This window comes from Mercurialis annua, linkage group LG1-X (genome assembly GCF_937616625.2).
Source record: "Mercurialis annua linkage group LG1-X, ddMerAnnu1.2, whole genome shotgun sequence".
Taxonomy (NCBI): Eukaryota; Viridiplantae; Streptophyta; class Magnoliopsida; order Malpighiales; family Euphorbiaceae; genus Mercurialis; species Mercurialis annua.
In genome coordinates, this window is record NC_065570.1 from 50939501 (window position 1) to 51000448 (window position 60948).

The 60948-nt window shown below is 35.9% G+C and overlaps 5 protein-coding genes across 8 annotated transcripts in view; 1 reads left to right on the forward strand and 4 right to left on the reverse strand.

Annotated features, from left to right (window-relative positions):
* Positions 1-2665, reverse strand: part of LOC126666336 (uncharacterized) — a 4508-nt gene extending 1843 nt beyond the window's left edge. Inside the window, exons 1-6 of the mRNA XM_050359355.2 lie at positions 2326-2665; positions 2025-2055; positions 1790-1938; positions 474-565; positions 363-370; positions 178-249 (exon numbers count right to left, since the gene is read on the reverse strand). Coding sequence (XP_050215312.1) covers positions 178-249; positions 363-370; positions 474-565; positions 1790-1938; positions 2025-2055; positions 2326-2345 — 372 coding nt within the window. The 5' untranslated portion in view covers positions 2346-2665. The remainder of the gene's footprint in view (positions 1-177; positions 250-362; positions 371-473; positions 566-1789; positions 1939-2024; positions 2056-2325) is intronic.
* Positions 2666-17700: 15035 nt separating this feature from the next.
* LOC126684019 (carbamoyl-phosphate synthase large chain, chloroplastic) lies at positions 17701-22413 on the forward strand. The gene is made up of 3 exons (XM_050379454.2): positions 17701-19291; positions 19688-20380; positions 20739-22413. Exons 1-3 carry the CDS (start codon positions 17972-17974, stop codon positions 22281-22283), a joined length of 3558 nt encoding a protein of 1185 aa, XP_050235411.1. The 5' UTR covers positions 17701-17971; the 3' UTR covers positions 22284-22413.
* An 18314-nt stretch (positions 22414-40727) lies between these two features.
* Positions 40728-41801, reverse strand: LOC126672784 (uncharacterized). The gene is made up of 4 exons (XM_050366738.1): positions 41354-41801; positions 41142-41311; positions 40812-40987; positions 40728-40764 (listed from the first exon to the last, which is right to left on the reverse strand). Exons 1-4 carry the CDS (start codon positions 41799-41801, stop codon positions 40728-40730), a joined length of 831 nt encoding a protein of 276 aa, XP_050222695.1.
* Positions 41802-49062: 7261 nt separating this feature from the next.
* LOC126661768 (probable E3 ubiquitin-protein ligase LUL2) lies at positions 49063-54200 on the reverse strand. 4 transcript variants are annotated; one of them, XR_007635685.2, is made up of 8 exons: positions 53693-54200; positions 53100-53589; positions 52688-52888; positions 52139-52432; positions 51966-52054; positions 50534-50655; positions 49786-49908; positions 49063-49589 (listed from the first exon to the last, which is right to left on the reverse strand). XR_007635685.2 is itself a non-coding variant. In XM_050355644.2 (3 exons), the coding sequence occupies exons 1-3, from the start codon at positions 54118-54120 to the stop codon at positions 52772-52774; spliced, it is 1035 nt and encodes a 344-aa protein (XP_050211601.1). In that variant the 5' UTR covers positions 54121-54200; the 3' UTR covers positions 52517-52771. The 4 variants fall into 4 exon arrangements, 1 of the variants encoding a protein (XP_050211601.1); XR_007635686.2 differs by lacking the exon at positions 52139-52432; XR_007635684.2 differs by lacking the exons at positions 51966-52054; positions 52139-52432.
* Positions 54201-57120: 2920 nt separating this feature from the next.
* Positions 57121-59440, reverse strand: LOC126659143 (F-box/kelch-repeat protein At5g60570). Its single transcript, XM_050352716.2, has 2 exons — positions 59227-59440; positions 57121-59020 (listed from the first exon to the last, which is right to left on the reverse strand). The coding sequence occupies exon 2, from the start codon at positions 58575-58577 to the stop codon at positions 57444-57446; it is 1134 nt and encodes a 377-aa protein (XP_050208673.1). The 5' UTR covers positions 58578-59020; positions 59227-59440; the 3' UTR covers positions 57121-57443.
* Between the last annotated feature and the right edge of the window lie 1508 nt (positions 59441-60948).

The window sequence follows — 60948 nt, forward strand, 5'->3', positions numbered from 1 at the left end:
AAAAGATCAGTTAAGGTACAAATCGAACAAACAGAAAATGAACCAACGATTAGAAATAGAAAAAAGAAAGAAATATTTCATTTCGATTTGGTTCGAACTAAATGCACATGCCTAACTGCCATGACATAAAGTAGGCAGTTCCATGTATTCAAACGACAACTAGCTATAGATACTTACATTTTCTGATTGACCATTATCAGCCTTGTGTATAGTTTCCACAGTTAAAGAAAACTTGGTGAAATATGGACACTGCAACAATCCCAAATCTAAATAAGTATTTTATTGACTATTATAAAGGTATAATCTCTAGGAAAAATTTCATAAAATTTAAAGAAATACAACCATGAAAATAGAAGTATTACCTTGATTACTGGCAGAGAGAAATCCATTTGCAGAGAAAAGATGAAAGCATGTCAATAAAAGTTAACTGATACGATACGAACTTTGCAAATACAGAACAAAACATTGCAAACCTGTCTTGCACCTCGGGTATGCGTTCCAAGCTTCTTCTTGCATGATAAGAGCGTCTGTTGGTGCAAAAGCTGCAAGCCAAGTAGGCGCTTTGCTGCAAAAGGATGCAAGAGCTGGAGGTTAACAAATCACCCTTTGCAACTTTTATATCGAAATTTTTTTTCTTGAAAAATTAACAATAATAAAATGAATAGAAAGTTATAGAAGAGTTAAAAACTACTATCATTACTTCTATTATAAAGATTAATGTCAAGTATCAGTGTTGTGGAGAAAGTATCAGTGCAGTTCCACATTTAAGAAATATACAGTTTTCTATATAACCAAATTCATAGAAAAGCATTTCTATCAGTAGTTAAAGCTGCAAAGGTTTCGTCAAAAATAAAGGATTATGAAATCGAGCACTTAAAATAAATAGAAAAAATGATGAAGATTATTCAGTGGGTCACTTCTTAAGGCAGAAAAGATACTATGAACTATGAAGTCATCCAAACCATCTCTGTCAAACTTTGAACACATAATAATCTGTTCCATACATGGCTTCGTGCTCAACTTCAACCACTTGACATGCATTAGTTTGCAAGTTTTTTTTATCAACTACTGAGCTTTGCAATAGTTATTTTCCCTCTCAATTCATTGATATAATTTCATCTTATTAAGGGACCAAAAAAAAGAAAAAAGGAAGGAAGCCGGTGCCAAGCCAAATGCGAAATTTTATTTCCAGCAGCAATATGTGCAGTTTTTGTATTCAATCTGTTAGCACCAGATATGCTCCTTTCTTATCCAGCAAAAATCATAAAATTCTATATAATTTATAACATCTAAAAGGTATTCATTCATACTCATACATGTTCTTTCGAATGCTTCCATTCACATTCACTACAAGCCAACTCCATACCACTCTTAGGGTCGTCTAAAATGCACCACTGTTGTATCTAGAAAACTATATAAGATTTTATCAGACAGTGCAATAAAATTCATCCATCAAGCTACGTTGCACAAAAATTGTCGAGTGTAATGTTTCAGTGCTTCATTTTCATTCCCGAAAAAGTTTCTAAAACTCCAAAACTTTATAGTTACAACTTATTCTTATAAAGGATCCCATAGTCATCAAGTAAAGCCAGAATAGATTAAGTTCTGTACTTAAATTACAAAAAAGTCTGTAACTCAAATCATCGTCAATTCAAAAAAGTAATTACGATTGTGGCAACTGAATTTTGTATAGTGTGAATACATCAAGACTTATGATTTCAACAGTTTAAACTAAAAACAATTATTTAACTTGATCGTAACTCAATTCCGTGTAAATTAACAATTTTACCTTTGCAACCGATACACTTTCGATGTGTATTGACACTGTCCAAATACATCATCCTCCAAGGGCCTATTCTCCAAAACCTCAACACCTTCATTACTATTTGTATTCTGTTGCTGCATTTTCATTACCATATACATCTGAGCTATCTGATACTGCAAATCAAACAACAAAAACCATTACTTACCATAAAATTATTAAAAAAAATCTCTAAAGCACATATATTCCATCAAATTTATACCTCTTCCAATGATACTGGCATCACAATTCGGCTTCACAAATAAAAAAAAAAGTCAAGGAAAAATATCCACAACATAAAATTCAAGTAAACAAACCCAATTAAATGTGGTTTTACCATACATAACTGAAGAGCTTAAACTAAGACAACACACCAACTGGGTTTTCATTCAACAAATTAGCAGAAATTTACAATTTGACACAACCCCAATTCAATGGAGTAATAAACAAGTTCAAAAATCAAATTTTTGAGTTATAAGTTAATAATAATCATCAAACACAAAATAAAAAAATATGAAGGATACAATTCTTTGACTTGAACCATCTCTGTTCTTCTTTTCTTGTAACCAAAATCAAATTGGCAACCGTTTTTACTCTTCAGATGAAATTAAAACTAACAACTAAAATAAAAATTATAAAAATCAGCTCGAAAGTATATTGTTTGATCAGAAACTGGAGGAACAAGTGTATGATGATCAGACAAAAAATATGAAAATATGATTAATTTGGACAATTTGGAGTTGGGACATTGAATTAAACGGAGTTGAAAAGGATGATGTTCGAATTGTCAAAGCGTGTCTTATTATGGGTCTTTGGCTTTGAAGAGTCGCCGGCTGGCCGACCTGAGTTTTTTTTTCTTTATGGTCGTTTCGTATGGACAATCATGCCGTTTTGATTACTGTAAAGTTGCTTGTCTGATTGTCAATTATGCCACGTGCTCATTATTGAGGGGAGGTTCTAGTATAACTCAAATTCGTTGGGTTTTATTCTTTTTGACTATTGCTTTATTTATTTAAACTGAAGAATTAATATTTTATGTCTTCATAAAATATCATTATTAATTTATGTATCATATTATATGATAAATTATTACAGGAGCCGATATGATCTACACGGGCTTATTGTCACGAAGTTAAAAAATTTATACGCAAACCCGCACGGCACCTAGGCGATAAGCGATCTTCCTTATGAAGATGCTGAATAAACATTGAATTTTCATACAAAAATAACTTAATAGAAAATAAAAACAAAAAGAGTTTGAATTATACAAGTTTACATTAATAGTAAATAAAAAAATTTATAATAACTAGTGTCGTTTTACGTGTTTCACACATGACTCGTAGTGTAACTCGTCAAATTATTAAATAACATTCAAGATAGTAGTTGATTTAGAATAATTTATCTTATTAAATACTTTAGATAACTATTTTAATTGTTTAAATTTTTTAACTGATATTTAAATTTTTATAATTATAGAAAATTTTAATAAACAATAAAAAGTAATAATTTATTGGATAGTTTACTTTATTTAGACTTGTATACGATTAAAAGATAATTAAAATAGTAATTGTTAAATAGCCAAAGTAGTCTACTTTAATTAGTGTTATCAACAATTATCTTAACATAGTAGTTTATTTTAGTTAGTACTCTAATTTTAATAATTATTTTAATAGTTTTTAATTAATAATTAATTTTATAAAGTGAAAAGGACATTAATGTAAATGTGCTTGTTCCCTCCCCCGTCCGTACTTTTATATATAGTATAAATTAGTGATAAATCACTGGAATCATGGTAGATCTATGCTAAAATCATCACTTGAAATCGACAAACAACGATCAGAAAGAATGCCAGAAGGGGGCATCCGGGCGTTCGTTGCAACGCTCAGGTCAGCCTTTTTATAGAGAAAAGAAAAGAGAAGAGAAAAAAATAATATTAAATGAGTAAAAAAAGAAGTATCTTAGAATTTTCTCATAATATGTCTTATATAGAAGGTTTTTGTGGTATCTTTTGTCTTGTTAAGCAAGTCATATCTTTCATATCTTAGTAATTAGGGTACGAATTTCGGAGTAGTAAGTCCTTCTGTAGCAGGGATATAATATTCGAATAGATGACAATTCATTATTTATATCTCGAAATCTAGGTGTGTTTGTATCCCATCTGAGGATATCTCGGTCATTGATCTGGCTTAGCCCGGAGCTATGTTTGTTGGACTTAATAATCTCTCATCTCCTCGAGGTTGCTTTGTCCGTATATTAATACGTTATCAATTAGTATATCTTTACAAATGAAGCGGTTTGCCAAATTTATAGAGTTCACCTGCTCAATGGATGGCTAGGATCTATTTGGTTCAGTGGTTCATATTCTATCTTTTATAACTATTAACACTATTCTATACAATGTAATAAACTGTCATGTATAGATAGTACCTTTTAGAGAATTTTATAGTATTATGAATTAATATAGAGAATTCTAGATAATTTTGGAATAGTCTTGTTAAGAAGCTTTTAGACTGGAACATTCTGAGTGTTTCGAAGGATTCTAGAAGTTTCGAGAGGATTTTAGAGTATTCGAACATTGCAGAGTGTTTCGAAGGATTCTAGAATTTTCTAGAGGATTTTAGAGTATTCTGAAGGATTTTAGAGTATTCTAGAGGATTCTAAAGTTTTTAGAATGTTCCGGAGGATTCTGGAACATGAGATTCGAAAATGTAATGTCTGGAGAAGTTAGGGACATAACCTACATCACGTGCAAAGAATTCTAGAGCGTGTGACATTCTCCCCCACTCAATCTCGCAACGGTCTCGTTGCACTTTTTTTCTTTTAACGTCGAACATGGTTATAAAATTATCATACTAGAACTTCACGTTCCCAACTAATCTCGTTATCAGGTAGATTTTTCCATTTCACCAAATACTAGTTGTAGTTAGGAACTCTATATTTCCTTATCACGTGATCATCTAGGATGCTATCAATCTCCTCTGTAACAACAGTAGTTGGAGCTCTCCTCGACTCCCCTCTCTGCAAATCCTTTTTGTCTTCATGATAAGACTTTAAAAGACTCACATCAAAAATTAGGTGAATCTTGAGTTTAGGAGGGCGTCGGACTTGATAGGAAGCCTTGCCGACCTGCCATATAACGGGAAGAGGTCCTTCGTACTGTCTTATCAAACCTTTGTACACTTGGAAAAAGGTCTTGAACTGATTGGGCAATAGTTTACCATTACTTGATCACCCGCGCCGAACTCTAATTCTCGTCGTTTAGTGTCGGCCCACTTCTTCATCTTATGAGCAACTTTGTCAAGACAACTCCGAGTGATATCAGCTTCTTTTTGCCACTCCTTAGAAAATTTATAAGTTGTAGGATTATTTCCTTCATAATTAGTGGCGATTGCATTAGGAGTTATGGGTTGTTGTCCCATAACAATCTCATAGGGCAATATCAAGCAATTTAACCCAATCTTGTTGATGCACATTAACATAGTGTCTCAAATATAACTCTAATAATTCATTGATGCGCTCCGTTTGGCCATCAATTTATGGATGGAAACTTATGGAAAAGTTTAAGTTTGTCCGCATCAATTTGAACAGTCCTCTCCAAATTTTATCAGTGAAACGTGGGTCTCGATTCCTGATGATGCTTTGTGGAACACCCTAAAATTTAACAACATTCTTGGAGAATATGCGTGATGCTTCATCGAATCTCACATCCAGGGAACATGCAATGAAAGTAGCATACTTGCTAAATCTATTAACAACCACAATGATGGTACTGCATCCTTTAGAGTTTCGTAGCGCAACAATAAAGTCCATGTAAACACTCTCTCTTGGTATCTCAGAAATGGGAAAAAGTTCCATTAGCCCAGGTGGGTGTTGTTGTTCTACCTTGTCTTGTTGACATACAAGACAGGTACGAGCATATGCCTCAATATCATCTTGCATCGCGGCCATAAATAGGAATTTTGCACGAGAGCTATTGTTCGTGCCATACCTGAGTAATGAATCATGGCACTCCTTGAGGATCTCTTTCTGTAGACTCCCTTATTTTATAATGAATAACCTATTTCTAACCATACGGAGTGTGCCACCCTCCAACCAGAAGTGTCATGTTTTGCCTTCGTTGGCTAATCTCACCAAGTTCTTGGTCAATGGATCTTGTTCAAGACCTTCTTTAATGCGATCAAGGAGGTCATTGTGGGTACTACCCATACATATGGAAGATAATTCAGCCTTTCTACTTAGTGCGTCAACTACCACGTTTTCCTTGCCCGGTTTATACTCTAGCTTGTAGTTAAACTCAACAAGGAAGTCTTGCCGACGAGCCTGCTTAGGGCTTAGCTTCTTTTGTGTTTGAAGATAACTAGTGGCAACGTTATCTATTATCACCACAAACTTGGTCCCGAGCAAGTAATGTCTCCATGTACATAGGCAATGGAAGATAGTAGTCATCTCGTTTTCTTAGACATTATACCGCCGCTCTGTGTCGTTTAGCTTGCGACTCATAATAAATTTCATGGCGATCTTGCATTAGAACTCTTTAGCAAAATCAGAAGCATCACTGTGTACTTCGAAGGGTTTTGAGTAATCGGGTAGTGCCATCACAGGTTCTTTGGAGATTGCTTGCTTCAACTTCTCAAAAGCTTTCGAGCACTCTTGCAACCAATCCCATGCTTTATTTTTCTTAAGCAAGTTGATCAAATAGGGCTGTCAGAGATGAGTACCCTTAAATGAACCGACGATAACCATCCTGAGAAAAGATCTCAATTCAAGAACTTTTTTTAGAGGTTTCTATTCTTGGATTGCTTGCACTTTTGTCGGGTCCATCATGAGCTTTATTTCCTTAACCTTATGTGTAACTCGCTCTCTCAAAATATATTAAAATTAACTCAAAAAATATAATTAAAATTTAATATCATACAATCTCTTGTTCAAACATTTATTAATTTTCTCAAAATAATAATATCTTATTAAATCCACAATTAAAAATATAGTCTCAAAATAAAAGACACATAGATTAAGTCAAAGTAATAAATAACTGTTCCGAACACTCTTCCAAAATAGTTGTTTGTAAGAAAAAGAAATCTAACTCAAATGTCGTTGACTCACCTAAGCAAATCAAATCAGTTGACTGCACGAAACTAAATAAATGGATCATTGTGGTCTATCTCTTGAAAAATAGGTGGCAAGGGATGAGATGCCTACTCAATGGGATATATATATATATATATATATATATATATATATATATATATATATATATATGATAAACAAAACAAACAACAAAATATCATTTAATCAAACCATAAACCCATCAACTCTCATATACCATCCCAAATATACAATCAGACAAACTAAATTATTATTTATTTTATTTATTTAATTAGGGCCCTGTTTAACCTATCTGAATCATATCCAATGATTTTCCGGCCATTAAAAATCACATTAATAATATATATCGCACAAGATACCAAACACATTAGTATCATGTCACCACCCAAGTGTCTAGCAAAACGCACAGGACATTCTATGCTTCCGAGAATATGCCGGCACCGAGGTGCCTAGCAAAAATTTGATCACATCCTTTATCTCATCATTTCACAATTTAATCGTCGCATCTTTAAACCATTGGATATAATCAATCCTAGGTAAGCAAACTGTCAACTTCCTTAATTATCAAAATTTATTTATAAACTGTGTCATCAAACATAACCAGTTATTGACAAACATGTATCCAACATAATCATTTTTCTCAAATTTAACAATCATGTAACATAAATAATGCAACCAAAAATAAACATGCAATCTTATACACATTCAGACTTCTAGCATATAATAATCATGCACCACAATAAATGACAACCACTTAGTAACATAACTCACAATTAGCAATTACTCCCTCCGTTCCAAAACAATAGTCCACTTTCTCCTTTTCACACAGTTTAAGAAATACAATTAATGCTCTAATTTTTCACAAATTTTTCTTCATTTTTCCTATCATACCCTTATTAATATGTTATGACTATATGCTAATAGCAATAAATGATACACTTTAAATAAGCATATGAAAAATAAACACTCTAAATTTTGATTTGCAAAAAAAATGGACTATTTGTTTGGGACAAAAAAAATAAGAAAAGTGGACTATTGTTTTGGGACGTAGGGAGTAATTAATATACATAAATATAATTAACTATACTTACCTCGATCGCGTAATAATCTAATTACCAGATGGTGCAATCCGACTAGGGGTGTAACCGAGCCAAGTCAAGTCGAAATAAACACTGCCAAGCTCGACTCGACTCGACTCTAGAATCTGAAGCTCGAAACTCGACTCGAACTCGATCGAGTTTCATTTTGGGAGCTCAAACTCGATAGAATAATTGAGACTCGAGCTCGACTCGGCTCGACTCGATTATCAAAAAAATATTTGAAAAAATTATTTTAATATTAAAATAAGGGTATTATAATAAATATACACAAATAAAAAGGGTAAAAAGGTAAATTAATCAAAGCTCGATTAGGTGCAAAATACTGCAAGCGTACAATGTCAACTCGTAATATAGACTGTAAAGTCCGGATATCGTACCCACAAGGAAAGCTACTAAAGACAACCAATTAGGAGACTCGATTTGGATAGTTAGCAAGATAATTTGAATGATGTAATTAAACTAAATAGAATAAATAAACTAAAAACAATAATAATAACTAAAATAGACTAAAACTTGAATTTAATAAGCTGAAATTAAACTAAGAAGAAACTATATGAGAAGGAAATCATGGATTATTAACTATACTTATGTTATTCAATAAATTGGTTATGGATTTAGTTGTTTTAACTGCAGTTCAGGCTATTCTAAACCACCTATATCGCTCTCTCAAGTCGCTACAAGCAAAAAGGCACACACAACAACTAATAGGCAAATCACTCACTCTCGTGTTATAATCAACCTAATTAATTAATCAAATGGCGGTTATTAAGCAAACCTTAAGAACACGTAATCATCAATTCACTCTCGCGTAATTAATTCCTACGTTGTTAATTGCTATAGTCTATCTCAATTTAGCTCTCTCGAGCCAAAACCAAAACACAAGGCAATAGTCTAGTTGATCAGATTAAACTAAGCATTAAGAACACAATTAACATGCAATTTGAACAATAATCCACCAATTCAATTAAATAAGCATAATTCAGTTAATAATCCCCAATTAAGGGTTTAGCTACTCATTATCGAAGATAATTCAACAATAAAATCAATGGAATTCATAATGGAAAAGATAACAATGATATAGATCTCTCTAAAATAATCGTACCTTAGTCGCAATAGATTCCACAATAATAATGAAGAATAATCCAGAAAATTCAACAAGAAAACGATGAACGAAACTCAAAATAAGCTAATCTAATGTTTAGGTCTAATACAATGATAACCCAACCCTAATTATGATGTAAAATGTGTTATTTATATGTTTTCCGCCCCAGCTACTGACTTTAGGTCGAGTTTTAATGAAAACTCAGAAGCGTCCTTGAATTTGGTGGAGATCGGTGACATGTCGGGGCATTTTTGTCCAATTTTTGTGAATTTTTGCCGTCTCGTGCGCCCGCATACATGTCTCGTGCGCCCGCATACAAGGTTTATGCGCCCGCATACACTGCTTCTGCTGCACACCATCAACTTCAAAATGTCATAACTCGATGTAGAAAAGTCGGAATGAATCGATTCTTGATTCTATGGAAAGATTAGGATGTCTACTTTGTTTTTTTATGTAGAACACAAAGTCAATTGAAGTCTCTAAGTATTCCAAAATCTTCAATCAATGAACATGGGCCAATTTCACAAGTAGAAACTTGTACTGTCGGCGCCTATTTTCATCGGATCTTCGCACAACTTTCCTCTAAACTTCAATTATGATCACAATGGCTTCCAAATGGCTTGATTATCATGAAGAACTACCACATTATGCCTGAAATACTCAAACACAAAAATGAGTACAAAGAAGCTCAAAACCAACGTCAAATGCACAATATATGACATATAAAACACACAGAATATAGGAGTATTTCTACTCCTATCATTAGACTCGCGAGCTCATCGAGTCAATTATTTTGAAGCTTGAACTCGACTCGATAATTAACTCGAGTAGCTCGAACTCGAGCTCGACTCGATATGAGTCTAGTCGATTTTGAGTATTTTTCGAGTTAATCCCGAGTAGTTCGCGAGTTAGCTCGACTAGGTTACACCCATAAATCCGACTATCTACTCTATCCTCGTCTCCTTTTTCTTTGATTGCAGAGAAAATTTTGTTTAGCAGTAAACTAAAATTTATGACGGCTTAAATATGTCTGGTTATAGTTTTTTTTCAGAACTAAATAGACTTCCTTCCTTTAAAGAGATTTATATTAGGTTTAAAGTTTGTTCTACACAATTTTTCCAACTTTGCCTTTTAAGACATTTTTATATTACTTATTCTATTATTATTATTTTTATTATCATTATCATTATTATTACTATTATTATTATTATTACTATTATTATTTTTACGGACGTTACATTATGACTAAGGAATTCTACCTCTTATTGTGCAAAAGAACATTTCTCCACCTTAATATACAGTTTTTTCAGAGGACTTGAAAGACTTGCTTGAGGTGTTGCACATGTTCATCTAACGTCTGGCTATACACCACAATGTCATCCAAGTAGAAACCCACAAATTGATCCAAAAATGGATGAAACAGCTTATTCATGTTGGAAAGTTATTGAATTTAAAAATTAAAAAGGAAAAAGTGCCTTGTAACTTGAAATAAGAAGATAGAGAGTTTTGTGGTTTTCCCACATTGCTTAGGAGAACTCAATACATTGGGTTTATAAACTTGGTTTTTCTCATATGAGTTTGGGCCCCAAGGGGTACCCAATTTTGTGAACGGGCTAGGAGTTACATCCTACCCGATTTACCACACACGCGCGCGCCGTCCGTCCGGCCGGCCGGCCTGGTCTGGGTTGGGTGGGTGGTTCGGTTCGGCTAGCACTTTATTTTTTGCATACAAAAGTATTAATAATTTTTTATTTAATTCTTTTGTAACTGTTTTGACTCTCTGAATTTACCTCTCCACGTTTTTGACTGTTGCTGTTTTCCCTCATTAATCAGAAAACGTTTTCTGTATTAATTATTTACACAACAGCTATATTTTCTTAGCCTATATATACTGGCTTCACTTTTCATTTGAGAACACACAGAAACACAGAGCAATACAAAGAAAGTGTTTTAGAGCTGATTTCACAGTGCAGTGTGACCAGTATTTCCAGCTGTTTTATCCTAGGGACGCCGCGGTTGATAGTCAGCTTTGCACCACCGAGCTGTGCCGCGAAACATATAAAAGAGAGCGACCTAGTCCGCGACTCAGCCTCATCATATTCAGTTTTACAGCAATTGTTCCAACAATTTTTAGACGTGTCCCTTTACAATTGCTGCCATGAATACCGATGAGGTTGCTGCCTACGGTTCTACTGTTGATGCTAACAAACCATTCCGGTTTGAAGGCTTGCATTTCAAAAGGTGGAAACAGAAGACTGGATTTTTCCTAACCATCAAGAAGGTGGTTTCTGTTTTGACAATGGCAATACCTGTCGTTGATGAAACTGCCGAGGAAGAAGAAAAGGAAAAACAAAACGGTGAACTTCAACAGTGGATGACTAATGATTACTTGTGCAGGAATTTTATTCTCAATGCACTAAGTGATGATCTCTATGATTACTACAATGATGGAAAGACTGCAAAGGAAACTTGGGAGGCGCTGCAAAAGAAATATGATACCGAGGAGGCGGGGACTAAAAAGTATGCAGTCAGCCGCTACCTCAAATATCAAATGAGTGATGAAATATCTGTCGAGGCGCAATCCCATGAATTGCAGAAAATAGCTCATGAGATCATATCCGAAGGTATGGTTCTTGATGAACAATTTCAAGTTGCTGTTTTAATTGACAAATTACCTCCTTCGTGGAGGGACTTTAAGAATTCTCTCAGGCACAAAACAAAAGAGTTCTCGCTGGAAAGCTTGATCACTCGTCTTCGGATTGAGGAAGAGGCGAGAAAACAAGATCTAAAAGATGAAGTGCTGGTTGTTTCTAACAACACAAGAAAGTTTAGTTCGATGAGTCTGAAGCCTAATGGCAAGAATTTTAAGAATCAGAATCGCAATTCGAACCAAAACCAAAATATGAATCGCAACAAAGCGAACCAGAATGGTAATCCTTCAAGGAACCATATTGTGAAACAGGCACCACCTGTTAAGAATGACCTGCCACCATTTCTATGCTTTAACTGTGGAAAACCGGGTCATATGGCACGCAAGTGTCGGAACAAGCCAAGTACTGCTCCACAGGCTAACTTGACTGAAGAGCCTTTTACGGCTATGATAACAGAAATGATGGCTGAGATCAACCTTGTTGGTGGATCAAGTGGTTGGTGGATAGACACGGGCGCTAATCGCCATGTTTGCCACGATCGTGCTATGTTCAAAACATACACTGTCGTGGACGATAAGAAAGTATTACTGGGTGATACTCACACCACTACTGTCGCTGGAATTGGAAGTGTTGAACTGAAATTTACTTCAGGAAAAACACTAATGTTGAAGGATGTGATGCACACTCCTATGATGAGGAAGAACTTGGTGTCTGGCTATCTTCTCAACAAGGCTGGATTCTTTCAGACTATTGGTGGAGATATGTACACCATTACTAGAAATGGTATTTTTGTGGGAAAGGGTTATGCTTGTGAGGGTATGTTTAAGTTGAATGTTGAAATTATTAATAAAGATGTTGCTTCTGTTTACATGGTTTGTGATTTTAATACTTGGCATGCAAGACTCTGTCATGTAAATAAAAGAATAATTAACTACATGAGCACCCTAGGATTAATTCCTAAAATGAACCAAACTGAGTTTGAAAAATGTGAATTCTGTAGTCAAGCTAAGATAACTAAAAACTCACATAAATCAGTAATTAGAGAATCTGAACCTTTAGATTTAATACATTCTGATATATGTGAACTTGACGGTACCTTGACCAGAAATGGTAAAAGATATTTTATCACTTTTATTGATGATTGTTCTGATTTTACACATGTGTATTTGATGAAAAATAAAAGTGATGCACTTGACATGTTCAAGTTATTTGTAACAGAAATTGAAAATCAATTCAATAAGAAAATCAAGAGATTTCGCAGTGATAGAGGTACTGAATATGAATCTAGCTTGTTTATAGAATTCTATAACTCACATGGTATTGTGCATGAAAGAACAGCACCTTATTCTCCTGAAATGAACGGTAAAGCCGAAAGAAAAAATAGAACACTTACAGAAGCAGTAGTGTCTATTTTATTGAATTCTGGAGCTGCTTCTTATTGGTGGGGTGAAATTCTGTTGACTGTTTGTTATGTACTCAACAGAGTCCCGAAATCAAACAGGAAGATTTCACCTTATGAGATCCTAAAGAAAAGACAACCAAATTTGTCTTATTTGAGAACTTGGGGCTGTTTAGCCTATGTTCGGATTCCTGATCCGAAACGAATAAAATTAGCAAGCAGAGCCTATGAATGTGTTTTCATTGGGTATGCAGTCAATAGCAAGGCTTATAGATTTTATGACTTGACTGCACGAGTTGTTATTGAATCATTAGATGCTGATTTTTATGAACAGAAATTTCCTTTTAAATTAGGAAATAGTGGGGGCGAATCATCTAGTAATGTTCCTGTAGTCAGAAATAATGAGATTACTAATGATAAAGAACCAGAGATCAGAAGAAGTAAAAGAGCTAGAATTTCGAAAGACTTTGGAACTGATTTCCATGTCTATTCTTTAGAGGAGGATCCTACAAACCTCCAGGAAGCTTTAACTTCATTAGATTCTGATTTGTGGCAAGAAGCCATAAATGATGAGATGGATTCATTAGAGTCCAATCATACATGGCATTTGACTGATCTGCCACCCGGTTGCAAAACCATAGGTTGTAAATGGATCTTAAAAAAGAAATTGAAACCTGATGGTACTGTAGACAAATACAAAGCTCGACTTGTAGCCAAGGGTTACAGACAACGTGAAAAACGTTGATTTCTTTGATACCTATTCACCTGTTACTAGAATAACATCCATTAGAGTGCTGATTTCGATCGCTGCGCTATATGATTTGGTCGTACACCAAATGGATGTTAAAACTGCTTTTTTAAATGGTGAACTGGAGGAAGAAATTTATATGGATCAACCTGAAGGTTTTGTAATACATGGTCAGAAACAGAAGGTGTGCAAGTTAGACAAATCTTTGTATGGTCTAAAACAAGTACCTAAGCAATGGCATGAGAAATTTGATAATCTTGTCATCTCAAATGGCTTTAAAGTGAATGAAAGTGACAAATGTATTTACTACAAATCTGAAAAGGAACTTTGCACTTTCATATGTCTTTATGTAGATGACTTGCTGATTTTTGGATCAAATATTCATGTTGTGAATGCTGTGAAATCAATGTTGAGTGCCAACTTTGATATGAAAGATCTAGGTGAAGCGAATGTCATTCTTGGCATAAAGATAACTAGATCTGAAAAAGGAATTTCTTTAGATCAATCTCACTATGTTGAGAAGATTCTAAAGAAATATAACTAATTCGACTGTAAACCTGCATGTACACCTTATGATCCAAGTGTAAAACTTTTTGAGAACACTGGTGATAGTGTACGACAGTCTGAATATGCGAGCATCATTGGCAGCCTTCGGTATGCCACTGATTGTACTAGACCTGACATTGCATATGTCGTTGGATTACTGTGCAGGTTTACTAGTAGACCTAGTATTGAGCATTGGCATGCTATTGAAAGGGTTATGAGATACCTTAAAAGAACAATGAATCTTGGATTACATTATCTGAAGCATCCTGCTGTACTTGAAGGGTATAGTGATGCAGATTGGAATACATTGTCAGATGATTCCAAAGCCACGAGCGGCTATATTTTTAGTATAGCTGGTGGAGCTGTTTCTTGAAAATCAAAGAAACAGACGATTCTGGCTCAATCTACGATGGAGTCAGAAATGATAGCACTAGCTGCTGCTAGTGAAGAAGCAGGATGGCTAAGAAGCCTGCTAGCTGAGATTCCTTTATGGGAAAGACCGATACCAGCTGTGTTCATCCATTGCGATAGTACCGCTGCTATTGCAAAAATTGAGAACCGTTATTATAATGGTAAGAAACGACAGATACGTCGTAAGCACAGCACTGTTAGAGAATTTATCTCAACAGGGGCTGTTAGAGTGGATCATGTACGCACTGATGATAACTTAGCAGATCCTTTGACGAAAGGATTAGCTAGAGAGAAAGTCCATAAAACTTCAAAAGGAATGGGACTATTGCCTATTGAATGAATCATCCATAATGGTAACCCGACCTAACTGACTGGAGATCCCAAGAAATAGGTTCAATGGGTAATAACAAGTTATGAATGATATGAGCCAGAACATGCAAAATTAATGCATGATTCCTAAAGCGAGAAGAGGATGAGTTAATAGAATCTCTTAATGAAGTCTATACTCCATATGGAGTGGAGTACCTAGCTATAGGAGTACTCTTGATAGCTTCACCTTTGTGAATGTGGAAGTGGGGCCGCTTCCTATGAAATTTGAGGCAAAATTTCTAGAGCGTTCACTAAACTGGGATAGACGTGCAGGGCCATAAATGCACGGGCTTTAGAAAAACACTTATGAAAAGAACGTGCGTGGTTTGATGTCCGAGATAGAGTTCAAGACTACGAGTCACTCTTGTTGAATCAGAATCTTACTCACTACGCAAAGGTTCAAATCGAAAGATACCTTTGTTTATGCACAATCTTAACAGAAATTGCTCGAGAAACTATTTTTCAAATTCAAAGTGGGGGATTGTTGGAAAGTTATTGAATTTAAAAATTAAAAAGGAAAAAGTGCCTTGTAACTTGAAATGAGAAGATAAAGAGTTTTGTGGTTTTCCCACATTGCTTAGGAGAACTCAATATATTGAGTTTATAAACTTGGTTTTTCTCATATGGGTTTGGGCCCCAAGGGGTACCCAATTTTGTGAACGGGCTAGGAGTTACATCCTACCCGATTTACCACACGCGCGCCGTCCGTCCGGTCGGTCGGCCGGCCTGGCCTGGTCTAGGTTGGGTGGGTGGTTCGGCTAGCACTTTATTTTTTGCATATAAAAGTATTAATAATTTTCTTAGCCTATATATACTGGCTTCACTTTTCATTTGAGAACACACAGAAACACAGAGCAATACAAAGAAAGTGTTTTAGAGCTGATTTCACAGTGCAGTGTGATCAGTATTTCCAGCTGTTTTATCCTAGGGACGCCGCGGTTGATAGTCAGCTTTGCACCACCGAGATGTGCCGCGAAACGTCTAAAAGAGAGCGACCTAGTCCGCGACTCAGCCTCATCATATTCAGTTTTACAGCAATTGTTCCAACAATTCATGAGCGTGCAAAAAGTTGCGGGTGCATTTGTTAGACCAAATGGCATGACGAGGAACTCAAATGCACCATAACGCGTCAAACAGGCGGTCTTTGGCTCATCTCCGGCAGCAACACAAACTTGATAGTAGCCTGACCGTAAATCAAGTTTGGAGAAGTATCTTGCTTTTCCCAATTGATCAAAGAGATCCGCTATCAAGAAAATGGGGTACTTATTCTTGATAGTGTTCTTATTCAACGCTCTATAGTCGATGCACATGCGCAACAAGACGTCTTTCTTCTTTTGGAAGAGGACAACTGCACCATACGAGGCTTTCGAAGGTTGAATATAGCCAGAGTCTAGAAGGTCATACAATTGCCTTCTTAACTCTGCCAATTCCGATGGCGCCATGCGATAAAAGGCCACGGCGAGGGGTCTCACACAAGGCTCTAGTTCAATTTGATGGTCCACCTCACGTCTAGGTGGAAGTTTCTTAGGCAACTCTGAAGGCATTACATCCTTGAATTCCTCAAGGATAATTCTGATAGATGGGTAAACTTCTTTAGGGCCAGATTGACATTCTCTGTCGCTAAGTTCCCTTACAGTGGAAATATAACATGGCTTATTCTTAGCAGATTGCAGGCAAAATTTATTTTTTAGGATGATTTCTTCTTGCATTTTGTTGGGACGACACATATTTTAGAGTTATCCAATATTACAAGAGAGCATGATATGGGAACGAGGAAATCCAATGCCTAGTAGAAAAAGCTAGACCCAACACAGCTTTAAAATCATCCATAGGAACAATAAAAAAGTCTAGCGTAACTTTCCAATCGCCGATTTGAGTAGTTACTCCTTCGGCAATGCCGATTAGTGGTTTTGCATCGAAGTTAACAGCTTTCATAGTGCCATTTCCTTTCTTAAATTTAGACCTAATTGTTTGGCTTCTTTTACATCGATGAAATTACGAGTGGCTCCTATGTCGAGGAACGCGCTCACATTTTTTCCTTCAATCGCATCGTCAACGTATAAAAAGCCTTCCTCCTTTAAGGGTTTTGAGGAGAAAAGTTTGCTTATAACATTCAATTGTTAGAAAGATCTCATGGCAGTTCGGGATTTCAGATCTGATTTTTTTTAAATCGTATATAAAAATATAGTATTTTTATAAATATTTTTAAAAAGTAGTATTTGTTGTAAAGAGAATTTTGAGGTTGTATTTTTATAAATATTTGGTATTTGTATAAAAACCCTAAAATCACCCAGGCCTCAGCAGCCAGTGGGCTGATTTAAAAGGAATTGTATATAATCACAATTAACTCCCGCTAACCCCCGCTAACCCCCGCTAACAAGTAGAATAGGTCTATCTTTGGCAAAAAAAAAATATAAAGAATTTAGAACCGGACCGGGTCCAAATGGAAAAATAGGATGGGACTAAACAAACACGCCACCACTTCTAGCAACCCGTTACATCATCCATTGATCACTTATGTTTTGTCCTTTTCTGAAGTGACACTATAACGTTAACCCCAACCCAAAAACCCTAATTCCCACTCTCCACTGCCACCTTCAGACAAATCTTTCTGGTCAGCTACCTTCCAAGAATATCCATTTATCACCACCACACCCTCCTTTCCCAGATCCCCAACCCCCAAAAAACTAATTCAAAAACCCTAGAAATCTCCCATTGTTTGATCAGAACTCAGAAAAATGAGCAGTGCCTGTTTAAATCACTGCAAAACCCTCTCTTCTACCTCAATTTTCAATTCCAACGCAATCTCTCATAAGCTACCTCATCTCTCCAAACGACACTGCAATGACAAGCTTTTTTCCTACTCAAACGACACTCATTTCCCTCGCCTCACGCGCCGCTCCAGGCGCTCTCCACGCGCCGCCTCTGTACGATGTAGCAGCAACTCCGAGGTGACTGCCAAAAGCCTAACGGAAACTCCAAAAGTTGGAAAACGGACCGATTTAAAAAAAATCATGATTCTTGGTGCGGGTCCCATTGTAATTGGGCAAGCTTGTGAGTTTGATTATTCCGGTACACAGGCTTGTAAAGCGTTAAAAGAAGAAGGATACGACGTCATTTTGATAAACTCGAACCCAGCCACAATCATGACCGACCCGGATTTAGCTGACCGGACCTACATTGCGCCAATGACGCCTGAGTTAGTTGAGCAAGTCATCGAAAAGGAGCGGCCCGACGCTTTATTGCCGACTATGGGGGGCCAGACGGCGTTGAATTTAGCAGTTGCCTTAGCTGAGAGAGGTACATTAGATAAATATAATGTTGAATTGATTGGTGCTAAGCTTGATGCTATTAAAAAGGCTGAAGATAGGGATTTGTTTAAACAGGCTATGAAAAACATTGGCATTGCAACCCCGCCGTCTGGTATCGGTACTACACTTGATGAGTGTATTGAGATTGCTAATGAAATTGGCGAGTTTCCATTGATCATTAGGCCCGCTTTTACTTTAGGTGGGACGGGGGGTGGCATTGCGTATAATAGGGAAGAGTTTGAGTTAATTTGTAAAGGTGGGTTAGCGGAGAGCGTAACTTCGCAAGTTTTGGTTGAGAAATCGCTATTAGGATGGAAAGAATATGAATTGGAAGTTATGCGTGATTTAGCTGATAATGTTGTGATTATCTGTTCAATCGAAAATTTTGATCCGATGGGTGTACATACTGGTGATTCTATTACAGTGGCTCCAGCTCAGACTTTGACTGATAAGGAGTATCAGAGGTTGAGGGATTATTCGATTAAGATTATTCGAGAGATTGGTGTTGAATGTGGTGGGTCTAATGTGCAATTTGCTGTTAATCCTGTTGATGGTCAGGTTATGGTTATTGAAATGAATCCGAGAGTTTCGAGGTCTTCGGCTTTAGCTTCAAAAGCGACTGGATTCCCTATAGCTAAAATGGCTGCTAAGTTGTCTGTTGGGTATTCGTTAGACCAAATTCCTAATGATATTACAAAGAAGACTCCAGCTAGTTTTGAACCTTCTATTGATTATGTGGTGACCAAGGTAAGTAATTTACAGGTTTAGGTTTTATTTGGGTCATTTATGTGGTCAGGTTATTATATGATTGAAAATTATCTTCAGTTGATCTTTAGGTTAAGCCATGTGACAGAGTCTGAATGTTACAGTCGAGTAATTTTTGTTCTAATTTTGTAAAGTTTGTTTTCAAATCCTGCTTCACAACCTCACATATTAGTTCTTAACTTGTTTACTTGTAAATTTGACAGATTTAGGATATCATTTTAACATGTAGATCTCTTATATAGTATGTTAGCTTGTAATGTTATTTCACTATGTTAATGACCTATGTTGCAAGTCAACTTATTTCATAACTGATTTTTCTTCGCTAGTCGTCAATATCATACATCAAGTGCTAATTTGATTTTTCTTATATAAATACAGATCCCCCGATTTGCGTTTGAGAAGTTCCCTGGTTCTCAGCCAATTCTGACGACTCGGATGCAATCTGTTGGTGAAGCCATGTCAATAGGTCGAACTTTCCAGGAGTCTTTTCAGAAAGGAGTTCGATCACTAGAGTCTGGTTACTCAGGATGGGGTTGCACAAGACTGAAGGAACTTGACTGGGATTGGGACCAACTGAAGTACAATCTCCGAGTTCCAAATCCAGACCGTATTCATGCCGTTTATGCTGCAATGAAGAAAGGGATGAAAGTTAATGAAATTCATGAACTAAGCTTGATTGACAAATGGTTCCTTAATCAGCTTAAAGAGTTGGTGGACGTGGAACAGTATCTAATGACTCTAGGCTTGGCTGATATGACCAAGGATGACTTTTACGAGGTTAAAAAGCGTGGTTTCAGTGACAATCAGATAGCTTTTGCTACTAAATCAACAGAAAAAGAAGTCCGATCAAAACGATTATCTCTCGGAGTCACTCCAGCATATAAGCGGGTAGATACGTGCGCTGCTGAATTTGAGGCCAATACTCCTTATATGTACTCCTCTTATGATGCGGAGTGTGAATCAGCCCCTACCCAAAATAAGAAGGTTTTGATTTTAGGTGGAGGTCCTAATCGTATAGGACAGGGGATTGAATTTGACTACTGTTGTTGCCATACCTCGTTTGCTCTTCAGGTTTGTGTTTGCAATTTTCCTTGTACTAGGAGTAGGACCTCTGAATTGAATAATCGTGCACAGTTTTTTTTATCTTCTAACAACAAATGAACTACCTGAAATTGCTAATTTTGCCAAAATTTAATTAATGAACTTGTATCAGGTAATAACGTTCTTCTGGAGTTTTTAGTTAGTAGTTCAATAAAATGTGAACTTGTTGATCTTTGATACACATACACTCATGCTGTGTTTGAGTCATGATTTATTAACGTAAATTGTGAGATAACTATGCAGTTAGGTTCATGCATTTCAATTATTAATTTATTACCTTTTACTATATCTGTTTTTCTTATATTCATCTTTCCCCCTTCGGTTGCAGAGTGCAGGATTTGAAACAATTATGATGAATTCAAATCCTGAAACTGTATCCACTGATTATGATACAAGTGACCGTCTCTACTTTGAGCCTTTGACTATTGAAGATGTTGTGAATGTGATTAATCTGGAACGGCCTGATGGCATCATTGTACAATTTGGAGGCCAAACACCTCTGAAGCTAGCTCTGCCTATTCAGCAGTACTTGGATGAACATAAACCTCTTGCTGCCAGTGGGGCTGGACATGTTCGGATATGGGGTACATCACCAGACTCTATTGATGCCGCTGAGGACAGAGAAAGGTTCAATGCAATTGTCACGGAGTTACAAATTGAGCAGCCAAAAGGAGGCATTGCCAAAACTGAAGCCGATGCACTTGCCATTGCAAAAGACATAGGTTACCCAATTGTTGTACGTCCTTCATATGTGTTGGGTGGCCGAGCAATGGAGATTGTATACAGTGATGAAAAGCTTGCAACATATCTTGAAACTGCTGTTGAGGTGGACCCAGAACGTCCGGTTCTGATAGATAAATATTTGTCCGATGCTGTTGAGATTGATATAGATGCACTCGCAGATTCATACGGTAATGTGGTAATTGGTGGGATTATGGAGCATATTGAGCAGGCTGGGGTACATTCTGGTGACTCAGCTTGCATCCTTCCGACACAAACAATCTCGTCTTCTTGTTTGGCCACAATAAGATCATGGACTATTAAATTGGCAAAGAAACTCAATGTTTGTGGACTTATGAATTGCCAATATGCTATCTCTTCGGCTGGGGAAGTTTTCCTGCTTGAGGCAAATCCTCGTGCTTCTCGTACTGTCCCGTTTGTCTCCAAGGCAATCGGTCATCCATTGGCTAAATATGCTTCTCTTGTCATGTCTGGTATGTCACTTGATGATTTAGGGTTCACGAAAGAGGTGATCCCAGCGCATGTGGCCGTCAAGGAGGTCGTTCTTCCATTCAATAAATTTCCAGGCTGTGATGTGATGTTAGGACCTGAAATGAGGAGCACTGGCGAGGCAATGGGTATTGATTTTACGCTCTCAATCGCATATGCTAAGGGTCAAATCGCTACCGGGCAGAAACTACCACTTTCCGGCACCGTCTTCATCAGCTTGAACGACTTGACGAAACCCCATCTTGAAAAACTTGCAAAGGCCTTTTTAGGAATCGGGTTTAACATCATTTCAACTTCAGGAACTGCTCATTTTCTCGAGCTGAAAGGTATCCCTGTCGATAGAGTGCTGAAGGTGCACGAGGGGCGGCCGCACGCGGGTGATATGCTTGCTAATGGGCAGATCCAGTTGATGGTGATAACAAGCTCTGGTGATTCACTGGATCAGATTGATGGGCTGAATCTGAGAAGAATGGCTCTTGCCTATAAGGTTCCTATAATAACAACAGTTGCTGGTGCTTTGGCCACTGCAGATGCAATAAAGAGCCTGAAATCTTGCCCTATTAATATGATAGCCCTTCAGGACTTTTTTGATGTTGAGGTAGCTGAAAGTATTGGAAAGTTGCAGTCGGCTTCTTCGCTGTGATTTTGAGCAGCCAAGCAGACTCATGTTTAGTGGTGAGTTTTACTCTTCTTTTTATAAAATTTATCTGTGTAATTGTACTTTTTGACAGATATGCTGTTAATTTATACGCTCTTCCCTGAATTCTGTTGTATCATCTTTTCGCATGTTTGTGAATTGTTAGGAGAGGGGCGTGGTGGTGATGGGTCGGGGTCGGAGTCTAGGTCGGGTCTTGGTGCTCTTAAGCATCTAAAGGGTGTGCATTCGGTTCTAACCAAACTGAATTGAACCAAATTTTTTTTTTTGAAAAAAAAGAACTGAACTGAAATTTTGAGGAAGTGTAAATTTTCAAACCAAATCAAACCGGTTGCTTTGGTCGGTTTTTCAATTTGGTTATTTGGATTCGGTTTATATTGAAACTTGAATGAATCTTTTAATGTTCAAAAACCGAACTAAACTGAAAAATTGCTTTTTCAATAATTATCAGTTCGGTTTTGTTTTTTGGTTTTGGTCGATTTCGCACACCCATAATTAAATGACGTTAACACTAATATTTGTATATTAGGCGGAGTAAATTAGTTTTGAAACTCTTTTAAGAGTCCAACACAGAAATCGATAGCAGAACCATATTATTAGGTTAATACATGTTAGCTAATTATTTATTTTTTTACATGTAAAATACAGAGTATTTTATTAGCAATTACAATTATCTTAATTATTATTTTAAATCAAGTAGTTTTTTTTTAATTAGTATTCTAACTCTAATAACTATTTAATAGGTTTTAATTCATAATTATATTTTATAAATATAAAAGACATTAACGTAAATGTGCTTCCCATCCGTGCTTTTATATATAGTATAGATGAGTGTTCCGAAGTCTCTTTGCAATTATACATCTTCAACAAACTTAAGTTTTCAGTTCTATGATTGTGATGCTAAATAAAGAAGGAGAAATAGAAAGAAAGAGAAGAGTTTCTATTGAAGTTTCAGATATTAAGTAATAGTTGAACTGTTATAATTTTCAAGTAACAATCGATTTGAAGATAGAAAGTTAAAAGAGTTTTTAATTAAAAAAAGTCCACATGTTATAAGTTAAAGTACCCACATGACCAGAGATGGTTAATTTATTATTTAGAGCTCAGTTTTATAATTTAATATAGATATAAATTTCTAAAAACCTTTCCAATACATCACTACAATGGAATTTTTAGTTTTTTCATAACAACACTTGTTCTTTTTGTGTTCTTTTTTTTCCTTTTTTTTTTTGGCTTAATCCATCTAGAGGGGAAAAAGTGTAACGTACAGGGGCCTCTAGATGGATTTGGCCTTTTTTTTTTTGTCAATTATGGATGGTTTGAATTTGATGCGGCAAAAAGCAAAGAAAATCTCTTTAATTTAAGTAATACATTTGAGGTTAGTTTTCTCCAATATCACAACAAATGTTGAAGATGCATATTTATTAAAAAGTAAAATAGTAAAGACTTTAATGACCTAAATCTTTTGTAAACAAATACTTGTTTATAATCACATGATGCACAATTTTTTTACGACATGCACTATGGGTCTAAATCTTATTATATTTTGAATTGTTAATATAATTCATAAATATTAAGAAATAACAAATACACAAAATTAAGTAGGAATTAATTTTGATAAGAAAATATAAGTAAATAAAAGTTTAATTGTATCTGATACAGGTCGATCTTAAAGGGTCGCCCGTACTGTTTTTCCTGCACAAGTAACAACTATAAGCTCAAAGGACCTCAGGCTTGCTCAGCCTGAAAGCCACTCCGATGCTTAAGTCAGAGAGGGTTTTGGTAGGTAAATGAGTGTAAGAGTATTTAAGTCTGATTTGTGCTTACCCTTCTCAGCATTCGGTGGCTTCCTTTTATAATGAGTTTAAGGCGGTTGTTATCTGGTAAATCGTGGGTTTGTCCCACGATTACTGATAATGGTGAAGGCACGTTCCCGATTATCCCGGGTAGTGGGTCTCAGGGAACAGAGTGGATGAGGTCGCCTAGATGGCAGACCTGGATGAGTCCGCCCGAGACACACATGGGCGATACTCGTACTGTCGCTGGGCGATGGGAGGTTTGGAGACCCGTTGGGCGAGCATAGCATTCGTTAGGCGATGCTTGGAGTTCTGATATTATTAGGGCGGTATCAGATGTCCCCCCCCTGTAATCTTGCTAAGTCAAAGACTTGAAGCGCCAAATTTCAAAATTCGAATTTCCGAAATTTTCGAAATGATTTGAATTTCAAACGTTTCCTTCAACGGTTACGAATTTGAAGCGTTTTCTGACTATAAAAGAACGCGACTTTTGGTTTTTCATTGATTATTTCGAGGAGTTTCCTGCTGTCAGGCATTCGAGTGTCTAACTTGGCGTATAAAAGAGGTACTTGTTCTTTAATTTGAAATCTTTTACTCTTGATTTTTTCTATCTGATTCTCTACTTCTGTTGATTTATTTCTCAGCCAGGCTTTCTTCGAGTCACATAGCACCAGACTTTCTCTCTTAATCAGTAAGTGGCTTAGCTATTTTTGTTTGTCTTCTTGCTTCCTTTTTCTTGTTTGCTTTCAGATAGTATATTTTTAGGATGTCTACATTAAGGGTTTCTGTGTCTTCCCCTTCTTCTTCCTCTTCCTCTGAGAGTTCTGCCAGTGACCCAACCTACCCTGTTCCTCTTGCTACCCTCGTTGAGTTGTCATCTGACGAGGAAGGGTTGTCTCAGAAGGTGATCCCTGACAGTGAGGAGGGTGTTGATGACAGAGAGCCAGAGGGCGAGGCTCCCCTTGAGGATGCTGGTGAAGATGAGGTCGGAGATGGTGGACTGGGTGATGACGAAGGAGATGAGGAGGATTTTGTTTTTAAGAGACGTAAAGGGTCTTCTGGGACATCTTCTAGTAATAAAAAACCCTTGTCTGAGTGGACCATCAGTCTGGGTCAAGAAGCCCTTGTGTGGATTAGGGCGAGGTACGAAATTCCTTCCTTCATTGGCCTTCGGATTCCATCTGAGGGTTCGGCTGTTAGCCAGGTCTTAGAGGGTGATGAACAGTTGCTTTTTGTCGAAGATTTTGAGGCGGGTTTAAGGCTACCACTCGATCTCTTCACCCAAGAAGTGTTTGATAATTTTAAGATCCCCTTAGGTCAACTCCATCCTAACGCCCACCGTCACCTGACCGGAGTTTTTATTCGTGGACTCCAACTGAAGAGACAGGTGGGCTACGAGATTGTTAGAGCGATCTATTCTTTGGGGAGGAAGAAAAGCGATGAGTTCTTCTACTTGCAACCCGGAAGATCTCCCTTCACTGGTCTTCCCAATTCTTTGAAGCGGTGGAAAGGTTCCTTTGTCATCGCCAAGAAGGAAGGGGGTTGGGGTTCCATTCCGAATGTTTTTGTGGAAGGGCCCCTAAAATTGGAAAAGGCGAACCTGAGCGAGGCTGATCAAGAGACGCTGCGTCTGCTTCGAGGTGGCGCTAAGGTGCACGTAGTGAATCTGATAGATTCCTACTTTGGCTGGGACCAAAGTGTTGCCTCCAAGAGAAACAAGAGAGTGCAGGGTGAAAAAAGGGGGAAGAGGAAGAAGAGTGAGGATAAGAGGGAGACATCGCCTGATAATGGAGACGAGTTCCCTGACATGGGCGAACCACTTCTTTCTTCCCCTCTTAATATTTCTTCTATGCCTCTTAGTCCTTCTGGTACCTTGTTTGTGCCATGAAGCTTTATTCCCTTTTAATTTATGTGAGGCGTTTTCTGAATTTTGTTTACTTTGACTTTTCAGTGCCGAACTTCAAGGAGCTTCAGCAGAAGGTTATGGAGGATAGGAGAGCTCGCCGGGAGGCTCGAGAGAGGGAGGCCCTTCCCCAAGCTGTTCCCAAGCCGATTTCTGAGGCTAAGAAGGCGCCTGCCAAGAAAGGAGGCGATGTTCCTTCTACGGCTGGAAGCAGACCCCCTTCTTCTCAGAAGGGTGATGAATCTGCCCCTACCCCTAGGGTGGTGCTGCCAGGCTTCCAGATAAAGGAACCTGTCACCAGCCCTCCTACTCCTGCTGTTCCCTCTTACACCGGTAAGGGGAAGGATAAGATGGAGGTTCCTGCGAAGGAGAAGCATGCCAGATCCCTTCCTTCTGCTCCCCAAACTGCCCCGGCTGCTTCGACCGGCAGCAAAAGGCGAGCTCCTTCTTCAGGGGGCGAAGATACTGAGGGGGAGGGACCCTCTATGAAAAGGCCCAAGAGGGATGTGATGGTGACTCAGGTCGACCTGCTCCTTCAAAAGTATGGGGCCGATGCTACTGTGCGTTGTCCGGCCGTTGCCCACGACATCTTCCGGGGTTCCTGCTGCCCTTCGGACGTCGACTACTATTTGAAGAGGCCGGACAACGTACTGATGGACGATTGTTTTTCCAACCTGGCAAAGGTGATTATTTTCTAACTTTATCATTTTGCCTTTTTCATCCTGTTATGGTTATTTTCTAACTCAGTTTTATTTTATGTTTAGGTTGCCTATGCCATCCGTCAATACCGCTCCAACCGTCTTAACGACGATGAGATGCAGGTGAAGATAAAGACGGAGTACAAGCTGCTGAAGGGAAAGTATGACTCCCTTCGTAGCGAACATGGCGGGTGCACTCAGAAGCTGGACTCTCTTCGTGCTGATGTGGATAGGTTATCCAGAGAGAGGGAGAGTGCTGTGAAGCAGCAGCGTGTGCTATCTGAGGAGGTCGCCCGCCTTAAGAGGGAAAATAAAAATCTGGCGGCAGAGGTGGTGTTGAAAAGTACTGATTATGACGATCTCAAGAAGGAGTTCGACACCACCGTCACGGCCCTTAATGATAAAGTCTCTGTTGCTGAGAAGAGACTTTATTTGAAGCGGGGCAGGCTGATTCGTGAGAAGGAGAGGCGTCGCCGTAACACCGCCCAGCTAGCCAATGATCTGACTGACTTCACTGAAGCCATCGTGGGTACCTACTTGGAGCGTCATCCTGATGGGGACGTTGAATTTTTATATGGCTTTCCCGAGGGGGTTAACAGTGAGAGTGAGCCAGATTCTCCCCAAGACTTGTTTGTCTCCATCAAGTCTGAAAATGGTGGAGGTGCTGCTGAGGTTGCCGAACAGTCTGCCCCAGGGGTCCAGGAACCTGCCAAGGCTGTCGAGAAGCCTCTTGTTCCCGGTTTGGGAGGTAGTCCTGAGGAGAAGGACTTCGGCTTGCTTATATCTACGGAGCGGCCTTTTGCTGCTCTGGACTTATTGGATCGGCCTTCTGATCTGGAGTCTATCCTTCCAGGGTCCGATCCTCTTAGTCTTGCCGATGTCCCTTCTCCCACCCGTTCTGGCAACATTCATGTCGATGCTTCTTCTTCAGCCAGGCGGGGTTCGCAGGAGGGGCTATCTGTCCCAGATATTTTGGAGGGGAACAAAGAAGCTGCCCCGGAGAAGGTTGAGCCAGAGATCATCAAGCTTTAGATTCCTCTTTCTTCTTTTAGTTTTTGTATAGGAAGAATTTTCCCTTTTTTTTTTTTTTTTTTTGTTATGTACTTTGTACATTTGTATATTTTCTTTTGTTAGGAATTTTACTTTCCTTTGTAATTTTTTTTTTGTGGGGCATTTGCCCTCTTCTTAATATATATCTTTTTTGCCTTCTTTATTTTTGAGATAGCTAGTTTCTATGTTCTCTTTATTTTAGGCGATATATATATTTTGACTGTGTATTTTCCTTTTTTGGGAATGAACTCGTCAGTTCTCCTCTTTGGAAATATTTTAAGTAATCAGTAATTATGGTAAAGAGTCGATATCTGTGGAAATTCCTTGTCCGAGCAAGGGTAAATTAAAATACTTGCATAAACTCAAATACAGTAGCGTGATGAAATATCACTTGTAGAAATTGAAACACAATGCTGTGATTAAACATCACTTGGAGGAATTGAAATACAATATTGAAACTAAACATTGCTTGACTAATTATGTTAATTCTTAAGGAATAACTAATCATGTCGGATGGTGATCCATTGTCACTGAATTTTCCTCAAGTTGTTGGCGTTCCATGTCCTTGGTATGATTCTTCCCATGGAGTTAGTGAGTTTAAATGTTCCTTCTTTAATGACCTCGCTGATGGTGTAAGGTCCTTCCCAGTTTGGCTGCAGTTTTCCGCTTCCTGCTTCTCCTTTTTTGACTTCGGTTTTTCGCATGACGAGGTCGCCTAATTTGAATTTTCTTTTCTTTACATGGCTGTTGAAATGTTTGGCCATCTTTTGTCTGTAGGCTTCCATCCTGATGTCTGATCTGTTGATTTTTTCAACCAGGAGATCCAGATTGTTCCTGAGCTCTTCTTCGTTTTCTTCTAGGTTTAGCTGGTTGTCTTCTGTCCTTGGCGTGGGTGCGCCGATCTCTACAGGAATTACAGCCTCCGTTCCATAGGCTAGGGCGAATGGAGTTTCGCCCGTTGATTCTCTAGGGGTGGTACGGTAGTTCCGTAGGACGCTGTAGAGTTCTTCTACCCATCTTCCTTTGCACTCGTCTAGTCTTCTTTTTAGTCCGGCCAGTAGGATTCTGTTGGCTACCTCGGTTTGCCCATTTGATTGTGGATGGTAAACCGAAGTGAACCTTAGGTCGATCTGATACTCGGCACAAAACTTTCTAAACTTTGCTGAGTCGAACTGCTTTCCGTTGTCTGTGATCAGCACCTTCGGTATTCCAAACCTGCACAAGATAGATCTAAAGAAAAAGTTAGTTATGCGTTGTTGGGTGATTTTTGCCAGTGGTTCCGCCTCTATCCACTTGGTGAAGTGGTCGATTGCCACTACCAGGAACTTCCGTTGTCCTGTGGCCAAAGGGAGAGGTCCCAGGATGTCCATACCCCACTGGGCGAACGGCCATGCACTGCCGATGGGTTTCATTTCTGAAGCTTGCTTTCTCGGTACCAGGGCATGTTGCTGGCAAGGCCAGCATCCCCTTACTAGCATTGTAGCTTGTTCCTTCATCGTGGGCCAATAATAGCCTTGTAGCAGTGCTTTCCTGACCAGTGTTGATGCTCCGTCATGTGCTCCGCAGGTCCCCTCATGTAATTCTTTCATGATGTACTCTCCTTCTTCTTTGTTCACACACCTTAGCCAGGGATGGGTGAATGACCGTTTGTACAGCTGGCCGTTGTATATTCCGAACTTTGATGATAGTACCACTATTCTTTTGGCTTCCTTCTTATCCTCGGGGAGTATTCCATTAGCCAGGTATGTTGTAAGGGGGGTCATCCAGGTTTCTTCCCCTTCTACCATCAGTACTTCGCCTTCTTCAATTTCTTCTTGAAAGCTAGGCTGTCGTTTGATTTCATGAGGGATGTTTCTCATTGAGTCGTAATTCTTTGTTGCTGCCCACTTTGCCAATTCGTCTGATCTTCCATTCATTGCTATGGGTATTTGCTGTAACGACCAGGATCGCCCATTATCGGCAAAGAAGGTTTTGGCTTGCTTGGCGTATTTCTTCAATGTAACTTCCTTCACTTCGAAGTTCCCTGAGACTTGGTTCACGACCAGTTGCGAATCACTATAGATCTGGACTTCGGAGATATTGAGCTCTTCGCATAATTGCAACCCTGTTATCAGCGCCTCATATTCCGCAACATTGTTGGAAGCTGGAAATTCGAGTCTTGCTGAGTATTCCATTTGGATCCTTCCTGGTCCTTTGAGCACGACTCCGATCCCTGCTCCTTCTCCGCAAACTGCCCCATCGACGTGTATCTCCCATGGAGTCGTTTTGTCCTCCATGGGTTCTTTGAATGTTAACTCTGCGAAGAAGTCGGCTAGTGCTTGAGCTTTCAGTGCTTTTCGAGCTTCATAGATAACGCCCAGGCTTCCTATTTTGACGGCCCATTCTGCTATGCGTCCACTTGTCTCTGCCTTCTGGAGGATTTTTCGTAATGGTTGGTCGGTTCGTACAATGACTTGGTGCCCTTCGAAGTAATGTCGGAGCTTGATGGTGGCGGTGTATACGCACAGTGCCAGCTTTTCCAACTTCGGGTATCTCAGCTCCGCATCTCTGAGTACTTTGCTGATGTAGTAGATCGGGTATTGTTCTCCTCCTTTTTCCGATACCAATACTCCTGCTATTGTTTCGTCAGAGCAAGAGATGTATAAATATAACACGTCGCCCGGATCTGGTCTCGCCAAAAGTGGGGGCGAGGATAGGAAGCTTTTCAATTCCTCAAACGCCTGCTGGCATTCTGCTGTCCATGTGAAGTTCTTGATCTGTTTCAGGGTTTTGAAGAAAGGTAGACATCGTTTTGCCGAGCAGGACATGAACCGACCTAGAGCCGTGATCCGGCCGTTGAGCTTCTGGACTTCATGTATGCTCCGTGGCGGCATCATTTTTAAGACCGCTTCGATTTTATCTGGGTTAGCCTCAATACCCCGCTGAGAGACCATGTATCCCAAGAACTTGCCCGCCGGTACTCCGAATACGCACTTTTCCGGATTGAGTTTTAGCTGGTACCTCTTTAGCGTCTCTAGGACTATCTTCACATCTGTTGGGTGGTCTTCAGCTCGGATGCTTTTGATGATCATGTCGTCCACATAAACTTCCATGTGTTTTCCAATCTGATCTCTGAATATTGAGTTCACCAGTCGCTGATATGTGGCTCCTGCGTTCTTCAGACCGAAGGGCATCATCTTGTAACAAAATAATCCCTGGTCCGTTATGAAGGCCGTCTTCTCCTGGTCTTCAGGTGCCATGGGTATCTGATGATATCCCGCCTTGGCATCTAGGAATGTATAGAGGGCGTGACCTGCTGTGAAGTCTACTAACTGATCAATGTGTGGGAGCGGGAAACTATCTTTGGGACATGCTTTATTTAGATCTGTGAAGTCCACACACATTCGGTAAGTGCCATTGGACTTTTTTACCATCACCACATTTGCTACCCACTTGGGGTAATAGGCGTCTTTGATCACGTTTGCTGCTTTTAACCGGGCGACCTCTTCTGCGATGGCGAGTTGTTTTTCGGGCGAGTGCCTTCTTTTCTTCTGTATCACTGCCTTCGCGTCGGTCGCTATGTTTAACCGATGACATATGACGTCCGGGTCTACTCCGATCAGTTCGTCTGTTGTCCAGGCAAAGGAGTCTCCAAGCGATCTGAGATTTTCTGTCAGAGATCGTTTGATTTCTTCTTCTAGCTCATCTCCCACTTCTATCTCCTTTCCTGGGGATAATTCGATTTTCGCGGTTCGCCCATAATGCTCCGCCCTTTCTTTCTTCTCTGGAGGTTCCATTGTTAGTACTGGCAAGGTTATATGTACTTTCCTGAGAGCTGTAAAGTATGCTTCTCTGGCTGACTTTTGGCATCCTCTGACTTCGGTGTCGCCTTCTCTGGTTGGGATTTTCATCAGTAGGTACCTCATGCAAATGGATGCGCACGTATCGTGCAAAAGTGGCCTTCCGAGAATTGCGTTGTATGCGAAGTCCATATTGACCACCATGAATTCTGCTCGGATCTCTTTGTAGATCTCTCCATCTCCTAGTTGGATGTTTATCTCCAGTGATCCTTCCACCTGTACAGATTTGCCTCCTAGTCCCACCAGTGGAGTAGAGACATGTGTCAAATTTTCTTTCTTGAGTCCAATTCTGCCGAACACCTCCATTGTGATCATGTTTACCGAACTTCCCGTGTCTACAAGCATCTGAGATACCTCGAAATTGTTGAGCCGCCCCTTGACAACTAGGGCGTCCTCATGGGGGACTGATAAGCCCTGACTATCGCCCTCCGAAAAAGATACGCTTCTGAATTTCTTAGCATTTGGTGCACCTGGGCGATACTGTTTTTCCTGCACAAGTAACAAATATAAGCTCAAAGGACCTCAGGCTTGCTCAGCCTGAAAGCCACTCCGATGCTTAAGTCAGAGAGGGTTTTTTGGTAGGTAAATGAGTGTAAGAGTATTTAAGTCTGATTTGTGCTTACCCTTCTCAGCATTCGGTGGCTTCCTTTTATAATGAGTTTAAGGCGGTTGTTATCTGGTAAATCGTGGGTTTGTCCCACGATTACTGATAATGGTGAAGGCACGTTCCCGATTATCCCGGGTAGTGGGTCTCAGGGAACAGAGTGGATGAGGTCGCCTAGATGGCAGACCTGGATGAGTCCGCCCGAGACAGACATGGGCGATACTCGTACTGTCGCTGGGCGATGGGAGGTTTGGAGACCCGTTGGGCGAGCATAACATTCGTTAGGCGATGCTTGGAGTTCTGATATTATTAGGGCGGTATCAGTATCCATAGGCTTAAAATAAAAAAAAACCAAACCTTTATAACTTATTGCAGTTTAAATCAAACCTTTTAATTTCACATCGTTCCGAAATTATGATTTCGTATATGAATTTGGAAAAAAATAAAAGTTAGTGTCCAAATATAATACCTTTTAAAAGGTATGATTAAATTAAAAAAACGTATAAAATTAATAATTTTATGACATTGACCTTAAATACAACATCAAATTAAGCAAATTCTGAAATAATTTTTAGGCTAACCCGTCCAGAGACCTCTGTAATTTACTACTTTTGTTTAGGAATCCCCTTACTCCGAAAAAATTATCTTCCCAATCCCTATATTTGCCAAATTTTAATTTTCATTCCCTTTGTTGCGTATGATTTTTTTTTAAATAGAAAGACTGGGAAAAAAACGTCATACAAAGTCGCAATTTAATAAGTATAGGAACTTGAAAGATACCGTTTCCAAAATAAGGACTATCAAAAAAAAATTATAAAATACAGGGACCTTGAAATTAATTTTGCCTAATTTCTACATATCTAACTAATCTCATTTTACTCCCTTAATTCGATGGTAAGATCAATATATACCCTCACTAATGGGCGTATTATCTAACTTTGCAATATTAAGTATCCACCTTACTTTATGCTTTATCAATATTTTGAGCGAAGTTAAAGTTGATCATGCAGTCAACAATCTTAATCCATGTCTTAAGTCTTAAGTTTCATTAATGATATCTAAAGTGAATTTTATTCATTTTCCTATATCCTAATACTTGTTGTACGATATTACTAAAATCGAAAAAAATGAAGTTGTCAATATTAACATCTAGGGGTAGGCTGGGGATGGCCTTGGCCCTCTCTGAATTTTAAGAAATAGTTAAATTAGTATGTAGAGTTTTGTTTTTTTTTTTAAAAAATTTGATCCACCTCAACTTTAAAAATTTATCTCCTATATAGTGCATATTGCGATTTAGCCTTTCTGATATAGAAATCCTGCCTCCGTCACTGATGATAAGAATGTCCTCCTTATAATAGATCATAACAGATATATGTTATAAACAAAAATAAACAAACACATCAAGAAGTAGGAGTAAAAATTAAGGAAAAAGGGTCATTCATGCCCCTAAAATTTGGGTCTGGATCAAGTAATCCCTCAACGTTCGAAAAGGTTTAACCATATTCCCCACGTTTTTAAAAATGAGCAATCCGACTCCTTGGGTTAACGCCGTTTCACTGCTCCTAAAATTCAGTTAGTGTGATCCTACGTGGCAGAGATAAAAAGATCATTTATGCCCCTAAGATTTAGATTTGGGATCAAATGAGCTCTCGACGTTTGAAAAAAATTCACTTATACCCCCAACGTTTGAAAAGGTTCACTTATACCGCTAAAGTTTGAAAAAAATGAACAATTAGACCCCCAGTTTAACATTGCATTATTGCTTCCCAAACTCCATTAGTGTGATTGCACGTGGGCTAATTTTTAATGTTTTCCATTAATCAAACCATAAGCGGCCAGCGTCGAACAATTAATCGGTAATAATTGTCCGCTATCATTGAAGACGATTAAACATAAATTATAAAAAATCATTTTATTCATCTTATTCATGTGTTTCGATTCGATAGTTACATTCCTCCAAAAATTAGAAACCAACAATTATATAAAAAAATTAACTAAAAAGATAAAGGTTGTACGTACTCATTTTCATTTGGCGTTCCATCTCATGTACTGCCACCTTCTACCTCGTCAAACACTTCTTTTTCTCCGTTTCTGACATTGCAAGTTTCATCAAATAAGATACTGATTAATGAAGAGAATTCTTTATTCGACTGTTGGAGAAGGACAGTCTATCGGTTTAACTCAGTCTTGTAATAAAATGATTTTGCAATGACAAATTATTATTGCTGAGAGAAAGACACGTCACCGTAGAAAAATTTGACGGTAAAAATTAGCCACGTAGGATCACTCTAATGGAGTCTAGGAAGTAATGAGACAGTATTAAAATGGGGGCCTAACTGTTTATTTTTCAAATGTTGGGGGGCATGAGTGAACGTTTTTAAATGTTGAGAGCATAAGTGAACATTTTCAAATATTGAGGGCTCATTTGATCCCGGACCCAAATTTTAGGGGCATAAATGATCCTTTTATCTTTATCACGTAGGATCACACTAACGGAGTCTTAGGAACAATAAAACAGCGTTAAATCAAGAGGTCTGATTGTTCGTTTTTACAAACGTTTGGGGCATGGGTGAACCTTTACGAACATTGAGGGCAAACCTTAAAGGCATGCATGACCCTTTTTCCAAAAGTTAAACTTAAAATAAAGAAATTCACAATTTTAAAATGTGTTTAAAGGAAATGCAATAAAAAAAAATTACACTATTAGTATGAAGTCGGTAATACTCAGTGCCCCTAATCTATACATCCTTAACATTAGAAATTATTTACATATCTCCTCATTGTAGAATATATAAATAAATTTGATTTGAAAATAAAATTAGAAACGTAGATTGTTTTTGATTTTTTTACACGTAGCACTTGTTTTTAGAGTGATAATTTTTTAAACCGAATATATTCTGATTTTTTATCAATTCAGTTTTTAGATGTTGTGTTAAAAAAAAAAGGTTTTTAGATGTTAGAGCATTCCCAATGGTATTCTTTAAAATAAAGAGTATCTTTTGTAAAATAAAAAACATCTTAAAAATAAAGAGTGATATTTAAAATTTTACTCCAATGGACTCTTTAATATCAATTTTTTATTGTATATAATTTTAATAATTAATAATAAAATAAAAGTATTAAATAATAATAATATTAAATTAATTGCCTCTCTAATATTAAATTTTATTTTATTTTGTTTTCATATAAAATATTAATAAAATATTAAATATTAACAAAATAATTTTTATTTATTTAATTTTTTATTCATTTATTTATTCAGTTTTTTGACTAAAAGTAAAAATATAATATTTAAAAATAAAAATAACTACCTTATTTTTTAAAATTTAAAATTTTACTATTTGAAAAATGAAGTAGAGAGTGAAAATGACTCTCTACATATGGAGAGCCATTTTCACTCTCTACTCTAAATATAAAGAATAGAGAGTCCATTAGACTCTTAATTTATCGTCAAACTCTTTAATTTAAAGAGTTTGACAATTTTAAAGAGTCCATTGGGGATGCTCTTAGGAGCTAAAATTATAATTTGGGCTAAATAAAAAAAAACGTGATTATTAGATTGGCTAAAAATATTTCAACAGGAAGGAGTTTTTAGTACTTTAACCATTTTCTAATTTCTCCTCTATCAGAAGCTAATGCTACCTGCAAATGGCGAATTTCAATCTCAATCATTCAGTTTTAATCGTTCACGATCCTTCGATTTACTCTTCTAAGGTATTTGTTTACTTTATTCTCAATACCAGAAGCTTAAATAGAGCTTGGATTCAGTTAATTTCTGATTCTTTTGTTTTCATTCTGTTTGGTTGCTGAGAAAACAAAAGAAACCTAGGAAAACTGATTCGATTAGTTTATTAGGAAAGAAACCTAGGAGAACTGATTTGATCATAAATGTGTTAGACTTGTGTTGTGAAATTGAATAATTTGTTTAGACTGCTGAATCTATTGATCTCATGCTACTGGTGAATTTCATACGAAACAAATTCATATAATCTCTCAAGTAGCCACCATTGATGAATCATTCTTGTGACTATGTATTCTACTTTGGGGCTAGGTGTATACAGAACGAGTTTTGTGGATTCTTATATCATGGTGATGAATGCAGGTCGACAGGAGCAAATCTTGGCGAGTGCAGGCCATGGCAAAACTTGACGATAGTCTCTTCCAGCTCAATGTCGAGGTCTAAGGGATGGCGAACTCTCAAGGGAGTCTGTATTTCCTGGTTGTGTTTTCACCTATCATCCATTTGTTACGAGGGTGCAGTGTAGGATGGTGTTTTGCGCGGTTGATGATGGGTTTGGGAGGTGGATTATGAAATTTAGGTGGTGCTCGGTGGAGGAAGAGGGATAGTGGTGGTGGAGGTGGAGGAAGAAGAAGGCGGGTTTTAAATTAATTAGGGTTAAATAATTAATTAGATTAAGTTAATTAGAGTTAATTATTTTAAATTTAGAGTCTCACTTTACAATTAAGGTGTCACATCAGCATAGGGGTGCTTTTGAACCGGTTTTGCCAAGTTCAGGGTAAAAGTGATCCGGGTTTACTAATTTGGACGTTTTTGATACATTGTGTCAAGTTCGGCGGGTAAAGTGATCCTTCGTTCCTTTTATAATTATATTACTTTTCATCATAAAACATTAACCTAGGAAGTACGGGAACTTCGACAAATTACGTTTTCCGTTTTGAAAATATTTCAGAAACCGGAACTTGATACATGTTTCGAGCTGTTTCGGTAAATAAAAGAATTAAATAGTTGTAAAAAATTCAAAAAATTACCAACAAATAAAAAATACTAATTAATTAACCACAAATTTTATATTCACATTACATATTGACAATGTTTTTTTATTTTTGTTGTATTGTATTATATTTTTATAATATTTTAAGAAAAATTGAGTATACTTAATGATTTTTTTTAATTAATTATCGTAAAGTATATATAAAATTTAATGTATTTAAATTTAATTTTTGTAAATTTTTCTTATATTTTCGTTATTAACACGTTTCTTTCATATTTCGTATCTTTTACTTAAAAAAATGTCACTTCCCCATATCCGTTTCGTGTAGTTTTCGTTTTCCATATCTAAAAATTAACTAAATCTCACTAAATTAAAACCATTAGCCTATAAGAAATTAGCGACAATTATGGTTACTTTAAAGAAACTGTTGTGTTGGATATTCAATTAATAATTTTGAAGAAAGTCCTCCATGCAATCTTGAATTGATTTTTGGAGACAATTTAAAGGTAAGCAATTACAAGATTAAATTCTGCAAATCCTGAATTATAAAAAATAGTGATGATTCATAGTTCAAAACCGCAATATCTGGAAATTTCCAATAATTTATATTTATGGGCAAATTTAAAACACAAAAAAATTCACTAATTTCAATTTTAAGATTCTCGTTGAATTTGGCTGAGCACAGCTCCTACATGCAGTTCGGAAGAACATAACCTCTTCAACTCTAGCCTCTACTTAACTTTTGACTCGAACTCCTTTCCATTCTTAAACCATGGAGGTAGGCCTATGATGAAGGAAAAGATTAAACTTTGGATATTCAAGGCTTTAAAATGAAAGACCAGCAAATTTTATAAAACCAACCTACAAATAGTTCTAAAACAAGATTAGTTGTTGGAAGATGGTAGGCCCTTTGATTAAAATACTCACAAAACACTCCACACACAAAATAAAAAAAAGGAAGGAAGCAATTTGTTTTAAACTATTTGTATTTGCTTTTTTTTTTTATTTGAAATTAAACATTACATAGATTTATATAGTAGTATATAAAATGAATGTACATGAACTTATTAAACTTCAACTTAATTACTACAATACAAACTTATGGATTTAATGCATGTAATTTTCATGAACATTTCTATAAATTAAACTTAGCAAATTTAACTTTAACTTAACAATTAACTCATGCAAACTAAGTTTAATTCATTACGTTTCTTACTATGATTTAATTCAAGTTTAACTTATAACACTCCCCTGAACTTCTTGTAACTCCAAGCATCATTCTCAGCTTCTGAAAACTGTCGTACTTTAAGGCTTCGTGAAAATATCAGCAACCTGATCATCGGTTCTCACATACACCAATTCAATTTTCCTATTTGCAATACACTCACGGATAAAATGATACCTCGTATCAATATGCTTACTTCAGTCATGAAATACTGGATTTCTTGCTAGTGTTTGAGCATACTTGTTATCTATCATAATCCTGGTTGATTCTTTTTGCTCCAAGTGAAGTTCTTTCATTAACCTGCGTAACCAAATTGCATGACACGCACATGAAGTAGCTGCAACATACTCAGATTCACATGATGAAAGTGCCACAATTGGTTGCTTCTTCGAACACCAAGAAATTGTACTATTTCCCATCGAGAACATAAAACCACTAGTGCTTTTTCTATCATCAATGTCTTCAGCAAAATCACTATCACAATAACCAATCAACTTGAAATCATCAGACACTGAATAAAAGATTCCATAATCAAGTGTACCTTTCAAGTATCGCAAAATTCTCTTGGCTGCTTTCATATGAGAAGTTGTGGGTTTCTCCATGAACCGACTGACAAGTCCAACCGCAAACAGGATGTTTGGTCTCGTACAAGTTAAGTATCTCAAACTTCCAACGAGACTTTTGAACAAAGTTGAATCTATTCTCCCAGCATCTTCTTCCACTTTTGAAAGTTTTACTCCAATCTCCATAGGGGTGCTGACAGGCTTGCAGTTTGACATATTGAACTTCTTAAGTATATCTTTTGCATAGCGCTCCTGTGATATGAAAACACCATCTTCCATTTGCTTTACTTTGATTCCCAAATAATAGGACATGTGTCCCATATCACTCATCTCAAATTCGCGTTCCATCGCCTTCTTAAAGTCATTGAACATATTGGGATTAGTACCTGTAAAAATGAGATCATTTACATAGATACAGACAAACAACAAATCTCCATCTTGCTCTTTCACATAAAGAGCATACTCATGCATGCATCTGCGGAAGCCATTCCCTCGAAAGTACTTATCAATTCGACTATTCCACGCCCTCGGTGCTTGTTTGAGTCCATACAGCGCCTTGTTAAGTCTTAGCACTTTATCTTCATAGCCTTCAACAACATACCCCTCGGGTTGTTCAATATAAACTTCCTCTTCAAGAAACCCATATAGAAATGCTGACTTGACATCCAACTGGTGAATATGCCAATGATTTTGAGCTGCAAGCGAAATCAACAGTCTGATAGTCTCCATGCAAGCAACAGGAGCAAAAACCTCTTCATAGTCCATGCCCTGTCTCTGCTTGTACCCTTTTGCCACAAGTCTAGCCTTGTACCTCTCTACTTCACCATTTGCATTCGTTTTGACTTTATACACCCATTTGACTCCAATTGGTTGATGATTACTTGGATTAGAAACAATGTTCCAAGTATCATTCTTTTGGATAGACTGAATCTTTTCATTCATGGCTTGAATCCACCTCTCATCTTTGCTAGCTTCTTCAAAACTTAAAGGTTCAACATTAGCAAGAAAACATAATAAGTTCATGTCATCTAACCTTTCAGTTTCATTATAAATGTCTTCAAGATTTCGATATCTCCTTGGCCTGTCACTTGAACTTGATAAAGGTGATGTTGATGGCGATGTTTGGGATAATGGAGCTGGTGAAGCTGGTGGTGTGACTTCAACTTCATGAACTATTGGTTGTTCGTCTTCAAAGTATGGTAGGAAATCATATGATCCTTCCTTTTGTGAACTCTAGTCCCACGATTGTTTTTCATTAAACTCGACATCTCTACTAGTCACTATCTTTCCATTGTCAGGATTGAACAATCTATAACCTTTTGAGTTCTCATCATAACCAATGAAAACAAACTTCTCACTTCTATCATCCAGCTTGGACCTGTGTTGTTTTGGAACATGTACATAAGCAATAGATCCAAAAACTCGCAAATGGGACATACTAGGCTTCTGTTTACTCCAGGCTTCTTGAGGGATCACATCTTTCAAACTCTTAGTTGGACACCGATTTGAAAGATACACAGCACATGCAACTGCTTCAGCCCAAAACTCTTCTGGCATATTTTTACTCTTCAGCATTGATCTCGCCATATTCATAATCGTTCTATTCTTCCTCTCTGCAACTCCATTTTATTGGGGTGATCCTGGAACGGTCAAGAACCTCAGAATTCCATGCAACTCACAAAAACTTTTAAATTCATTAGAAGTAAACTCTCCTCCTCTATCAGTTCTCAAAGATTTTATCTTATAACCACTCTCTTTCTCAACAAGAGTTTTGAATTTTTTTAAAAGAATCAAAAGCATCAGATTTATTCTCTAAAAAATAAATCCAAGTCTTTCTAGTATAATCATCAATGAAAAACACAAAATAAGAACTTTTACCAAGCGATTGAAGATTAATTGGACCACAAACATCTGAATGAATAAGATGGAGTGGCTTAGTAGTTCTGGAGATGGATTGCTTAGGAAAGCTCTTTCTTGAATGCTTTCCAAGTAAACATGCTTCACATAACTGTCTCGGATGATCAATAACCGAAATATCCTTCACCATTTTCTTTCTTCCTAAATCTTTCAAATTTTCAAAATTCAAATGCCCGAATCTTATATGCCAAATCCATGATGTATCTTTCACACAAGCTTTCAAACACATAGCTTCACCTGCTTTCATATCCAGTATGAACATCTGATTCTTTGTCATCGCCACTTTGGCAATAAGATTACCATCACGATCTTTAAGCCATAGAGTACGCCCTTCCATATTAATTTTACAACCATTCTCCAAAAGCTGGCAAATACTCAAAATATTGCTTTTCAATTTTGGAATATAATAAACATTTTGGAGAAGTTTTATGACTGCCATGTTTTGTCTCAAATAAAACTGTACCTTTGCCATGAATTTTCACCCTTGTGTCATCGCCAAATCGCACATTACCACTAACTTTAGTATTGAGTTCCACGAACTTGCTTTTATCTCCAGTCATATGATTGCTGGCACCATTATCAAGGTACCAAGAAGTCTTGTGAGTCATGGTTTCTTCCTTACTAGAAAAGAATAAAGCTTGATCTGCTTCATTATCTTGGCGTTCTACAAACTTTGTCTCCTCTTCTACTGCTTCATTTTGACATTCCCAAGAATAATGGCTTTACTTACTACAAGAGTAACATTGCGCTCTAGTTTTATCATTTTTCTTTTCGTACACCCCATAATTGCTTCTTCCTCTTCCTCTGCCACGGCCTCTATGAAAATTTTGATTTCTATTTTCATTGAAAGAGTTTTGTTCGCCTCTTCCTTGACCACGTCCATATCCACGACCACGGCCTCTTCCACAGAGTTGTCCACGACCACCTCTAGTAGAAGAATCACCTCTTGATTTGCTAAAGGATTTTGTTAGCAAAGTCTGATCAATATGTTCTTGTTTTCCACGATTCATTCTTTCTTCATGCGCACACAAAGATCCACACAATTGATCAATTGTCATGGTCTCAGTGTCTTTTGACTCTTCAATGGCAACCACAACATGATTAAATTTCATATTAAGAGATCGCAAAATTTTCTCAACTACACGAACATCTTCTATTCTTTCTCCAAGTCTCTTCATTTGATTAATTACCACCAACACTCTTGTGGTATAATTTTGATATGATTTCACTCTCCTTCATAAAAAGTGAATCAAACTCAGCCCTTAGAGTTTGAAGCCGAACTTTCTTTACTTTCTCAACTCCCATGACAGAGTTTTGAAGAGTCTCCCAAGCCTGCTTCGAGGTAGTATTAATAGCCACCTTTTCGAACATATCATCATCCAAACCTTGGTGAACGATGGTGAGAGCACTTTGATCTTTCTTTCTCTCTTTCTCCAAAGCATCTCTTTGGACTTGATTTAATGCCGCCTCATCTTCAACCGGCTCAAAACCATTTTCAACAATATCCTACACACCTTGTGAACCAAGGATACCTTTCATTCTATTTGACCAATTTTCATAATTAGTTTTAGTGAGTTGTGGATATTGAAAAGAAAAAGAATTCCCTCTCGATGACATTTCACTATTATGGATTTGATATCACTTTGTTGGAAGATGGTAGGCCCTTTGATTAAAATACTCACAAAACACTCCACACACAAAAGAAAGAAAGAAAGGAAGCAATTTGTTTTAAACTATTTGTATTTTTTTTTTTGAAATGAAACATTACATGGCTTTATATATTAGTATATAAAATGAATGTACATGAACTTATTAAACTTCAACTTAATTACTACAATACAAACTTATGGATTTAATGCATGTAACTTTCATGTAACATATCTATTAATTAAACTTAGCAAATTTAACTTTAACTTAACAATTAACTCATGCAAACTAAGTTTAATTCATTACGTTTCTTACTTTGATTTAATTCAAGTTTAACTTATAACATTAGTCTAGTCTGATACTTATTTAATGAACAACAAGCTGGTGATCGAAAAAGTTTTTGAATCTTTAATATTTTCTAACATTGCTAATGTATCCAAATCATTCTTTCTATAAGATAATCTGAAATAGTGATTATACTGCAGTTGACTTATTTCAAAATCAGAATAGCCCATTTTACTATAAAATTGAGTTGAAGGACGAGAGGAAGAATTTGAAAGAGATATGACAGAGAGGAAGTGAAAAGTGAAAAGTAAAAAGAAGTCGGTAATACTATAAATAGGTAAGCAGGTAACAAGCCACCAACAACGATCTAATCAATGGTGAGAAATTGAAATTTAGTCTAATGATTGAAAATTCATCGTTACCTAATAATTGATCAATATTTAAGTGTATATGAAATAATATTATTGTATAAAAAATTAATTTTTTTAAATAGAGTAATTATTAATTTCAGTAGTCAAATTTAATAAATAAAAATGTGATACTTTATTTAAATAAAAAATATACATTAAATTTTACTGTGTGCAATTTATTAAGAATAATAAATATTCTAAAAAATATATAGAATAACCAATGTGTATGAGAAAACAAAGAGAATGTATTATAAATAAGAAAGAGAAAATGTATGTCGTGGATAAGAGAGAAAACAAAATGTTGTGTAAAAGAGAGAAAAGGGAACCAATGGGCGTTGGTTCAAGTGGTAAGCAGTTTGATATTGTTTAAACAAGGACTCAGGTTCGAGTTTTGTGAATGCTGAAAATCTCCACTGACAGACTCACTCACCATGCTAGGTGCGCTACGCGGGTCAGATCCGGATTAGTCAGGGCGAAACTCTGAAAACCGGATGAGCTATCAAAAAAAGAGAGAAAAAAAAGAAAGTATTATGTAAGAAAAAAAAATAAATATGTTGTATGGTTAAAAAAAATTGACACATGTGTAGAGGACCACAAATTGGACAAAAAAATAACTTTTCCACCCAATTTTTCAGAAAACCGGATTCATCCTGTTTTGGTCAGAAACCGAATTTTTCCAGTTCAACCCGATTTTTGACCGATTTTTTAACTATGAATTTTTTACCTATAACTGGACCAGACATCCGACTGGTTCCTGGTTAATCCGATTCGACCGGCCGCCTGATCCGGTTTTAACAACATTGCTAGAAACTACAAACTTCCAAATGATTGCTCCGTAATTAAAGATCGGGAAATTTTTATCTAAATTCGGTTCATGAAAAATCCATGCACCTATTCAATGAGGTGTTAGAGAAATGAGAAAAAAGAGAAAATAATGAGAAGAGAGAGAAAATTGTATTAGATTTTCTAACACTTTATTAGATAGGTGCATGTAAATTCATGAACCAGATTAGAATTTTCCATTTCTATCAAAAATTTAAATTTAATCCATTAAAATAAATCATGCTACTAACATTCCCCTCATATTTATGAATATTAATCAAAATTGAAAGCCCTTACTTTATTTATAATATGTTAATTGTATTTTCTTTAATATGATTGACTATTTAATTCATTGTAATTAATTTTGATTGTAAAAGGCTCATCTTGAAATCGAAATTTAGTTATCGACCCGAAATCAAACGGAATCACAAAATATGGTTACACATTATCGGCTTTAATTCTTAAAATTAAAAATTTAGTTTTAATTTATATATAATTCGGCACAGTCGGTTTTTAATTTTTGACCGAATAGCTCAACGTAACGGAGTAGACGATTTGAATTCAGCCCATGGCCCAATTAAATTTGCTTTTGATATTAGAAGAAATTACACCATATACGAAAAAACCTATAAATAATTACCAAAATACTGCACTTAATTTCTAATTACATATGTAAGTATCGTAAGCGGGGATTGATTTGTCTAGTGACGTTGAATGAAAGCTAAGAGTTAGAATCCTCCTAATCTTGATTAAGTGAAATAGTTTTACGTAGGACTTCTTAAAATAAGATATTAAAGAGAAGTGAGTGAAGAAAGAACTCAAAAACCCTAGCCCAAGCAATCATGGATCGTCTTTCTTCTTCCTCAAGAAACCATATGTGCTGCCAGGGGCGGACCTAGGAAGAGCGTATGGTGGGCAACTGCCCACCTTATAATTTTGAGTCTCTTTAAAAACACGTTGATATGAAATTGAAAATTATAATTTTGTCACCTTAAATTATATAGTTTGCCCACCTTAAAATTTATTTGTTGTCAATTTTACTTATCTTATAAAGTTTCAATATAATTTTGACCACCTTATAAAATATTTCTGGGTCCGCCATTGTGTGCTGCCATCACTTCCGCAGAGATTTAGTCTCATCTCTGTCAAAAATCTCATCATCTCCGTCAAAAATCTCACCATCTCCGTCAAAAACACAATCTTCAACCCCATCATCTCCGTCAAAAACCTCATCCTCAACTCCGTCAAAAACCTCATCCTCAACTCCGTCAAATTCAAAGACCATGACGTACCTTATCGAGAAATATCATTTTAGTGTCTCAAAGGCATATCTCTTCGTCACCCTAAAACCTCCAACATCCAAAACAAAGCATCTCTTCCGACCCAACAAACCTTCAAGGTTCCGCCCTCGCATTAATGTCGCATCTTCAACCAAGACTTTGCCGGTCTCCGACCCCAACTTCAACAACCAATCCTCTTCTATTTCTGGTGCTTTCGTCAAGGGTTTGGTACGTTTCATCATCCTTTATTAATTCTTCATCAACCTTTATTAATTCTTTACTATATCAAACATTGGCCTTTATTAATTCTATACTATATAAAACATTGGGGTGAGCATTCTGTCGATTCGCTTCCAAAGCCGAACCCGAAAAACTCTGTAAAGAAACAACCATGCAAACTGATGAATGCTCAAAACTAAACCCTTTTTTTTCATAACCGAACCGAACTGAATATGTCGGTAATTCAGTTAGATTTTTTTTTGGTTTTTTAGAACAGTCACTTTCATGAAAACCCACTAAAATACAAGTTTTTTTTTTAATAAATAAATTTTGGGTTATTCAACTTTTTCTGACCTTTTAATCTTTAACTTTACATTTTATCGCTTTTACATTTTAAATTTTACCATGAATGTTCAATTCTATAGTATATAAAACCTAGGATGTGTGCCTGGTCAATTTCTGTGTCCGAAGGTTTTTAAAGGGATGTCCAGAATGTTTCCTGAGCCTTGAACTTTTGTTTCTATACGATGATGATTGAGGTGTGCCTAGTTAATTTTATAGAAAACATTGGCCTTTATTAATTCTATACTATATAAAACATTGGGGTGAGCATTCCGTTGGTTCACTTCCAAGGTCGAACCCGAAAAACTCTGTAAAAAAATAACCATGCAAATCGATGATTGCTCAAAACTAAACCCTTTTTTTTCAGAACCGAACCGAATTGAATATGTCGGTAATTCAGTCGGGTATTTTTTTTTAGTTTTTTAGAACGGTCAGTTTCATTAAACTCCACAAAAATACAAGTTTTTTAAAAAAAAAAGATTTTGGGTTATTCAACTTTTCCTGACCTTTTAATCTTTAACTTTACATTTTAACGCTTTTACATTTTTAATTTTACAATGAACGTTCGATTCTATAGTATATAAAACCTAGGATGTGTGCCTAGTTAATTTCTGTGTCCGAAGGTTTTATAAAGGGATGTCCAGAATGTTTCCTGAGCCTTGAACTTTTGTTTCTATACGATGATGATTGAGGTATGCCTAGTTAATGTTGGAACAATTGCTGTTAAAACTTAGAATTCTGAAAAGGCTGAGTCGCGGACTAGGTCGCTCTCTTTTAGACGTTTCGCGGCTCAGCTCGAAGGTGCAAAGCTGACGATCAACCACGTCGTCCCTAGGATAAAACAGCCGAACAATACTGCCACCACTGCACTGTGATGACAGCTCAATAACACTTATTCTGATTGGTCAAGATCGAAATTATAAACACTGATGTGTTTTTCTTTTTACTCAAGACTGAGCTCTGTAATTCTGGTGTAGAAAGCAAATGAGAGGACAACCTCTATTTATAGGAAAAATAAAGGGGACAAAGCATTAAAAGCCATAAAAACTGAAATCTGTTTTTAAATGAAATAAAATCAGTTAAATGAAATTAAATGCGAGGGAGATGATTCAAGGATAGTGTTTAGTTGCAAAAAAATTCAAATAAAAACGTTATAAAAAATTAGTGCTCGAACCAACCAAACCAAGCCAGGCCAGGCCGGCCGACCGGACAGACGGCGCGCGCGCGTGTGGTAAATCGGTAAGGATTTAACTCCTAACCCACTCACAAAACTGGGTACCTCTTGAGGCCCAAACCCAAGTGAATAAACCACTCCATATAAACCCATGATAAGACACACTCCTTACCAATGTGGGAATTTAATGCACTTTCCTTATTTTGAATTTTTCACACAAAAGTGTGTTCACACACACACTTGATTCAACTGTTAATTTTATAGAAAACATTCTTCTTACGAGAATTATTATTCTTAAGCTTATAGCAGCCTTAGAAAATATTTAATTGATTCGTCATTTTATTTCGCATGGACACTAGTTTCGTACAAATTTTTACAGTTAATTGTCCCTTGAAACGAGTCCTTAATCTTGCTTTTAGACAGGTTTTACAAAAATACCAACACATATCGGTTTCAAGCGGTAAGGAGCTCGTTTCCCCTTAAGCAAGGTCTTGAGTTTTAAGCCTTGTGAAAGGAAAAGGTGTGTGCTGGAAGAGCTTACCCCCATTTAATTAGGTCCGTCTCCGGCTCGAAAAAGAAAATAGGCAATCTACTCTGCTATTTTATATGAGTATACAAAGTACCAAAAATATGTCTCATAAAATATAACCGGATATCAATACGGTGGCATTTTGTGGAAAAAAAATGCCTAAAAAATGCTAAAAAAACACCTTCTCATGTTGGTTCTAGGTGGTAGGGAGCCTAGTTTCCCTTAAGCAAAATTTAAATTCGAGTCTTGAAAACGGAGAAAATATGTGTCGGGAGAGTTTACCCCCTTTTTGGGTCCATCTACGGCTCGATCAAAAAAGATCGACACGTATTGGCACAAACGGTTGGGAGTTTGATGTCCCTTAATCAAGATCTTGAATTTGAATTTTGTGAACGGAAAAAATGTGTGTTCGGGAGAGCTTACCCCCAAATTTGGGTCCAGCCGGCTCGTAAAAATCAAAAATAAAAAAAGGCATCTAAAACTCTAGTAATATGTCACTTGAGATAAAACGGAATATTTTTATGCCGACGATTTACGGAACACATTGCCTTTACATAAAAAACCTAGCTTGCGAACTTTATTTTAGATTAGTAGAAACGGATAATTAACAGTTTAGATATGTGCAAACCAGTTACCTGATTATGAACTGTTTGAATTTAAAATTAAATAATTATTTTGGCTGCTGTAGGGTTTTGAAAGATAATTTAAACTTGAATTATGTTTGCTTCTAATTAACTGTTTCTGAGTAATTAATGGAAATGAAAGCTCACGCTGCTTTTAACAATTTTAGTATTTTTTTTTTTGAAATGGTATTGTAAATTGGCAGTTGTATATTTTTAGAGAACACTTACATAATAAAAGTATCTTTTCTTATTCAGTTTCTGTATACAGTCGACCCTCTGATAATTAATACATATGGTGGATCATACATTTATTAATTATTGGAATTATTAATTTATTGAATTTGTATAAAAAAAATTATAAAAAGATATTTTAAAGCATCTACATTAATAGACCTAATATTAATATTATATTATAAAAAAACTAACTAAATACACTTTACAATCACTCAATTTAAAAGAAATAATTTTATATTCAATATAAAAAATATCAATTGATATTAAATCAAAAAATAATTATTAAAAAGTTGTATTCATAAGGTAAAATAATTTTTAATATTTTTTATACTAGAGATACTTTACTTACTTTAATTTGTTTATCTAATAATTTCTTTTAAAATTTCTCAAAATAATAAGAAAGTCACAATTTGATGGTATTTTAACTTCCACTTTATGAATTAAGGTTAGTATTGCCTCAAATAAATCATCAATTGTTATATATTTCTTTAAAAAAATCTCTATAATTAATATTCATATAAAATATATTTTAAATTTTAAATTTTATTAATTATTAAATAATAGAATTATTAATTATCCGACGTGGAACGAAGTTGGTTCTCTCAATTTTCTATTAATTATTAGAATTATTAATTTATAGAATATTAACTATTAGAGGATCGACTGCACATTTAAATTATATAATAGAAGTACTTTGTTTTTGTTCATACATTTAAATTTTATTTGAAGATTTGCATGCATCAGCAAATGTTTGTAATAGAATGAGATAAGGGAATTGGATGTGATGTTGTGCATGGAGAAGGCTGTGTTGTTTTGTATTCAGTGCATAGCTGTTGTTTGTTTCATCAAGCCTTATCAGAAGTATCTACGGAGATTAAACCAATAATAGAACAATTCAATTACTATAGCAGCCTTTTAATGCTTGTTATGTATCAATGAAAGCTAGCAAGTAACTGTGTCAAACTACATAACTCTCAGGTACGCGAAAACTCACAGATTTCCCCACCTCTGTAAAATCCTAATCTAGAGCTTCAGAGCAGCTCGTGCCATGGCCACTGCACCCTCATAACAAATGGATGATAGGTGAAAACACAACCAGGAAATACAGACTCCCTTGAGAGTTCGCCATCCCTTAGACCTCGACATTGAGCTGGAAGAGACTATCGTCAAGTTTTGCCATGGCCTGCACTCGCCAAGATTTGCTCCTGTCGACCTTATAAAAATCCCAAAAACTCATTGTGCATGCAGCTAACCCCAAAGTAGAATGCTTGATTTTCCTGGTTCAGAATCTGTGTTTTTTTCCTCAGCCTTTCGTTTTCCTTCATTATGTATTTTGCAGGTACAGCTTTGAGTTCAGACTTTCCATCTCTATGATTCAATCTCAAAAATTCCTGTAATGCCCTGAAACCAAAATCAACACCACTTCATTAGTCATGAGAAAATGTTACTATAACATAGGGTATACATGAGGGTCTCTTTTTCACCTTCTTCCATGTTATTTTAGGTATATTCAAATAAAGTTGCATCAAAGGTAGATTCTAATAGAAGTCCATCGGCAATATGATTGGTAAGGTTAACACTTTAGTAAAAAACTTACTTGAGTCCTTGTGCAACTAGTGCATCCTGTGCGTGCATTCAGCAACTACAACCCATTTTAATGTCTCAAGGCTAGTATGCTTCCACCTTGTCATCCTATGTATTTCATTTTAAGTGGAACAACCTGAAATTAGAAGGATAACAGGAGTAAGTAACATGAATAAAGTTAACCAGCATAAGAAAGTACAGAAATTCTTAATCATGACTAGCAGTAGTATGAAGTTATACAACAGGTGCCTACATCCATAAGTTAAAGAAGTCGAATGATTAAGTGATTAAGACAAAAAATGTGTAATTTGAACACTCATCACATGAACCACGTAAGAAATATTTCCAGTTTTGAGTTCCAATCATCAGTGTGTATTAGTAATTCCACAATTCAAGCAGTTTAATCGCACTTTCATGCTTAATTTCATGCTTAGAAGCATATAAAATGAGTTGTACCATCTAGGGTATTGCAAACTTTCTGATCTTAATTATGTTACCATCTACCTGGTTGAATTCTTTAGCATGCATAATGAATTCTTTCTGCTTACCAGGTTCTACACATGTATTCAAGTATTTTGTTAAAGAAAAAAAAAAACTTTGATCCAATGGCTATACACGCCATTGAATAATGCTCTTTTCAACTGCATAATTTTGTTTTTAGGTATATTCAAAATAAATTTGCATCAATTAGATTCAAACTGAAGTCCATTGGCAATAAATCACTATGATAGATAATTTTAACAATTTAGTAAAGAACTTACTTAAGTCCTTGTGTCACTAGTGCATCCCGTGCGTGATATTCGGCAGCTACAACTCATTTTAGTGTCTTAAGGGCTATGCTTCCACCTTGCCATCCTATGGCTTTCATTAGAAGTGAAACAGCCTGAAATAAGATGGATAATAGGAGCAAGTCGCATGAAAGATGTTAACAAACATAAAATAAGTACAGAAATTCTTAATCATGACTAATAGTAGGGTGAGGTTATAACCATATGTCTTCTCTCTTTTTCTCCCTCTAGTAATCTTGACTCTTGAGTATTAACAATCAATTTCAGAAATGAAAATCACAATATGATAAAAAAGAAACCAGAACTAATTGTCATTGGATTTGACCTAAGATTTCTGTTCCTGTTTAGTCTTACAAATAAAAGTATAAGAAAGCATAGGTATGTATGCCACATCGGCCACAAGTTTGGATACATATCCACTAGTCTGTATTTATACTTTACATATTATTTCTCTATTAAACCCTTTCCTATTACTTAGCACACCATCCTTGGAATTCGTATCGTAGAACAAAAAAAAAGTTAAATCCAAAGCAGAAGTAAGATTTGAACTGAATAAGCCGCTAAAAACCGAAATAATAGTAGATGGATTAACCGCATTATCCAACAAGTTAGCAACTTAGTTGATGTCATCGTTGGCTTCTTTACAAGCCGTTGATGCTTCTTCAAAAGCAATCAGATAAATATTCCGATACTGCCAATTTCTTTGACTGTTAAAGGAATGAAAAAGATATCATATTTATTTACTGAATAAAGTTGAATTATAACCTTTGGGATTCAATTTAAAAAAAAAAATTAAGACCCAACAATGCAAATTAACTGATTCTAGAGAGCAAACAAAAAAATCAATTTAAAATCTATCTTTGAATCAGTTGCATATGAAACTTACACTTCCATAATCTAGCACTCAAATATTCTAAATCAAGAAAACAGACATAATTTCAGCTGACTAAAAAAATGAATCTAAGGAAAAATAAGTTCTATCATAAATCTATCAAACAAGCAGTGATAGCGGTTCAAAACCAGCGACATTCTAGTGCTTTTATCAACAAATTTGTAAGTAATTTTCTCGTCTTTTTCAATAAACCAAACAGCCACCAGTAGAAATTCAACCAAAAGTAAGAAAAGAGAAAAAATAATAAAACAAATAACCTTAAGCTAAAATTAATTTTTGCGATTTTACTCATCTCAAAAAAAAAAACAATAAAACAATAACTTAGTTATCAGCAAGGTTATACTTTCAATCAAGTTCAAAGTGAAAGCAATAAAACTATAGAAACATCAAAATCCCAAGTTAAAAAGCATATAAAAATCTCAAATTATTTTGATTAATAAAAAATACGTAAAGAAAATGAAAATAGAATTAACAAATCACAAAAATAAATAAGAGAAAGGACAGAAACTGCACCTGGAAAAATAGTTGGGAGAATTTTTTTTCTTAATGAGATGAAAATTCTCTGCCATAAAAAAAATCCTCGAATGCTCCTGAAAATTGCGCTAGAAAATAGCAAATACTCTGATTTTTTTAAAACTGAGAGAGTGAAAGAATTGTAGTTTTTCAGAAGCAGTGCAAAATTCTACCTGGCTGAGGTTAATATTATTATATAAGCCATTTGCTTCCTGCATGCACCTATGCACTCCAGCTTATATTGTATGATTGGAAATTATAGTTGACGGGATTAGTTAATACTCAATCTGATTTGAAGACTGGAAATAGTTATGGCCCTTATGGATACTTCTACTGCGACCACTTTAGACATCGTTCGCATATTGCTCACTGGCAAACCTAATTTTTTTATAGTGTTTGCTGCTTATTACACTATGCAAACACGTCTGTATCAAATTTGCATAAAACAATGCCACCAAGATAATCATCTATGAAACAATGAGAACGGCACGTCATAAATCAAACATAGATAATATTGTTATTTTATATAAAAAAATTATAGGCAAAGCCCGAAGATTAAATTGACTATTTTACTATGATAAACATGTTTAAAGCTGAAGGCAGCTTATAACATAGCATAAGATTGTGTATACATAAGAAGCCATTGGCTTAAACTAGTTACAGTACAATTCCAATTATAAAAAATTGCAGAATGGTGAGATAAGGAAATGAAAACTTCATACCATGTCTTCTTTTTGTCATGTGAAGCTATGTAAGACATAAATCATGAAGTTCACAATGAGAATTCTTTCGCAACATAACAAGTCTCAATCTTCCACCTCGTCCTTCACCTTAATTTCTAGGAGGCGGTCAACTGGTTGCCTGCATATGGGGCATCGAGCTGTTTGGAATCGCAAAACCTTCGCACATGTGCTGCACATACACTGCATCCAGTAAAACAGATGAATAATCAGAATTCCAAACAAACCAAACAAGCACTTTATAGTTCGATGACCGCCCACTCATTTTGTTAGACCTAATAAGAATGGCACAAACAAGACTCAAAACAACTGCTGACTGAAAGAATTAAGCTCTAGAAGGAACTTCTTATATTCTTAATATGAAATGCATACGAAGTAATATATACGTATTTACCATATGTCTGCACGGGAGGACAGCAGTGTCTCGTGGTTCCGTTAAGCAGATGACGCATTCTTTTCCGGAATCATTGCCATCAGATTCAACATCGACAGAGTTCCCAATTCCGTAAATTTCCTGCAGCTCATATCTTGTACCATTCACCCACAGAATCTGTTTCATTACTCTAACCAAGTACTTATCTTCCTCTTTTTTATCAAACACAGCTAATGTAATTTGAGAATTTCCAGTTGCATTTGCTTCTGACCCATCATTATTCGATGTGTGTGCATTAGCTTTCATCATGAGAGGAAACACTCCATGTGCATTTTCCTCCATTAACTCTACCCCGTCAAACATCGAAAAATCAATTCCCATACCAGAAGGTTGTCTGAACTTCTGTCCAATACCTTGCTCAAATGATACAGTTACGGGCTGAAGTACATTTTCTTTTGTTGCTATCAGGTTACAATCTTCGCCTTCTTTCGCAAAAAATGCAACCGTAATGCTGCCATACACAATTCAATTTACATATTTTATATCAAACAAATAGAATCTATTACAGGGCACACAATTTCTTATAAAAGGACGAAATTGAAACCAAAAAGTACCTTCCAGGAGCAGTAGCATCAAAAATGAAAGAAACAAGAAATTTGCCAGGAATCTGATCATCTTCCTCAACCCTAATACTATCTTTTCTTACATTAACGTCATTCTTTATAGTAATAGCTTTTTGATGCTCTACCGGCGCTGAAATCATTGGCGGAGCTACACCGAAAGGATAACCATGGTAATTATTATGGTAAAACGGCACAGGCTGCTGAGTGTAGTATCCAGGTGGAGGAGGAGGTGGTGGTGGAGGGTAATTTGGGTAATTATTATTGTAAGGTAAATTAGGGTTTGGATATTGTGACGATGGTGCAGCAAATGCGTATTGACTTGTGGTTATCTCAGATTGCGGGTGGGGGTGATTCTGGTGGTGGTGGTGGTTGTTGTTGTAATAGTGGTGGCGACGGTTGTTGCTGCCGGAATTTCCCATTCTGTCTGGTGTTTGGATGGTGAGAAATGAAAGGAAAATTTTGACTGTTGGGAAAAGTTAATTTGTTATTTGTCTATTTTTTAAAAGTAATTCACGCTATTTACAAGGACGCGTATGAGCTGGCGAGTTGTGATTGCTGCGTCATGTCGTATTAGGTCACGTGACAGTTGTGTTGTGTTGGCTTGGCTAGTAGGAGTGGTAATGTGTTAGATAATTTGAACTTAGTACAACTTTTTTATTGGGAGAAGGTACAACAATGACCCAAATATTTATCCTATAATTCATATTTCCTTCTAATGGTGTTTGAGTCTCAAAATTTATCCTAACCTTATCAAAGTAGAGTATATATATCCTTTATTGTTAGACAGCGAGTATCTTTGTTCCACTTTATTAACGTTAGGGCTATATTTGTTCCACTTTAATAATATTAGGGTCATATTTGAGATTTTAAAAACATTAGGGCAACGGCTAATTGTATGACACGTCAGCCGAGTTAATGTTAAAGCACATACCGGTAGATAGAGAATATATTTGTCTCACTTTGGTAACGTTAGGGTCATTTTTGAGACTCGAAAAACATTAGGGAGGAATGTGAGCCGCAGGGTAAACATTAGAATCATTTTTTTACCTTAACTCTTTTTTATTTTATCAAATATAAAGCTACTAGTATAAGTTAGTTGTTAGCCGAAATTAGCAAAAATTGGTAAAAATTAATTAATAGAAATTTTTATTTATTTTTAAATCAGTCAAACAATAAGCTTCGAGAATTCGGGGTCGAACCCCAACCTTACACACATAAAGTCTTAGCTTCCACAGCTAAGTGCTCAAGTGGTTAGTATAACAAAAAAACTAAATTAAATTAATAATTCGAAATTTAAGTTTAATTGGATTGATTAGATGATTACAAAAGAAACAAATCAACAGTAAATAATCAAAAAATATGACTTTTAGTTTTGTAGTTTGATTTTTATCATTAGTTAATCGAATGAATCAAAACACCAAGCTTCATATGTATTATTACATTAACCTAATTAACATGTAATTTTTATTTAAATTTATATCAAATAAACAGAACAAAATCAAACCAACCCGATAATTAGTTTTAATTAATTCTTATATAAATAGTTATGCCATTTGATTTTTTATTTATTTATTTCATTGTATGTTTTATTAAATTGAACTAAAGTGAAGCATACTCACCTCTATTAACAAAAGTTAAACTTGAGAAAATAACAAAAAATCAAAATAAAATTTTCAGAACTTTGTACATATATTTACATAAAGTTTATAAATTATGATTTTTTAAAATGTTTTTTTCACTTTTGTATTTCCTTTAAGCTATCCAAAGACGCAACTAATTTTGTTTTGTTTTGTTTTGTTAATGGCAAAGTGGAAGTTGTGTTAGACAAAATGATCACCTATAAACCAATCAAGACATTCTAGATAAAGCATTGGCCCCAATCACCAAACATTGTCATTATACAAAAGAGAAAATTTCGAAAATGACATCTCGTATTTTTATCTTTTAATTTAAAATTATACAAGATTATTGTCGTTTGAATTGAATGATTAATTAACATGTATAAACAAAGAATAAATGTGTATTTTTTGTTAATTATTTATGTTGTCTTCATAAGTACTCTTTTTCTAAATATTTAAATTAATATTAAATTGTCTTTCGATTTGAAAAGGAGAAAGTAATGGTTAAAAGCGTTTTTAGCGTAATAAACAAAATAATGCAGTTTCTAGAAATTTAAGATATATATATATATATATAAAACAAATTATTCTAAAACCCCTACGTTTATCATAAATTCACAGTTTGGTATCCTTTTTCGAAAATCAAACGACTTGAAACCTCAGTTTTAATTTTACCGACACTTACAACCTTCTGTTAAATATAGGTATTAAATCATTAACGGAATGAAATGTAAGGTACCAAATCATTTGAAAATGAGATACCAAATTGTTCACATAATTAAAAGTGAGGTATCAAATTGTTAACATAATTGAAAGTGAGGTACCAAATCGTTTAAAAGTAAATATCAAATTATAAACGGAACTAACAAAAACCCTTAATTGTTGACGGAATCAAAACTGAGATACCAAATCGTTTGATTTTCAAACAAGGTATACCAAATTGTAAACCATAACAAACGTGAGGAGTCTTAAAGTAATATGCTCAAGATATATTTTGATTTCCTGTATTTTTTTTTATCTTTAGAATTATATAGTTCCGTCCAGTTCGATTTTTCAATTAATTCAGTTCGGTGCACCCCTAGCTGAGAGTATAAAGCATAGTAGAAAAGAACATAAATGCAATCACAAGAAATAAACTGTTCACATCTCAAACAATCGTAAGCACATTAAAACAAAGCATATAGCTGTATTCTGCAGCAAATTCCAAAGCACTATTGGATCCATCTGTAAGTACATTTATCAGCAAACATTTGTTCTTCTGTCACAAGATTCAACATCTTCAATGAATTTTCTTTTCTTTTTTGTAAGTCAAAAAGAAAGATCAATAATGCAGACGATGCTATTGTTAGTTACAAAGTTCAGTACCATCTTCTATAAGCAGCATGCGTACACACAATGATTTCATCTCGCATCATCGGCATCCGACTCTCCATAACTATACGGACTTTAAACCATGCACCAAATATGTCATTTATCGATCAACAAGATCTCAACCAAAACTATTTTGAATCTATGTTACACGGAAGCTTATGGAGTCTTACGATTCAGCTTTTTTTTTTCCCGTTTGCTATAATACTTCTAAAACTTCAAAACTGTATATTTATAACCTATTCTGATAAAAAGTTGTTTCACCGTTTCCAAATTCCAGTTTCTTTTCTGTGTCCGAGCAAATGCTGAGAATATCAATAAAAGCATATAACTTCATGTGTTTTGACGATGAAAAATCATAAGTCGGAATATGATATAAGTCACTCAAAACAGACTAACAGAATGTGAGTGTCAAAGAATAAGATCGAACCGTAAAACAACAATGGTTTTCAATTTATTAGCTGTGATCAGAAATATAACTTAACATGAGGATGAGAAAAAGGAAAAGAGCATTTACCAGAGTGATCCTACTCAGTACTCTCTGAAAGAAAGCAAATGAAATGCAGAACCTTGAAGCGAAACACGCAAACTTAAATACAGGGATGTTAAAGAAAAAAGAAACCAAATTCTCATATGGAAAAGTGCTATCTCAGTGACAAAGTAAGTCAATTGAATAAACTTTCATGAAGAACCCTAAAAGGGCAGGTTAAATTGCAGTAACCTGCAACCTCCGTTGAGTCGATCTAAATGAATCGTCAACAACCCATAACCGCGCAATTGAAAACAAACACACCAACATTGTCCTTCACACCAAGAACCTTCCAATCCAAAGTTCCATTATTGACCCCGGACTTTGGACACCAAGAATTAAGCACAACAGCTTCACCTTCTGGGCCCCTTTGTCCCCCGACAACTAGAATTTCCTCGCCACAAGCCTTAAAAGCTAAACCCCAACCATTTGAGGAATCCGCCCTCACGGGGAGTCTCCCCAACACCTCCCAAGAATTCTTCACCTTATTGTATTTCTTCACCATGTTAGTTAGATACTCAACAGCATACAGCTGATTGTCCACGACTGCGACAAGCGGAGGAGCCTGAGCAGGTCTGTTAACATTTGGATACATCCCCTCTATCGTCCTCCATTTCCTTGTCTCAAAATCATACTCCTCCCCACAAGTCAATGAGACGGTGGCGGTGGGACTTGACATCCCTCCAATCACGTAGAATTTGCCATCCATAAAAAACCCAGAGCATAATCTACGAGGTGAATGCATGTTTGGTAGCATTTCCCATCTACCTGTTACAGAATCATACAGTTCTGCGGAATTCAATACATTCCCACTACTATCGCTTCCTCCTGCAACAACAGAAATAGCACCAAAGCTACCTGATCCAAAAAGACATCGGGGACGATTCATCCCTTCGCACTTGACCCAACCACGACGAATTAAACTATACTTCCAAATAGCAAAACCATATAGCTCACGCCCAAAAACCAACAGTTCGCTACCCACAGCTAAGGACTCTTTATCTGCGTGATTAAAACAGTCATCGCAAGGTATCTTCGGCAAAACCATCCATTTCTTTCTCACAGGATCAAATGCCTCCCATCCTCTAGGGTCACAAACTAAGTACACCCAATGCTCGGAGATTCCCAATTGCTTCCTTAGCCCATATAAATATCCACTTTCTATTAGCCTATGAAACCTCTTGTTTATACACGCTAATGAAGCATAATCCGATCGACATGCCCAAGCTAGACAATTCAACGCAACATCATCAATAAGGCCAGGGAGAAGTGAATCACTTGATCCTAAACGCAGCCGACCATTATTTACTCCTCTCCTATTTATTATCAAACGACGCATCACTTCCTCCTCGTCCTCCATCGAATTATAACCTTAAAAAGTACTTTGTTCTTTCTATGTATTACTAATCCAAAGATAAAAACACCAAATCAACAAGTAGAGCTACGAAACAGTTGTTGATTATGCTCCCAATATCCCGAAAACAAATTCCTATCTTTGCAGACAATCAGTACCCATCTGTTTATCTTTTCCATCAATCAAATAAATCAATTCTATACATCTTCATCTCCACAACTCTCAATCAACTGTTGAGCTAGATTAGATAAACCAAGAACATCTATTTTTCCTCTAGATTCTAAAACAAAAACCCACCCCAAAAACAAAATTAAAAGTATAGAGAAAACCCAATCACCAAAAAAGATACAACAACATCAATAATCCCAGCTAAAACAACCCACCAAATTACCAAAATTTTCCAAGAAAGCTCTCCACTTGATTTCCAGCAATCCAAACAGATTTATTCTCTGAAAAAAATCACAACAACACAATCAATTCACAACCAAAAAATTAAAAACTAATCAAACTAATCAAACTAAACAAGTTAATAAATTTTCAGCTCCGATCCAAATCCAGTCTCACAATAAGAACCCGGATCCTAACTTACCAGGTAACTATAAGGCTAATTAAACAAAGCTAAAATCAAAACAATATATTAAAGTAGAGCGCTTACCAGAAATAATAACGGAGACACTGGATCTTGGATTCTGGGAGACCGGAGAAAAGGCCGGGAAAGGGTTTCCGATAAACATATCGCCGGAATCCGGCGGGATAGAGAGAGGTAAGTTGGTGTTAATGTAAGATATAGCTTTTGTACTTTTGTGTTAAGACAGAGAAGCTGAAACTGATAAAGAGAGAGAGAAATGGGCGTTATAAAACTGAAATTTTATTACGCTACTACTACTTTGGTTTTTTTCTTCTTCTTTTTTGCTTACATGCCCCTCTAGTTTTCTATAATTTGTAAAATCCCCAAATTAAAACAAATTCTTGTGATTGTTTTTTTAATGTTTGTTTTCTGCAGGCGGCACGCAAAGAGTAGCAAAATTGTCTTCTTTCTTAACTTTTTCTCTTTTCTCTCTCATTTTCTTTATTTGATTTTTCTTCCAATGTGTAATCTTTTTTATTTTTATTTATTTAGGGTATATAATAAATTAAATACTTTTTTTATAGATTAGTGATAGACATTTATTTATATTCAAATTTAAATACCGAATTTTTTTATAATCAAAACAATTTGTAAATATAATTTTTTACATTAATTGATTAAACTTTCAGTAAATGCTTTTCTACATTTTCGTTATTTGAATTTATATTTGATGTGAATATCATATTTTCTCCTTATTTATCATATAATGGGACCGATTTTAAACTTATTATGAAAGTCTAAAGTATTATCAAAGCATTAAAAATCAAACTTAATTTGGTCAAAGTTTATTCCAAGCTGTGTTTTCAAAAGATTGAATCTGTGGACTAATTGGTGGAGCCAATTAATTCACGTTTAATCAAATGGACAATACGTCAATTAGTTTAATAACATATATATATAGTTTTAAATGTAATAATTTGTTTATTTTAAAGAGATTAAATCATAAGTATTAATTTAAAAAAACAACCAATAAATTATAGTAGCTCAAATGTTAAAAATACTGGGTATTTTTTTACATATGCTCCCTCTTTATATGATTAATAAAATAAATTAAAAGAACAAACAAACTGAACGGACCTTTAATTGATAGTTTATTTGATCAAACTAAAATTTCTAATTTGGTTCTTAGAACGCATATTTTAAAGTAAATATGATGATGGATTTTTATATTTTCACATAAGTAATATGTCTAATTTGGTCAAAGTTTATTCCAACCAGTGTTTTTAAAAGATTGAACCTGTGGACTAATTGGTGGAGCCAATTAATTCACGTTTAATCAAATGGACAATATGTTCAATTAGTTTATATATATAGTTTTAAATGTAATAATTTGTTTATTTTAAAAAGATTAAATCATAAATATTAATTTGAAAAACAACCAATAAATTATAGATCAAATGTTAAAAACGTTGGATAGTAATTTGTTAGGTTGTGAGTTTTTTTTTTTTTACATGTGCTCCCTCTTTCTATGATTAATAAAATAAATTAAAAGAACAAACAGACTGAACGAATTTTTAATTGATTGTTTATTTGATCAAATTAAAATATCTAATTTGGTTCTTGAAACGCAGATTCTAAAGCAAATATGATGATAGATTTTTATATTTTCACATAAGTAAGAATTTTGTTCTTGACTATATCTCTAATGATACTCCGGATTTAATCAGATAAAAAATGAGGTTAGGTTAATAGCATCCAACTCTTTAAATTAATAGTAATTTTTAGAAAATTATAACTAGGGTAGAAATT

Coding starts and splice junctions, on each gene's coding strand:
- LOC126659143 (XM_050352716.2), bottom strand. CDS start 58,577: ATGGAGGACGAGGAGGAAGTGATGCGTCGTTTGATAATAAATAGGAGA.
- LOC126684019 (XM_050379454.2), top strand. CDS start 17,972: ATGAGCAGTGCCTGTTTAAATCACTGCAAAACCCTCTCTTCTACCTCA. Junction 19,292..19,687: donor TTGATTATGTGGTGACCAAG/GTAAGTAATTTA, acceptor ATATAAATACAG/ATCCCCCGATTTGCGTTTGA. Junction 20,381..20,738: donor ATACCTCGTTTGCTCTTCAG/GTTTGTGTTTGC, acceptor CTTCGGTTGCAG/AGTGCAGGATTTGAAACAAT.
- LOC126661768 (XM_050355644.2), bottom strand. CDS start 54,120: ATGGGAAATTCCGGCAGCAACAACCGTCGCCACCACTATTACAACAAC. Junction 53,590..53,692: donor GATGCTACTGCTCCTGGAAG/GTACTTTTTGGT, acceptor TGTGTATGGCAG/CATTACGGTTGCATTTTTTG. Junction 52,889..53,099: donor TCCTCCCGTGCAGACATATG/GTAAATACGTAT, acceptor TACTGGATGCAG/TGTATGTGCAGCACATGTGC.
- LOC126672784 (XM_050366738.1), bottom strand. CDS start 41,801: ATGAAGAGACTTGGAGAAAGAATAGAAGATGTTCGTGTAGTTGAGAAA. Junction 41,312..41,353: donor AGCGCAATGTTACTCTTGTA/GTAAGTAAAGCC, acceptor AAAATGAAGCAG/TAGAAGAGGAGACAAAGTTT. Junction 40,765..40,811: donor AAAGATACATCATGGATTTG/GCATATAAGATT, acceptor TGAAAGATTTAG/GAAGAAAGAAAATGGTGAAG.